General features: G+C 45.9%; 2 protein-coding genes and 1 long non-coding RNA gene across 11 annotated transcripts; 1 reads left to right on the top strand and 2 right to left on the bottom strand.

Annotated features, from left to right (window-relative positions):
• Positions 1–31,806: 31,806 nt before the first annotated feature.
• On the bottom strand, positions 31,807–32,520 carry LOC141028101 (uncharacterized). The gene has a single exon (XM_073505974.1). The coding sequence runs from the start codon at positions 32,518–32,520 to the stop codon at positions 31,807–31,809; it is 714 nt and encodes a 237-aa protein (XP_073362075.1).
• An 8,218-nt stretch (positions 32,521–40,738) lies between these two features.
• LOC109772931 (uncharacterized) lies at positions 40,739–47,247 on the top strand. Of its 7 annotated transcripts, none has more exons than XR_005771256.3 (5): positions 40,739–40,961; positions 41,250–41,271; positions 41,854–41,902; positions 45,858–46,003; positions 46,838–47,247. It is a non-coding gene; the product is annotated as an uncharacterized lncRNA (long non-coding RNA). The 7 variants fall into 7 exon arrangements; XR_005771259.3 differs by lacking the exon at positions 41,250–41,271 and adding an exon at positions 41,358–41,379 and having other exon boundaries at positions 40,741–40,961; XR_005771257.3 differs by lacking the exon at positions 41,854–41,902 and having other exon boundaries at positions 40,747–40,961.
• On the bottom strand, positions 47,197–49,976 carry LOC109772930 (uncharacterized). 3 transcript variants are annotated; one of them, XM_045234170.2, is made up of 3 exons: positions 48,729–49,976; positions 48,532–48,579; positions 47,197–47,782 (listed from the first exon to the last, which is right to left on the bottom strand). In XM_045234170.2, the coding sequence occupies exon 1, from the start codon at positions 49,884–49,886 to the stop codon at positions 48,819–48,821; it is 1,068 nt and encodes a 355-aa protein (XP_045090105.1). In that variant the 5' UTR covers positions 49,887–49,976; the 3' UTR covers positions 47,197–47,782; positions 48,532–48,579; positions 48,729–48,818. The 3 variants fall into 3 exon arrangements, with proteins under 3 accessions (XP_045090105.1, XP_045090104.1, XP_020187222.1); XM_045234169.2 differs by having other exon boundaries at positions 47,197–47,300; XM_020331633.4 differs by lacking the exon at positions 47,197–47,782 and having other exon boundaries at positions 48,192–48,579.
• Positions 49,977–72,089: the final 22,113 nt, after the last annotated feature.

The raw sequence follows: 72,089 nt of genomic DNA, 5'->3' as shown, positions 1-72,089 counted from the left end.
CATGCCCAAGTCGAGAGGTATGAGACCTCTGACAAGTACTTTGCGTACAAGATGGAGGAGAATAGCTCAACCAGTGAGAATGTGCTCAGATTGTCTGAGTACTACAATCACTTGAATAAAGTGGGAGTTAATCTTCCAGATAAAATAGTGACTGACAGACTTCTCTAGTCACTATCACCAATTTACTGGAACTTCGTGATGGACTATAATATGCAAAGGATGACGAAAACGATTCCCGAGCTCTTCGTGATGCTGAAATCGACGAAGGTAGAAATCAAGAAAAGCATCAAATGTTGATGGTTGACAAGACCACTAGTTTCAAGTAAAAGGGCAAGGGAAAGAAAGGGAACTTCAAGAAGAATGGCAAGCAAGTTGCCACTCCCATGAGGAAGCCCAAAGCTAGACCCAAGCCTGAAACTGAGTGCTTCTACTGCAAAGGAAACGGTCACTGGAAGCGGAACTGCCCCAAATACTTGGCGGATAAGAAGGATGGCAAAGTGAACAAAAGTACATATGATATACATGTTATTGATGTGTATTTTACTAGTGTTCATAGTAGCCCCTGGGTATTTGATACTGGTTCAGTTGCTATGATTAGTAACTCAAACTAGGAGTTACAAATGAACAAAGACTAGTTGAGGGCAATGTGACGATGTGTGTTGGAAGTGATTCCAAGGTTGATAAGATCACCATCTCACACTCCCTTTACCTTCGGGATTAGTGTTGAACCTAAAATAAATGTTATTTGGTGTTTGCGTTGAGCATAATATGATTGGATCATGTTTATTGCAATACGGTTATTCATTAAAGTCAAAGAATAATTGTTATTCTGTCTAAATGAATAAAACCTTCTGTGGTCATACACCCAAGGTGAATGGTTTATTGAATCTCGATCGTAGTAATACACATATTCATAATATTGATGCCAAAAGATGCAAAGTTGATAATGATAGTTAAACCTTTTGGAATCACTTGATTATGAATCACTTGGTACTTGTGAACCATGCCTCATGGGCAAGATGACTAAAACTGCGTTCTCCGGAACAATGGAGCGAGCAACAAATTTATTAGAAATAATACATACTGATGTATGCAGTCCGATGAATGTTGAGGCTCGCGGGTATCGTTATTTTCCGACCTTCACAGATGATTTGAGCAGATATGGGTATATCTACTTGATGAAACATAAGTCTGAAACATTTGAAAAGTTCAAAGAATTTCAGAGTGAAGTGGAAAATCATTGTAACAAGAAAATAAAGTTTCTACGATCTGATCGCAGAGACGAACATTTGAGTTACGAGTTTGGTCTTCATTTGAAACAATGTGCAATAGTTTCGCAACTCACGCCACCTGGAACACCACAGCGTAATGGTGTGTCCGAACGTCATAACCGTACTTTATTAGATATGGTGCGATCTATGATGTCTCTTACCGATTTATCACTATCTTTTTGGGGTTATGCATTAGAGACAGCTGCATTCATGTTAAATAGGGCACCATCTAAATCCGTTGAGACGACACCATATGAACTGTGGTTTGGCATGAAACCCAAGTTGTCGTTTCTTAAAGTTTGGGGCTGCGGTGCTGATGTGAAAAAGCTTCAACCTGATAAGCTCGAACCCAAATTGGAGAAATGTGTCTTCATAGGATACCCAAAAGAGACTGTTGGGTACACCTTCAATCACAGATCCGAAGGCAAGATATTCGTTGCTAAGAATGGATCCTTTCTAGAGAAAGGAGTCTCTTTTGAAAGAAGTGAGTGGGAGGAAAGTAGAACTTGATGAGGTAGTTGTACCTGCTCCCTTATTGGAAAGTAGCTCATCACAGAAATCAGTTCCAGTGATGCCTACACCAATTAGTGAGGAAGTTAATGATGATGATCATGAAACTTCGGATCAAGTTACTACTGAACCTCATAGGTCAACCAGAGTAAGGTCCGCACCAGAGTGGTACGGTAATCCTGTTCTGGAGGTCATGTTACTCGACCATGACGAACCTACGAACTATGAGGAAGCGACGATGAGCCCAGATTCCGCGAAATGGCTTGAGGCCATGAAATCTGAGATAAAATCCATGTATGAGAACAAAGTGTGGACTTTGGTGGACTTGCCCGATGATCGGCAAGCCATTGAGAATAAATGGATCTTCAAGAGGAAGACGGACGCTGATAGTAGTGTTACTATCCACAAAGCTCGAATTGTCGAAAAAAAGGTTTCGACAAGTTCAAGGTGTTGACTATGATGAGATTTTCTCACTCGTAGCGATGCTTAAAGTCTGTCCGAATCATGTTAGCAATTGCCACATTTTATGAAATTTGGCAAATGGATGTCAAAACTGCATTCCTTAATGGATTTCTTAAATAAGAGTTGTATATGATGCAACAAGAAGGTTTTGTCAATCCTAAAGGTGCTAACAAAGTGTGCAAGCTCCAGCGATCCATCTATGGACTGGTGCAAGCGTCTCTGAGTTGGAATATACGCTTTGATGAGTTGATCAAAGCATATATAGTTTTATACAGATTTGCGGTGAAGCCTGTATTTACAAGAAAGTGAGTGGGAGCACTACAACATTTCTGATAAGTATATGTGAATGACATATTATTGATCGGAAATAATGTAGAATTTTCTGAAAAGCATAAAGGAGTGTTTGAAAGGAGTTTTTCAAAGAAAGACCTAGGTGAAGCTGCTTACATATTGAGCATCAAGAGATAGATCGAGACGCTTGATAATTTTTTTTCAATGGGTACATACCTTGATAAGATTTTGAAGGAGTTCAACATGGATCAGTCAAAGAAGGAGTTCTTGCCTGAGTTGTAAGGTGTAAAGTTGAGTAAGACTCAAAACACGACCACGACAGAAAATAGAAATATAATGAAAGTCATTCCGCCTCGGCCATAGGTTCTATAAAATATGCTATACTGTGTACCAAACCTATTGTGTACCTTGCCATGGGTTTGGCAAGGGGGTACGATATTGATCTAGGAGTGGATCACTTGACAGCGGTCAAAATTATCCTCCGAAGACTAAGGAGATTTTTCTCGGTTATGGAGGTGATAAAGAGTTCGTCGTAAAGAGTTATGCCGATGCAAGTTTTTACACCGATTCGGATGACTCTGTGTCTCAATCTGAATACATATTGAAAGTGGGAGCAATTAGCTAGAGTAGCTCCATGCAGAGCATTCTAGACATAGAAAATGTGCAAAATACATACAACTCTGAATGTGACACACCCATTGACTAAGCTTCTCTCACAAGCAAAACATGATCACACCTTAGTACTCTTTGGGTGTTAATCGCATAGCGATGTGAACTAGATTATTGACTCTAGTAAAACCTTTTGGGTATTAGTCACATGGCGATGTGAACTAATCACATGATGATGTGAACTATTGGTGTTAAATCACATGGCGATGTGAACTAGATTATTGACTCTAGTGCAAGTGGGAGACTGAAGGAAATATGCCCTAGAGGCAATAATAAAATTGTTATTTATATTTCCTTATATCATGATAAATGTTTATTATTCATGCTAGAATTGTATTAACCGGAAACTTAGTACATGTGTGAATACATAGACAAACAGAGTGTCACTAGTATGCCTCTACTTGGCTAGCTCGTTAATCAAAGATGGTTAAGTTTCCTAGCCATAGACATGAGTTGTCATTTGATTAACGGGATCACATCATTAGAGAATGATGTGATTGACCGTTAGCTTAGCACGATGATCGTTTAGTTTGTTGCTATTGCTTTCTTCATGACTTATACATGTTCCTATGACTATGAGATTGTGCAACTCCCGAATACCGGAGGAACACTTAGTGTGCTATCAAACGTCACAACATAACTAGGTGATTATAAAGATGCTCTACAGGTGTCTCCGATGGTGTTTGTTGAGTTGGCATAGATCGAGATTAGGATTTGTCACTCCGAGTGTCGGAGAGGTATCTCTGGGCCCTCTCGGTAATGCACATCACTATAAGCCTTGCAAGCAATGTGACTAATGAGTTAGTTGCGGGATGATACATTACAGCACGAGTAAATAGAGACCTGCCGGTAAAGAGATTGAACTAGGTATTGAGATACCGACGATCGAATCTCGGGCAAGTAACATACCGATGACACAAAGGGAACAACGTATTTGTTATGCGGTTTGACCGATAAAGATCTTCGTAGAATATGTGGGAGCCAATATGAGCATCCATGTTCCGCTATTGGTTATTGACCGGAGATGAGTCTCGGTCATGTCTACATAGTTCTCGAACCTGTAGGGTCCGCACGCTTAACGTTCGATGACGATCGGTATTATGAGTTTATGTGTTTTGATGTACCGAAGGTTGTTCGGAGTCCCGGATGTGATCACGGACATGACGAGGAGTCTCGAAATGGTCGAGACATAAAGATCGATTTATTGGAAGGCTATGTTTGGACACCGGAATGGTTCCAGATGAGTTCGGGCATTTTCCGGAGTACCGGGAGGTTACCGGAACCCCCGGGGAGTCAATGGGCATTATTGGGCCTTAGTGGAAGAGAGGAGGAGGCGGCCAGGTGGAGGGCGCACCCCCAAGCCCAATCTGAATTGGGGTGGGGGGCCGGCCCCCCTTTCCTTCTCTCCCTCTCCCTCTTCCTTCTTCTCCTACTCCAACTAGGAAGGGGGAAACCTACTCCTACTGGGAGTAGGACTCCCCCCCTTGGGCGCGCCCTATGAGGGCCGACCCTCTCCTCCTCCCCTCCTTTATATACGAGGGAGGGGGCACCCCATAGACACACAAGTTGATCTTAGCCGTGTGCGGTGCCCCCCTCCACAGATTTCCACCTCGGTCATATCGTTGTAGTGCTTAGGCGAAGCCTTGCGTCGGTAACTTCATCATCACCGTCATCACGCCGTCGTGCTGACGAAACTCTCCCTCGACCTCAGTTGGATCAAGAGTTTGAGGGACGTCACCGAGCTGAACGTGTCAGATCGCGGAAGTGTCTTGCATTCGGTACTTGATTGGTTGGATCGCGAAGACGTTCGACTACATCAACCGCGTTACTTAACGCTTCCGCTTTCGGTCTATGATGGTACGTGGACACACTCTCCCGCTCGTTGCTATGCATCACATATATAGATCTTGCGTGATCGTAGGTAAATTTTTTGAAATATTGTGTTCCCCAACAGGGGCCCTTCCCCCTTTCTCCAATCACACTTATCCATGTGGCAGCCTACATAAAATACGTAGCTTTATTTACGTGGATGTAGCATTACTCGTAGTACTTCCAGCTATGCTCCATGCTACCCAGGGCATTGTTGATTTTCTGCACCGTCAAAGGTGACATAACATTGATGGTATATTGGTTTTAACTTTTGATATTTTACCGAGATAACTGCACAACTACCTTTTATATCCATAGTGGCAACAATACAATGCAAGACTTTTCTAAAGGAAATATGCCCTCCAGGCAATAATAAAGTATTATTTATTTCCTTATATCATGATAAATGTTTATTATTCATGCTAGAATTGTATTAACCGGAAACATAATACATGTGTGAATACATAGACAAACAGAGTGTCACTAGTATGCCTCTACTTGACTAGCTCGTTAATCAAAGATGGTTATGTTTCCTAGCCATAGACATGAGTTGTGATTTGATTAACGGTATCACCTCATTAGGAGAATGACGTGATTGACTTGACCCATTCCGTTAGCTTAGTACTCGATCGTTTAGTATGTCGTTATTGCTTTCTTCATGACTTATACATGTTCCTATGACTATGAGATTATGCAACTCCCGTTTACCGGAGGAACACTTTGTGTGCTACCAAACGTCACAACGTAACTGGGTGATTATAAAGGTGCTCTACAGGTGTCTCCAAAGGTACTTGTTGGGTTGGCGTATTTCGAGATTAGGATTTGTCACTCCGATTGTCGGAGAGGTATCTCTGGGCCCACTCAGTAATACACATCACTTTAAGCCTTGCAAGCATTGTAACTAATGAGTTAGTTGCGGGATGATGTATTACGGAACGAGTAAAGAGACTTGCCGGTAACGAGATTGAACTAGGTATCAAGATACCGACGATCGAATCTCGGGCAAGTAACTTACCGATGACAAAGGGAACAACGTATGTTGTTATGCGGTCTGACCGATAAAGATCTTCGTATAATATGTGGGAACCAATATGAGCATCTAGGTTCCGCTATTGGTTATTGACCGGAGAGGTGTCTCGGTCATGTCTACATAGTTCTCGAACCCGTAGGGTCCGCACGCTTAAAGTTACGATGACAGTTATATTATGAGTTTATATGTTTTGATGTACCAAAGGTTGTTCGGAGTCCCGGATGTGATCATGGACATGACGAGGAGTCTCGAAATGGTCGAGACATAAAGATTGATATATTGGACGACTATATTCGGACACCGGAAGTGTTCCGGAGAAGTTTCAGATAAAACCGGAGTGCCGGAGGGGTTACCGGAACCCCCCGGGGAAGTATTGGGCCTGAGTGGGCCTGAGGGGAGAGAGAGGGCAGCAGCCAGGAGGTGGCGCGCCCCCTCCCATGAGGAGTCCGAATTGGACTAGGGGAGGGGGGCGCGGCCCCTCTTTCCCTCTCCCTCTCCCTCTCTTTCCTTCCCCCTCTCTCTTCCTAGTTGGACTAGGAAAGGGGAGTCCTACTCCTACTAGGAGGAGGACTCCCCCCCTCTCCTTGGCGCGCCCCAAGGGCACCCGGCCTCCCCCCTTGCTCCTTTATATACGGGGGCAGGGGGCACCTCTAGACACACAATTGATATACGATATTTTAGCCGTGTGCGGTGCCCCCCTCCACCATAAGGAGGGGAGGGGGAGGCCAGCCGGCCCTGTAGGGTGCGCCAAGAGAGGGGAGTCCTACTAGGACTCCAAGTCCTAGTAGGATCCCACCTGGAGGAAAGGGGGAAGAAGGAAGGGAGAGGGGGAAGGGAAGGAAAGGGGGGCGCCGCCCCCTTCCCCTAGTCCAATTCAGACCCAAGGGGGGGCAGCCCATTATGGCCCTTCCTCTCTCCCCACTAAGGCCAATCAAGGCCCATTAGTTCCCCCGGGGGTTCCGATAACCCTCCGGCACTCCGATAATTATCCGGTACCTCTCGGAACTCATCTGGTCTCCGAATAACATCGTCCAATGTATCAATCTTTATGTCTCGACCATTTCGAGACTCCTCGTCATGTCCGTGATCTCATTCGGGGCTCCGAATAAACTTCCGTACATCAAATCACATAACTCATAATACAAATCGTCATCGAATGTTAAGCGTGCGGACCCTACGGGTTCGATAACTATGTAGACATGACCGAGACACATCTCTGGTCAATAACCAATAGCGGAACCTGGATGCTCATATTAGCTCCTACATATTCTACGAAGATCTTTATCGGTCAAACTGCATAACAACATACGTTGTTCCCTTTGTCATCGGTGTGTTACTTGCCCGAGATTCGATCGTCGGTATCATCATACCTAGTTCAATCTCGTTACCGGCAAGTCTCTTTACTCGTTCCTAATGCATTATCCCGTAACTAACTCATTAGTTACATTGCTTGCAAGGCTTATAGTGATGAGTACTACCGAGAGGGCCCATAGATACCTCTCCGATACACGGAGTGCCAAATCCTAATCTTGATCTATGCCAACCCAACAAACACCTTCGGAGACTCCTGTAGAGCATCTTTATAATCACCCAGTTAGGTTGTGACGTTTGATAGCACACAAGGTGTTCCTTCGGTATTCGGGAGTTGCATAATCTCATAGTCAGAGGAACATGTATAAGTCATGAATAAAGCAATAGCAATAAAACCAAACGATCATTATGCTAAGCTAACGGATGGGTCTTGTCCATCGCATCATTCTCTAATGATATGATCCCGTTCATCAAATGACAACACATGTATATGGTTAGGAAACTTAACCATCTTTGATTAACGAGCTAGTCAAGTAGAGGCATACTAGGGACATTCTGTTTGTCTATGTATGCACACATGTACTAAGTTTCCGGTTAATACAACTCTGACATGAATAATAAACATTTATGATGATATAAGGAAATATAAATAACAAATTATTATTGCCTCTAGGGCATATTTCCTTCAGTACGCACTACTCACACATGGTCACAAAGGAAGCAAGGTTGGTGAAGATAGCTCTGATGATGGATTCCCCCTCCATCCGTGTATCAGAACAAGCCTCTAGACTGCCGCGGAACACAAAAGTGTGAAATTCCTTGACAAATATGATGATAATTTTTAGGGTATATAAAGGAGGCGATGGAAAGAGGCGGCGGAGGCGACCTCCGTGGGGCCCACATGGCCCCACTCTACGGTCTCCACCCTACCAGAGAGCCAGGGGTGGCCCATGGGGGCCCCCTCCTGTGGCTACGATGTCCGCGAGAAGAGTCATAATCTGAATTTTTTTGTGGTATTCTTTCCCGAATTTTTCCATCCCGGAAAACTTTTTTTTTGAAGAAGTCCAAAAACAACATAAAAAAACAACCGACTCACGACACTGCATTTATAGGTTAGTCCAGAAAATGATATGAACTCAAGCCAATACAATGCATTATGATATAAAAGCGGCGGCTACTACAAATCAGTCGGCTCATTTGTTACAAAATTAAACCGCCTAGCCAGCCGTCCGATCTGTCGGATTGTGGTTGTACGATCGCAACACATGGAGTCATCGTCTTCCTCCTCTGTTCTACCATGCACCACGCGCATCCATCCAGCATCTGCACATGTCGGCGACCTCGCTGCACTGAAGCCGCTAGCGACCGCTGCATCGCAGCACCGAGGAGCCATCCGGGTGCTGCTCAAATGGCAACGCCGAGCGAGGCAAAAAAGCTTCAGCGCAACAACTTCCTTGGCAGAAACGCGCGGCGCGAAGTACCGACGGCGCTTATTGCAACCCCCGACGAGCTTCAACGGCCCCGTGGCGCTACAATGCAGCTCCGACACGCTTCATTGCAGCCCCGACGGAGCTTCAACGACCCGCGCGGCGCTCCATTGCAGCCTCAGCGCACTTCACTGGAGCAGCAGCACCGCTGCGGAGCATGTTGCGTAGGATGCCGACAACACCACGAGCGCGTTGCGTCGGACGTCGCTTTGCAGCACCATGAGCTTTGCCGCCCAGGCGAGATCCATGGCCAACTGGTGCTACAAGGCGGGTCGCAACCTGCTTGCTGCGAGGGGTCATCCCACCGTTGTAGCGCAGCGGTGCCCCTCGCAGTAGCAACAACTCCGCCAGTCGGGGTGGTCGCTATCTGGCAACACATGGTGGTCGCCGTCCGCTCACAGCAACCGGGGCTCCTCACATTACCCGCGTCCATGGCTATACGAATTTGGGGGAAGAAAGAATGAGCGGCGGGGAAAGCAAAGCACCAGAGGATAAGGATGGGCTGGGTTATCTCGTGTTGTCTGAGCAATGTGGGCACACACGTGTGTGGGACTGGGACCACAGATCTTTCGAGAAAATCATCCGGTTGAATTTAAGTGTTTTCCATAAGTAAAATTATAGATACGTTTAAGAGGTATCATACATCATGGCAGGTGTGGAGATGTCTGCAAGGAGGGACAATTATGCTACTGAGGTGGTCGCGAAGCACCATTCCAGCACATGTGTTGATTAACATGAAGAAGCCGCCAACATTTGGTCATAGGGAGGAGTAACTTATACTAGTGTCATGCATATATATGACACCAGTATAAGTTACTATCTCCATACTGCAAAGTAATATAGTAGTAGTGTCATAGATGACTTTATTTAGACTAATCTCCTCTTGGGAAACGTTATGTTACAGTAACATATTATGTTACTCTAAACACATCTCTCCTTATTAAATACATGCCACATAAGCAAATTTGTCTTAACCCGCTAGCCAAGTTACTCCCACTATGACTAGCCTCACCCATCCTGATTTTCAAACTAGTGATGGATTTACCTTTGATGTCATCCATCGTTGGGTGTTGGACAATGCTTAGGACCTGCTCAAGGTAACTCGTTAGGAATCTTCTGGAAACTTTCACAAGGGGTGAGGGCTTGCTATGAACAATCTCATTGCCAGATGAGCCACTCGAATCATATAAAACATGCTGCAGTCCATCTCCGGGAGGTCGCATGAACCGTGCAGGAATCATTTGGGATCAAAATATGTACTGTGTTTTCAAGGAAAATTTCCATCCACCTAAACTTCTTGTTTGAGTTGGTTGATGTGAATTCATGTAGTTTTCAAATCCATTATATCCATACATTACACCCTTATTATGAATTATTTTCTCTTCCCACATTTGAGAATTATGTACTTTAATTATTTTTCAGCCAAGAAAAACGATTCCAACAACAATATATTTACAGCCAAGAAAAGCAAGATATTTTTCAGAACTCCGATTGTATTTCTTGAAAGAAAAGCAATGTATTGGATTTTCTTTCGGGAAGAAATTGAAAACAAACAGCCACCCCTCGAAACATGCATCCTGTCACCGGAAAAGCGGGCAAATTGGGCACTCGGGATCACTTTCCTTGCGCTCGAGAGCCGCCAAACAAGAAACAACAAAACAGAGCCATGCATGCATGCCACGCGACGAGAGAAACTGAGAGACACGTATATCCAGGCAGCAGGTCCCACGCACCAGCGAAGCGACACGCCCCAAACTGCACAACGACTTCCCCTAAAAAAAAGAGGCCTAAAAAAAAACTGCACAACAACCGGGCGCGCGCAACGAAAAGTGGACAGCGGCGTACGATTTTAGTACCAAGCATGCATATGCATCGTAATATTTCATTCATTCATCAATCAGCACCGGCGGCCATGAATTTTGATCGAAGCCATAGTAGCAAAGATAAACAGATCCGGCCGGCGATCTCAAAGCTGACCGGCGCCGCTCGCTTGCTCGTGCAACGGCACGTACAAGTAGTACATCAGAAATAGGAGGAGCATCGTCACGAGAGGAGCGGCCAGGCTGCCGACGCCCTGATGGCGTCGGTCGTCCAGCACCCGCGCCTCGATCAGGTTCAGCTGCAGGGTGAGCAGGTGCAGGCCGCGCGAGCAGTTGCGCACGCCCGCCTTGATCTCGCGCAGCTCCCGGCGGAGCCCCTCCGCTCCTCCGTTCCTCGCCATCCTCCCACCTCCCGGCGCGAGCCCGACGGCCGCGGCGCCGCCCTGGAGGACGCTCGACGAACCCGACAGCGCCATGAGTATAGATGGGATCGATTCTGGGGGCTGATGGATTTGATCATAGGGGTCCTGCTCTTATATAGTCTATCGTGGTCATTATCCGGGCCTAGTCCGCAATTTTTTCTTCTTGTGAAACTAGAGACAAAGTCTTTTTCCAAGTCTTTTTTTTCATTTTTCTAGAAAGAAGATTCGGTAGTATCTCTGTTTTGAACAGCAAAGGTATATATGTGCAATTTTGTGAAAAGTGTATCGGTGCCCAAGGTAAATAAGCCGTGAATCGTGTCTTTCCATTGATTACGTATATGCAAGGGACAGAATCCCCTCTCGGCCGGTGCGTTACACGAACCTGGAGCGATGTATACGTGACAATTTGCTGGGACTAGGCAAACACTTGTGTTCTTGGCGCGCGCTAGGCACCGGCCGGCCGGTCCGAATTTCCGCGGGTCGCCTGCGCGTCGTCTCATCTGGTGCATGCGGGCCGTTGATTTTACTTCGTCTTGTTCTTTCTTCCCCTGATGCCTTCTTTTTTGAGAAAAAAAAGGTTTCAATATCCCCGCCATGGACGAGCGACACACCCAACCTCGAAGCACCGCCTGCATGTGGCTGCCTTCACCGCCGGTGACCGCCCTCACGACCGTCGTCTTCTCCGTTTCTCCCCGGCTCCACGCATACAACAGTGTGTGCCCCAGTTGTAGCCCTCCATTGCGACGGCCGCAACTCCTGTGGTGATGGTTGCTGACCGCGCACCCCGATGAGGAGCTCGCAAAAATGCACTCTCCCTCGATTTGCTGGTAGCAACCAAAATGTCACCTGGTTGTAGCAAACAAATCTGCCGGTTCCGACAAAAACAATAGCTAGCTGGTGCCGCCACCCGTCGCCACCGTAGCCAAGCGCTCACCGATTTGTAGCTTTGTGGTTGCCAGTTGTAGCAAAACAGTGACCCGGTTGTAGCAAAAAAAAGATGTCAATTGTGGGTTGTAGCAAAATGAGATGCCGGTTGTAGCACAAAAGCGACGCGGTCGTAGCAAAAGTCGACGATGGATGTCAAGAAATCGTGGCTGCCGCTGTCGTGGGTCACATGAACAACATGGATGATTGTCGGAATTGTCGTTGCCAGTAGTAACAAAAACCAACTACCGTTGTAGTAAAATCATCGTCACCGCCGTCTCGCCATGACTGGTATTAGCAAAACCCAACGCAGTTTGCAGCATTGAGGCTCGTCGATTTTAGCAAAATTTGTCGTGGTTGTAACACCTGAGGTGGGCCGGTTCCAGCAAATTTCCCACCGTGGGGTGTAGTCCGACGTTGGGGCACGTTCACCGCGTCTCCAACCTCTGGCTTGCCTGTCGCAGCTTCTGCACTGGTCACTCGGTCTGGTCGCATCATCCAGTACTCGCCCGTCGCACGCGGGTATGGTGACCGCCCCTGTCGTCGTCTACATGACAATTATGATGGTTACCACACGTGACAACTAGATAAACACACATGTCAATTATTATTTGACCACTTATGGCAAGTAGTTAATCACACACGGCAACTATGGTTTGATTACACACGACAACTATCATAAATTAGACATCACAACTATATATAGTTAACCCAAACAGAGAGTTGTCATGCTTTTACAACTACATTTGTCATCCTGGATAACTAAAGTTGCCATCCTGGGATAATTAAAGCGTCATCCTGCGGGTAACTAATGCAGCTGTGTCAGGACGTGTGGGCATATTTGCTTCGTGCCACACGCGTGGGATGGGGATGAGTAGTATTTGTTAGGCGTGTGACACGAAGTAGCTGCGCCCACACTTGTGGGCAGTTCTAATGCTCGCCCACACATGACCCGTGCGGGCTGCCTCTGATTATGCCACGTAAGGCGTGTGGGCGGATCTCTAATATGCCACACGTGTGGCAGTTATCAGGTTTGAACACTCTGCATGTGTAAGTTCAACATAAACTGTATGATGTATATTGTCATGGGTGTTTTTTTTGCGGGGTAAAGGGAGATTTCATTACTCAAGGAGGCATATCAGCCTTCGAAAGGTTTACAACAAAGTCCAGCCCCGAGCACAGCCAAACTGTAGTGCGGGGTGTAGCACGTCCATACGCGGCAAGCGCATGACTAACCTTATTCTGCGAGCGACTAATAAGAGTAAAAGAAATCTCCCTACGAGCATCTTGTGCTAGTCTTCGAATCTCCTCAATGAGCACACGGTACTGCGATCTATCTCCAGTACGTGCTAGCAGCATAGACATCGCTTCTGCACAGTCGAGCTCAACCATAATGGGCAGGTTCGTACGGTAAAGCGCAAGCTCCAGGCCCTCTCTGCACGCAGCCAGCTCTGCCTCAAGGCCATTATCGCATGTAAGGAGATGTCTACAAGCAGTATAGATGATGTTGCCTCTATCATCACGAAGAATCATACCACCACCTGCCTCTCCGGTTGGAGGGACATGGCTGCCATCTGTATTGAGCTTAGCCCACCCCGGTGGAGGAGGGGTGATACATCTCCAACGTATCTATAATTTTTGATTGTTCCATGCTATTATATATTCTATTTTGAATGTTTAATGGACTTTATATTACACTTTTATATTATTTTTGGGACTAACCTATTAACCCAAGGCCCAGTGCAAATTACTGTTTTTTTTGCCTATTTCAGTGTTTCGCAGAAAAGGAATATCAAACGGAGTCCAAACGGAATGAAACCTTCGGGAGAGTTATTTTTGGAACAAATGTGATCCAAAGGACTTGGAGTGGACGTCAAGAAATCAACGAGGAGGCCACGAGGCAGGGAGGCGCGCCTGCCCCTCTGGGCGCGCCCCCACCCTCGTGGGCCCCTCGTGGCTCCACCGACCTACTTCTTCCTCCTATATATACCTACGCACCCCGAAACCATCGAGGAGCACCACGAAAACCTAATTCCACCGCCGCAACCTTCTGTACCCGTGAGATCCCATCTTGGGGCCTTTTCTGGCGCTCCGCCGGAGGGGGCATCGATCACGGAGGGCTTCTACATCAACACCATAGCCTCTCGGATGACGTGTGAGTAGTTTACTTCAGACCTTCGGGTCCATAGTTATTAGCTAGATGGCTTCTTCTCTCTCTTTGGATCTCAATACAAAGTTCTCCTCGATATTCTTGGAGATCTATTTGATGTAACTCTTTTTGCGGTGTGTTTGTCGAGATCCGATGAATTGCGGGTTTATGATCAAGATTATCTATGAACAATATTTGAATCTTCTCTGAATTCTTTTATGTATGATTTGTTATCTTTGCAAGTCTCTTCGAATTATCAGTTTGGTTTGGCCTACTAGATTGATCTTTCTTGCAATGGGAGAAGTGCTTAGCTTTGGGTTCAATCATGCGATGCTCGATCCCAGTGACAGTAGGGGAAACGACACATATTGTATTGTTGCCATCGAGGATAACAAGATGGGGTTTATATCATATTGCTTGAGTTTATCCCTCTACATCATGTCATCTTGCTTAATGCGTTACTCTGTTCTTATGAACTTAATACTCTAGATGCATGCTGGATAGCGGTCGATGTGTGGACTAATAGTAATAGATGCAGGCATGAGTTGGTCTACTTGTCACAGACGTGATGCCTATATACATGATCATGCCTAGATATTCTCATAACTATGCTCAATTCTATCAATTGCTCGACAATAATTTGTTCACCCACCGTAATACTTATGCTCTTGAGAGAAGCCACTAGTGAAACCTATGGCCCCGGGTCTATTCTCTATCATATTAATCTCCTGTTATTTCTATCACCGTTTATTTTACTTTCTTTACTTTTAGTCTTTATCATAAAAATACCAAAAATATTATCTTATCATCTCTATCAGATCTCACTGTTGCAAGTGGCCGTGAAGGGATTGACAACCCCTTTATCGCGTTGGTTGCAAGGTTCTTATTTGTTTGTGTAGGTACGAGGGACTTGCGTGTGGTCTCCTACTGGATTGATAACTTGGTTGTCAAAACTGAGGGAAATACTTACGCTACTTTACTGCATCACCCTTTCCTCTTCAAGGGAAAACCAACGCAGTGCTCAAGAGGTAGCAAGAAGGATTTCTGGCGCCATTGCCGGGGAGTCTACACACAAGTCATATACCAAGTACCCATCACAAACTCTTATCCCTCGCATTATATTATTTGCCATTTGCCTCTCATTTTCCTCTCCCCCACTTCACCCTTGCCGTTTTATTCGCCCTTTTTCGTTCGCCTTCTTCCCATATGTATCTTTGTTTGTGTTTCCATGTGCCTTCTATTTGCTTGCTAAAAATCTATTGATATGGATCCACTTAAAGTGTTCTACTTGGATCATCTTCGATCCTTATGCGCTCGTGCTGAAACCCCAACTAGCCTAGTTGATGGGAAATCTTTAGATGAGCATGCTCATTTTGTGCGTCATCGTTTGTCTGAAAGGGAAAGCTCTTATGGTATCATATAAATGAAGGAAATATGCCCTAGAGGCAATAATAAAGTTATTATTTATTTCCTTATATCATGATAAATGTTTATTATTCATGCTAGAATTGTATTAACCGGAAACATAATACTTGTGTGAATACATAGACAAACAAAGTGTCACTAGTATGCCTCTACTTGACTAGCTCGTTGATCAAAGATGGTTATGTTTCCTAGCCATTGACATGAGTTGTCATTTGATTAACGGGATCACATCATTAGGAGCATGATGTGATTGACTTGAACCATTCCGTTAGCTTAGCACTCGATCGTTTAGTATGTTGCTATTGCTTTCTTCATGACTTATACATGTTCCTATGACTATGAGATTATGCAACTCCCGTTTACCGGAGGAACACTTTGTGTGCTACCAAACGTCACAACGTAACTGGGTGATTATAAAGGTGCTCTACAGGTGTCTCCGAAGGTACTTGTTGGGTTGGCGTATTTCGAGATTAGGATTTGTCACTCCGATTGTCGGAGAGGTATCTCTGGGCCCTCTCGGTAATACACATCACTTAAGCCTTGCAAGTATTGCAACTAATGAGTTTGTTGTGAGATGATGTATTACAGAACGAGTAAAGAGACTTGCCGGTAACGAGATTGAACTAGGTATTGAGATACCGACAATCGAATCTCGGGCAAGTAACATACCGATGACAAAGGGAACAACGTATGTTGTTATGCGGTCTGACCGATAAAGATCTTCGTAGAATATGTGGGAGCCAATATGAGCATCCAGGTTCCGCTATTGGTTATTGACCGGAGACATGTCTCGGTCATGTCTACATAGTTCTCGAACCCGTAGGGTCCGCACGCTTAACGTTTCGATGACAGCTATATTACGAGTTTATATGTTTTGATGTACCGAAGGTTGTTCGGAGTCCCGGATGTGATCACGGACATGACGAGGAGTCTCGAAATGGTCGAGACATAAAGATTGATATATTGGAAGCCTATGTTTGGATATCGGAAGTGTTACAGGTGAAATCGGGATTTTACCGGAGTACCGGGAGGTTACCGGAACCCCCCGGCAACATAATGGGCCTTAGTGGGCCTAGGTGGAAGAGAGGAGAGGCGGCTAGGGCTGGGCCGCGCGCCCCTCCCCCCTAGTCCGAATAGGACAAGGAAAAGGCAGCGGCGCCCCCCTTCCTTCTTCTCCCTCTCCTCTTTCCCCCCTCCCAAGTCCTAATCCAACTAGGAAAAGGGGGGAGTCCTACTCCCGGTGGGAGTAGGACTCCTCCTGGCGCGCACCAAGGCTGGCCGCACCTCCCCCCTTTGATCCTTTATATACGGGGGCAGGGGGGCACTCCATAGACAGAACAATTGATCATTGATCTCTTAGCCGTGTGTGGTGCCCCCCTCCACCATATTACACCTCGGTAATATCGTAGTGGTGCTTAGGCGAAGCCCTACGTCGGTAGAACATCATCATCGTCACCATGCCTCGTGCTGACGAAACTCTCCCTCAACACTCGGCTGGATCGGAGTTCGAGGGACGTCATCGAGCTGAACGTGTGCTGAACTCGGAGGTGCCGTACGTTCGGTACTAGATCGGTCGGATCGTGAAGACGTACGACTACATCAACCGCGTTGTGTTAACGCTTCCGCTTTCGATCTACGAGGGTACGTGGACAACACTCTCCCCTCTCGTTGCTATGCATCACCATGATCTTGCGTGTGCGTAGGAATTTTTTTGAAATTATTACGTTCCCCAACAGTGGTATCCGAGCCTGGTTTTATGCGTAGATGTCATATGCATGAGTAGAACACAAGTGAGTTGTGGGCGATACAAGTCATACTGCTTACCAGCATGTCATACTTTGGTTCGGCGATATTGTTGGATGAAGCGGCCCGGACCGACATTACGCGTACGCTTACGCGAGACTGGTTCTTCCGACGTGCTTTGCACAGAGGTGGCTGGCGGGTGTCAGTTTCTCCAACTTTAGTTGAACCGAGTGTGGCTACGCCCGGTCCTTGCGAAGGTTAAAACAGCACCAACTTGACAAACTATCGTTGTGGTTTTGATGCGTAGGTAAGAACAGTTCTTGCTAAGCCCGTAGCAGCCACGTAAAACTTGCAACAACAAAGTAGAGGACGTCTAACTTGTTTTTGCAGGGCATGTTGTGATGTGATATGGTCAAGACATGATACTAAATTTTATTGTATGAGATGATCATGTTTTGTAACCGAGTTATCGGCAACTGGCAGGAGCTATATGGTTGTCGCTTTATTGTATGCAATGCAATCGCCCTGTAATGCTTTACTTTATCACTAAGCGGTAGCGATAGTCGTAGAAGCATAAGATTGGCGAGACGACAACGATGCTACGATGGAGATCAAGGTGTCGCGCCGGTGACGATGATGATCATGACGGTGCTTCGGAGATGGAGATCACAAGCACAAGATGATGATGGCCATATCATATCACTTATATTGATTGCATGTGATGTTTATCTTTTTATGCATCTTATCTTGCTTTGATTGACGGTAGCATTATAAGATGATCCCTCACTAAATTATCAAAGTATAAGTGTTCTCCCTGAGTATGCACCGTTGCGAAAGTTCTTCGTGCTGAGACACCACGTGATGATCGGGTGTGATAGGCTCTACGTTCAAATACAACGGGTGCAAAACAGTTGCACACGCGGAATACTCAGGTTAAACTTGACGAGCCTAGCATATAACAGATATGGCCTCGTAACACGGAGACCGAAAGGTCGAGCGTGAATCATATAGTAGATATGATCAACATAGTGATGTTCACCATTGAAACTACTCCATCTCACGTGATGATCGGACATGGTTTAGTTGATATGGATCACGTGATCACTTAGAGGATTAGAGGGATGTCTATCTAAGTGGGAGTTCTTAAGTAATATGATTAATTGAACTTGAATTTATCATGAACTTAGTACCTGATAGTATCTTACTTGTCTATGTTAATTGTAGATAGATGGCCCGTGCTGTTGTTCCGTTGAATTTTAATGCGTTCCTTGAGAAAGCAAAGTTGAAAGATGATGGTAGCAATTACACGGACTGGGTCCGTAACTTGAGGATTATCCTCATTGCTCCACAGAAGAATTACGTCCTGGAAGCACCGCTGGGTGCCAGGCCTGCTGCAGGAGCAACACCAGATGTTATGAACGTCTGGCAGAGCAAAGCTAATGACTACTCGATAGTTTAGTGTGCCATGCTTTACGGCTTAGAACCGGGTCTTCAACGACGTTTTGAACGTCATGGAGCATATGAGATGTTCCAGGAGTTGAAGTTAATATTTCAAGCAAATGCCCGGATTGAGAGATATGAAGTCTCCAATAAGTTCTACAGCTGCAAGATGGAAGAGAATAGTTCTGTCAGTGAGCATATACTCAAAATGTCTGGGTATAACAGTCACTTGATTCAACTGGGAGTTAATCTTCCGGATGATAGCGTCATTGACATAATTCTTCAATCACTGCCACCAAGCTACAAGAGCTTCGTGATGAACTATAACATGCAAGGGATGGATAAGACGATTCCCGAGCTCTTCGCAATGCTAAAGGCTGCGGAGGTAGAAATCAAAAAGGAGCATCAAGTGTTGATGGTCAATAAGACCACTAGTTTCAAGAAAAAAGGCAAAGGGAAGAAGAAGGGGAACTTCAAGAAGAACAACAAGCAAGTTGCTGTTCAGGAGAAGAAACCCAAGTCTGGACCTAAGCCTGAGACTGAGTGCTTCTACTGCAAGCAGACTGGTCACTGGAAGCGGAACTGCCCCAAGTATTTGGCGGATAAGAAGGATGGCAAGGTGAACAAAGGTATATGTGATATACATGTTATTGATGTGTACCTTACTAATGCTCGTAGTAGCACCTGGGTATTTGATACTGGTTCTGTTGCTAATATTTGCAACTCGAAACAGGGGCTACGGATTAAGCGAAGATTGACTAAGGACGAGGTGACGATGCGCGTGGGAAATGGTTCCAAAGTCGATGTGATCGCGATCGGCACGCTACCTCTACATCTACCTTCGGGATTAGTTTTAGACCTAATTTTTTTTTATTTGGTGCCAGCGTTAAGCATGAACATTATATCTGGATCTTGTTTGATGCGAGACGGTTATTCATTTAAATCAGAGAATAATGGTTGTTCTATTTATATGAGTAATATCTTTTATGGTCATGCACCCTTGAAGAGTGGTCTATTTTTGTTGAATCTCGATAGTAGTGATACACATATTCATAATATTGAAGCCAAAAGATGCAGAGTTGATAATGATAGTGCAACTTATTTGTGGCACTGCCGTTTAGGTCATATCGTTGTAAAGCGCATGAAGAAACTCCATACTGATGGACTTTTGGAGTCACTTGATTATGAATCACTTGGTACTTGCGAACCGTGCCTCATGGGCAAGATGACTAAAACACCGTTCTCCGGAACTATGGAGAGAGCAACAGATTTGTTGGAAATCATACATACAGATGTATGTGGTCCGATGAATATTGAGGCTCGTGGTGGATATCATTATTTTCTCACCTTCACAGATGATTTGAGCAGATATGGGTATATCTACTTAATGAAACAGAAGTCTGAAACATTTGAAAAGTTCAAAGAATTTCAGAGTGAAGTTGAAAATTATCGTAACAAGAAAATAAAATTTCTACGATCTGATCGTGCAGGAGAATATTTGAGTTACGAGTTTGGTCTACATTTGAAACAATGCGTAATAGTTTCGCAACTCACGCCACCCAGAACACCACAGCGTAATGGTGTGTCCGAACGTCGTAATCGTACTTTACTAGATATGGTGCGATCTATGATGTCTCTTACTGATTTACCGCTATCGTTTTGGGGTTATGCTTTAAAGACGGCTGCATTCACGTTAAATAGGGCACCATCGAACTCCGTTGAGACGACACCTTATGAACTGTGGTTTGGCAAGAAACCAAAGTTGTCGTTTCTTAAAGTTTGGGGCTGCGATGCTTATGGAAAAAAACTTCAACCTGATAAGCTCGAACCCAAATCGGAGAAATGTGTCTTCATAGGATACCCAAAGGAGACTGTTGGGTACACTTTCTATCACAAATCCGAAGGCAAAACTTTTGTTGCTAAATTCGGAAATTTTCTGGAGAAGGAGTTTCACTCGAAAGAAGTGAGTGGGAGGAAAGTAGAACTTGATGAGGTAACTGTACCTGCTCCCTTATTGGAAAGTAGTTCATCACAGAAACCGGTTCTGCGACACCTACACCAATTAGTGAGGAAGTTAATGATGATGATCATGAAACTTCAGATCAAGTTATTACTGAACCTCATAGGTCAACCAGAGTAAGATCCGCACCAGAGTGGTACGGTAATCCTGTTCTAGACGTTATGTTACTAGACCATGACGAACCTACGAACTATGAAGAAGCGATCGTGAGCCCAGATTCCGCAAAATGGCTTGAGGCCATGAAATCCGAGATGGGATCCATGTATGAGAACAAAGTATGGACTTTGGTTGACTTGCCCGATGATCGGCAAGCCATTGAAAATAAATGGATCTTCAAGAAGAAGACTGACGCTGACGGTAATATTACTGTCTATAAAGCTCGACTTGTTGCGAAAGGTTTTCGACAAGTTCAAGGGATTGACTACGATGAGACCTTCTCACCCGTAGCGATGCTTAAGTTTGTCCGAATCATGTTAGCAATTGCCGCATTTTATGATTATGAAATTTGGCAAATGGATGTCAAAACTGCATTCCTGAATGGATTTCTGGAAGAAGAGTTGTATATGATGCAACCGGAAGATTTTATCGATCCAAAGGGAGCTAACAAAGTGTGCAAGCTCCAGCGATCCATTTATGGACTGGTGCAAGCCTCTCGGAGTTGGAATAAACGCTTTGATAGTGTGATCAAAGCATTTGGTTTTGTACAGACTTTTGGAGAAGCCTGTATTTACACGAAAGTAAGTGGGAGCTCTGTAGCATTTCTGATATTATGTGGATGACATATTGCTGGTTGGAAATGATATAAAATTTCTGGATAGCATAAAGGGATACTTGAATAAGAGTTTTTCAATGAAAGACCTCGGTGAGGCTACGTATATATTGGGCATCAAGATCTATAGAGATAGATCAAGACGCTTAATTGGACTTTCACAAAGCACATACCTTGACAAAGTTTTGAAGAAGTTCAAAATGGATCAAGCAAAGAAATGGTTCTTGCCTGTGTTACAAGGTGTGAAGTTGAGTAAGACTCAATGCCCGACCACTGCAGAAGATAGAGAGAAGATGAAAGATGTTCCCTATGCTTCAACCATAGGCTCTATCATGTATGCAATGCTGTGTACCAGACCTGATGTATGCCTTGCTATAAGTCTAGCAGGAAGGTACCAAAGTAATCCAGGAGTGGATCACTGGACAGCGGTCAAGAACATCCTGAAATACCTGAAAAGGACTAAGGATATGTTTCTCGTTTATGGAGGTGACAAAGAGCTCATCGTAAATGGTTACGTCGATGCAAGCTTTGGCACTGATCCGGACGATTCTAAATCGCAAACCGGATACGTGTTTACATTGAAAGCTTTGACACTGATCCGGACGATTCTAAATCGCAAACCGGATACGTGTTTACATTGAACGGTGGAGCTGTCAGTTGGTGTAGTTCTAAACAAAGCGTCGTGGCGGGATCTACGTGTGAAGTGGAGTACATAGCTGCTTCGGAAGCAGCAAATGAAGGAGTCTGGATGAAGGAGTTCATATCCGATCTAGGTGTCATACCTAGTGCATCGGGTCCAATGAAAATCTTTTGTGACAATACTGGTGCAATTGCCTTAGCAAAGGAATCCAGATTTCACAAGAGAACCAAGCACATCAAAATACGCTTCAATTCCATCCGGGATTTAGTCCAGGTGGGAGACATAGAAATTTGCAAGATACATACGGATCTGAATGTTGCAGACCCGTTGACTAAGCCTCTTCCACGAGCAAAACATGATCAGCACCAAGGCTCCATGGGTGTAAGAATCATTACTGTGTAATCTAGATTATTGACTCTAGTGCAAGTGGGAGACTGAAGGAAATATGCCCTAGAGGCAATAATAAAGTTATTATTTATTTCCTTATATCATGATAAATGTTTATTATTCATGCTAGAATTGTATTAACCGGAAACATAATACTTGTGTGAATACATAGACAAACAAAGTGTCACTAGTATGCTTCTACTTGACTAGCTCGTTGATCAAAGATGGTTATGTTTCCTAGCCATTGACATGAGTTGTCATTTGATTAACGGGATCACATCATTAGGAGAATGATGTGATTGACTTGACCCATTCCGTTAGCTTAGCACTCGATCGTTTAGTATGTTGCTATTGCTTTCTTCATGACTTATACATGTTCCTATGACTATGAGATTATGCAACTCCCGTTTACCGGAGGAACACTTTGTGTGCTACCAAACGTCACAATGTAATTGGGTGATTATAAAGGTGCTCTACAGGTGTCTCCAAAGGTACTTGTTGGGTTGGCATATTTCGAGATTAGGATTTGTCACTCCGATTGTCGGAGAGGTATCTCTGGGCCCTCTCGGTAATACACATCACTTAAGCCTTGCAAGCATTGCAACTAATGAGTTTGTTGTGAGATGATGTATTACAGAACGAGTAAAGAGACTTGCCGGTAACGAGATTGAACTAGGTATTGAGATACCGACAATCGAATCTCGGGCAAGTAACATACCGATGACAAAGGGAACAACATATGTTGTTATGCGGTCTGACCGATAAAGATCTTCGTAGAATATGTGGGAGCCAATATGAGCATCCAGGTTCCGCTATTGGTTATTGACCGGAGACATGTCTCGGTCATGTCTACATAGTTCTCGAACCCGTAGGGTTCGCACGCTTAACGTTTCGATGATAGTTATATTATGAGTTTATATGTTTTGATGTACCGAAGGTTCTTCGGAGTCCCGGATGTGATCACAGACATGACGAGGAGTCTTGAAATGGCCGAGACATAAGGATTGATATATTGGAAGCCTATGTTTGGATATCGGAAGTGTTCCGGGTGAAATCGGGATTTTACGGGAGTACCGGGAGGTTACCGGAACCCCCCGGCAACATAATGGGCCTTAGTGGGCCTAGGTGGAAGAGAGGAGAGGCAGCTAGGGCTGGGCCGCGCGCCCCTCCCCCCTTGTCCGAATAGGACAAGGGAAAGGGGGCGGCGCCCCCCTTCCTTCTTCTCCCTCTCCTCTTTCCCCCTCCCAAGTCCTAATCCAACTAGGAAAAGGGGGGAGGAGTCCTACTCCCGGACTCCTCCTGGCGCGCCCCAAGGCTGGCCGCACCTCCCCCCTTTGATCCTTTATATACGGGGGCAGGGGGCACCCCATAGACAGAACAATTGATCATTGATCTCTCAGCCGTGTGTGGTGCCCCGCTCCACCATATTACACCTCGATAATATCGTAGCGGTGCTTAGGCGAAGCCCTGCGTCGGTTGAACATCATCATCGTCACCACGCCGTCGTGCTGACGAAACTCTCCCTCAACACTCGGCTAGATCGGAGTTCGAGGGACGTCATCGAGCTGAAGGTGTGCTGAACTCGGAGGTGCCGTACGTTCGATACTTGATCGGTCGGATCGTGAAGACGTATGACTACATAAACCGCGTTGTGTTAACGCTTCCGGTTTCGGTCTATGAGGGTACGTGGACAACACTCTCCCCTCTCGTTGCTATGCATCACCATGATCTTGCGTGTGCGTAGGATATTTTTTGAAATTACTACGTTCCCCAACAATAAATAGTTTGCTATGCTATGCTTGGAATCTTTGTGAAATTTATGACTTTACTTGTTGCTCTAAGAACCCTAAAAACACCTTCCCTACCTATGTGAGTTTAATGATAATGAAATCTTATCTTCTTATGGAAAGGGTGTTTATAGTTACTATGATATCGAACAAATTGAAGAATTTGTCGTTTTAAGGGTGCTCATGAAGTTGCTTCGTTGATTGAAAAGTATGATATTACTCTCTACAAATCTAAAAATTCCGACATACTTGAATATTGCTATGAAAACTATGCTCACAATGCCTATGTTAAGGAATTTATTGAGAGAACAACCGTTGCTTTGGAAGAAAATAATGATATGCACGAATCTATAGATAATTATGATTCCGATGATTTGATTGAATTGTCCCTTGAAACATGATGCTTGCTATTCTTATGGCCATGATGCTAATATTTGTGGAGATGAATTTGCTATAGTTCCTTATGTTAAACATGAGATTATTGCTATTGCACCCATACTTGATAGTTCCTTGAATCAAAAGCACGATTGCAATGATTTTACTATAAATTCTCTTGATATCAATTGTGCTAATAATATGCAAAACCCTAAGCTTGGGGATGCTAGTTTTGCTATGTCTACTACTTGTTGCAATGATCATGATTGGGGTGATTCTTCTTATGATCTTGAAAATTTATTTAAGCCCCATGATGAATATGAGATTGATAATAATGTTTGCAATAATATTGAAGTGGGTTTGGAAGAGTGTCAACTTTAGATCCCACATATTTGGAGAATGTTCAATCTTATGGTATTTTTGATAAAAGTGGGTTTGGAGAGGTCATGACTTTAGTTAATGATAATCCCACTATTTTGAAAGAGTGTCAACTTCGCATGCATGTGGATTGTGTTGAGAATATGTTATGTGATAGCTATTTTGTTGAATTTTCCTATGATCCTACATGTAATAATTATGAGAGAGGAAAATATGGTTGTAGAAATTGGTATCTTACTAAATTACCTCTCGTCATGTTGAGATTGCTATCGTCTCTTTCTTCTTCCTTGCATATGCTAATTTTCGCTTGCTATGATAATTTGTTTGCTTATAAAATGCCTATGCATAGGAAGTATGTTAGACTTAGATGTGTTTGTCACGTGTTTTATGATGCTCTTTTTGTGCTTTAATTCTTATCTTTTATGTGAGCATCATTGAAATCTCAATGCCTAGCTAAAAAGGCTTTAAAGAAAAGCGCTTGTTGGGAGACAACCCAATATTTATCCTTGTTGTTAGTAATAAATATTTGACCTAGCCTCTGGTTAGATGTGGTTTTATGTTTTAATTAGTGTTTGTGCCAAGTAAAACCTATAGGATCTTCTTGGATAACAATTATTTGATCTTGCTGAAAAAGTCTGAAACTTCCTGCTCACGAAAACAATTGTTTAAAATCACCAGAACGTGATAAAATACTGATTCCAATTGCAGTAGTTCAATAAACAAATTATCTAGGTCGTCCTATTTTGGTAGATTTTTCTAAGTTCCAGAAGTTTGCGTTAGGTACAGATTACTATGGACTGTTCTGTTTTTGATAGATTCTGTTTTTCGTGTGTTGTTTGCTTATTTTGATGAATCTATGGCTAGTAACGGAGTTTATGAACCATAGAGAAGTTGGAATACAGTAGGTTTAACACCAATATAAATAAATAATGAGTTCATTACAGTACCTTGAAGTGGTGTTTTGTTTTCTTTCGCTAACGGAGCTCACGAGATTTTCTGTTAAGTTTTGTGTTGTGAAGTTTTCAAGTTTTGGGTACGGATTTGATGGATTATGGAACAAGGAGTGGCAAGAGCCTAAACTTGGGGATGCCCAATGCACCCCAAGGTAAAATCAAAGGATACCAAAAAGCCTAAGCTTGGGGATGCCCCGGAAGGCATCCCCTCTTTCGTCTTCGTCCATCGGTAACTTTACTTGGAGCTATATTTTTATTCACCACATGATATGTGTTTTGCTTGGAGCGTCTTGTATGATTTGAGTCTTTGCTTTTTAGTTTGCCACAATCATCCTTGCTGTACACACCTTTTGAGAGATACACACATGATTCGGAATTTATTAGAATACTCTATGTGCTTCGCTTATATCTTTTGAGCTATATGGTTTTTGCTCTAGTGCTTCACTTATATCTTTTAGAGCATGGTGGTGGTTTATTTTATAGAAATATTTGATCTCTCATTCTTCACTTATATTATTTTGAGATTCCTTTAGAACAACATGGTAGTTTGCTTTGGTTAAAATTTTAGTCCTAGAAGTGATGAACATCCAAGAGGGATACAATAAAAACTATCATAGGAAGTGCATTGAATACTATGAGAAGTTTGATACTTGATAATTGTTTTGAGATATGAAGATGGTGATATTAGAGTCATGCTAGTTTAGTGGTTATGAATTTGAGAAATACTTGTGTTAAAGTTTGCGATTCCCGTAGCATGCATGTACGGTGAACTGTTATGTGATGAAGTCGGACATGATTTATTTATAGATTGTCTTCCTTATGAGTGGCGGTCCGGGACGAGCGATGGTCTTTTCCTACCAATCTATCCCCCTAGGAGCATGCGCGTAATACTTTATTTCGATAACTAATAGATTTCTGCAACAACTATATGGGTTCTTTTTGACTAATGTTGAGTCCATGGATTATAAGCATTCTCACCCTTCCACCATTGCTAGCCTCTCTAATACCGCGCACCTTTCGCCGGTATCATACACCCACCATATACCTTCCTCAAAACAGGCACCATACCTACTTATTATGGCATTCCCATAGCCATTCTGAGATATATTGCCATGCAACTTTCCACCGTTCCGTTTATTATGACACGCTTCATCATTGTCATATTGCTTTGCATGATCATGTAGTTGACATCGTATTTGTGGCAAAGCCACCGTTCATTATTTTCATACATGTCACTCTTGATTCATTGCATATCCCGGTACACCGCCGGAGGCATTCACATAGAGTCATATTTGTTCTAAGTATCGAGTTGTAATGTTTGAGTTGTAAGTAAATAAAAGTATGATGATCATCATTATTAGAGCATTCTCCCAAGTGAGGAAAGGATGATGGAGACTATGATTCCCCCACAAGTCGGGATGAGACTCCGGACTAAAAAAATAAAATAAAAATAAAAAAAGAGGCCAAAAAAAAGAGAGAAAAGGCCCAACAAAAAAAAGAGAGAAAAGAGAGAAGGGACAATGCTACTATCCTTTTTCCACACTTGTGCTTCAAAGTAGCACCATGATCTTCATGATAGAGTCTCCTATGTTGTCACTTTCATATACTAGTGGGGATTTTTTATTATAGAACTTGGCTTGTATATTCCAATGATGGGCTTCCTCAAATTGCCCTAGGTCTTCGTGAGCAAGCGAGTTGGATGCACACCCACTTAGTTTCTTTTGTTGAGCTCACATATTTATAGCTCTAGTGCATCCGTTGCATGGCAATCCCTACTCACTCACATTGATATCTATTAATGGGCATCTCCATAGCCCGTTGATACGCCTAGTTGATGTGAGACTATCTTCTCCTTTTTGTCTTCTCCACAACCATCATTCTATTCCACCTATAGTGCTACATCCATGGCTCACGCTCATGTATTACATGAAGATTGAAAAAGTTTGAGAACATCAAAAGTATGAAACAATTGCTTGGCTTGTCATCGGGGTTGTGCATGATTTAAATATTTTGAGTGGTGAAGATAGAGCATAGCCAGACCATATGATTTTTTAGGGATAACTTTCTTTGGCCATGTTATTTTGAGAAGACATGATTGCTTTGTTAGTATGCTTGAAGTATTATTATTTTTATGTCAATATTAAACTTTTATCTTGAATCTTTCGGATCTGAACATTCATGCCACAATAAAGAAAATTACATTTAGAATTATGCTAGGTAGCATTCCACATCAAAAATTCTGTTTTTTATCATTTACCTACTCGAGGACGAGCAGGAATTAAGCTTGGGGATGCTTGATACGTCTCCAACGTATCTATAATTTTTGATTGTTCCATGCTCTTATATATTCTGTTTTGGATGTTTAATGGGCTTTATATTACACTTTTATATTATTTTTGGGACTAACCTATTAACCCAAGGCCCAGTGTAAATTGCTGTTTTTTTGCCTATTTCAGTGTTTCGCAGAAAAGGAATATCAAACGGAGTCCAAACGGAATGAAACCTTCGGGAGAGTTATTTTTGGAACAAACATGATCCAGAGGACTTGGAGTGGACGTCAAGAAATCAACGAGGAGACCATGAGGCAGGGAGGTGCGCCTGCCCCCCTGGGCGCGCCCCCACCATCGTGGGCCCCTCGTGGCTCCACCGACCTACTTCTTCCTCCTATATATACCTACGTACCCCGAAACCATCGAGGAGCACCACGAAAACCTAATTCCACCGCCGCAACCTTCTGTACCCGTGAGATCCCATCTTGGGGCCTTTTCCGGCGCTCCGCCAGAGGGGGCATCGATCACGGAGGGCTTCTACATCAACACCATAGCCTCTCGGATGATGTGTGAGTAGTTTACTTCAGACCTTCGGGTCCATAGTTATTAGCTAGATGGCTTCTTCTCTCTCTTTGGATCTCAATACAAAGTTCTCCTCGATATTCTTGGAGATCTATTCGATGTAACTCTTTTTGCGGTGTGTTTGTCGAGATCCGATGAATTGTGGGTTTATGATCAAGATTATCTATGAACAATATTTGAATCTTCTCTGAATTATTTTATGTATAATTGGTTATCTTTGCAAGTCTCTTTGAATTATCAGTTTGGTTTGGCCTACTAGATTGATCTTTCTTGCAATGGGAGAAGTGCTTAGCTTTGGGTTCAATCATGCGGTGCTCGATCCCAGTGACAGTAGGGGAAATGACACGTATTGTATTGTTGCCATCGAGGATAATAAGATGGGGTTTATATCATATTGCTTGAGTTTATCCCTCTACATCATGTCATCTTGCTTAATGCGTTACTCTGTTCTTATGAACTTAATACTCTAGATGCATGCTGGATAGCGGTCGATGTGTGGACTAATAGTAGTAGATGCAGGCAGGAGTCGGTCTACTTGTCACGGACGTGATGCCTATATACATGACCATGCCTAGATATTCTCATAACTATGCTCAATTCTATCAATTGCTCGACAGTAATTTGTTCACCCACCGTAATACTTATGCTCTTGAGAGGCCACTAGTGAAACCTACGGCCCCGAGGTCTATTCTCTATCTTATTAATCTCCCGTTATTTCTATCACCGTTTATTTTACTTTCTTTACTTTTAGTCTTTATCATAAAAATACCCAAAATATTATCGTCCAGATGGCGCGATGACCGTCCGGTGCCCTGCTCATGGCTGTCGCCGATGAACGTTCGCGCTCGTCCATGGCAAGGCGGTAAGCGGAGCGAACGGTAAAGATACCATTCTTCTCCGGGCTCCACGCGATCATGTCGTCGGTGATGCGGGTCGACGTGCGGATGTTGGTGATGGTATGCACGTCCGCCGGTAGGAAGTGGCGTTGTAGGAGGTCTAGCCGCCAAGCACCAGACACATCCAGGAGCTCTGCCACTCGTCGAAGCCTGCATGTTCCTTGCTGCGTGATCGGGCGCCCAGTCGGCTGCATGGGCAACCAACGGTTCTGCCAGATCCTGATGCTTTGTCCGTCCCCCACGCGCCAGACTAGGCCCTTTTTCAAGAGCTCAAGCCCACACTGGATGGCCTGCCAAGTGGGGGATGCATTCCCGGGGAAGACCGTGTCCTCAAGACGCCCCTCCGAGTAGTATTTGGCTTTCAGTACCTGCGCACATAGACTGTTAGGATTGATTAAGAGCCTCCAGGCCTGTCTGACAAGGAGGGCTTGGTTAAAGAGACGGAAGTCTCTAAACCCCAGCCCGCCCTTCATTTTATGTTGTTGAATCTTTGGCCACACAGTCCAGTGAGTTTTCCGTTTGCCCTCTACAGAGCCCCACCAAAAATTACGGACCATCCTATTCAGATCATCGAAGACTGACATTGGTAGCTTGAAAACACCCATGCTATATGTAGGATCGCCTGTGCAACTGCTTTAATCATGGTTTCTTTGCCGGCAGGGGAGAGTGTGTCATCCCAAGCAATACTCCTTTTCAGAAGGCGAGACTGCAAATTCTGAAATTTACCTTTGTTCATACGACCATCTGGTGTAGGGAGGCCTAGATATTTCTCCTCAAACGTGTCCAAGTCCACATGCAAAACAGACCAGATCCTCTCCTGTTTGGTGGCGGGGCATGAATTACCAAACAAGAGGCTGGACTTGGCCGGGTTTATATACTGCCCTGTAGCACGCTCATATGAGTGTAGCACTTCGCACACTTTAGTTGCCTGTTCCTCGACTGCTTTAAAAGATAGCAGTGCATCATCTACAAACAATAAATGAGAGATGCCCGGCGCTCTACGACAAACTTTCAATGGAGTAAAGTCTCCTTTCATCTCGCCCTCCTTTAACAATGCAGAAAGACCGTCAGCCACAAAGAGGAACAAAAACAGGGAGAGAGGATCACCTTGCCGAAGTCCACACGACGGTGCGAACGAGTCCAAGAGGGTTCCATTAAATTTAACCATGTATCTCACCGAGGTGACGCATGTCATGATCCAGTCCACCCAACGGCGAGCAAAACCCAACTTTATCATCATTCGCTCCAAGAAGATCCAATCCACCCTGTCATATGCTTTGAGAGGTCAAGTTTATAAGCACAAAAACTGTTTTCCGGCTTCTTCTCCTACTGAATAGAATAAATGCACTCAAAGGCCACCAATGCATTATCAGTAATCATCCGCCCAGGGACGAAGGCACTCTGCTCTAGCGAAATAATTTCATCCAAAATGGGGCGGAGCCGGTTAACCAAACATTTAGCCACAACCTTGTAAATGACATTGCACAAGCTTATTGGTCTGTATTCTGTCAGCCGCTCTGGTTTGTCTACCTACGAGATAAGAACAATGGAAGTGTCGTTGACCTCCTCAGGCATTCTTCCAGAACTGAAAAACTCCTTCACCCCTGCAATAACCTGCTCTCGCATGACATCCCAGTTCCTCTGGAAAAACCGCGCGGGAAATCCTTCCGGCCCCGGCGCTTTGAGAGGTCCAATCTGAAAAAGAGCGTCCGATATCTCCTTATTCGTGAAGTCTGCACACAGACCATCATTCATGTTGTCAGTCACACGAGTATTAATCAAATCAATTACCGGGTCCGCACAGAGTGTAGTGTCGGTGGTAAAAAGCTTAGTGAAGTACGATGTTGCCATGGACGCCATAATATTGTGGTTCGTCTGGACCACTCCTGCCTCGTCCACAAGCGACTTAATGCGGTTTTTTCGAGCCTACCACACCGCTTTCCGATGGAAGAACCGTGTGTTTCGGTCGCCCTCCTTGAGCCAGGCAACCCGGGATCTCTGCATCCAAAGCATCTCTTCCCTATACAGAAGCTCGTTCATCCTGTCAGTGGCCTCCCGAATCTCCTTCCTGTCTGCATTCATAGATATAAGCTCTTCCAAGCGGGTACGAGATTTGTTAATTTCTTTAATAACATTACCAAACTTTTTAGGGCTCCAGTCCTGCAATTTTTTCATCATAGTACCCAGGCCGACCGCAATATCACCCAGGTTAAGCAAGGAACCCAAATCTGTCCAAGTATTCATAATTACCTCAGGGAGGGACGGATCCCTCTCCCACATCACCTCATATTGCCGGCAGCGCCTGCCAGACTGCTGCACGGGCTCCTCCAGAACGCATTGTAGCAGGATGGCAAAGTGGTCTGAACTTGGCGCCACAAGGTGCTGCACCTTGGCCTCAGAGAACATGTCACGCCAAGTGTTGTTAGCCACGGCACGATCAAGTCGAACTTTAACATCTGCCCGGCCCGCACGACGGTTATCATAAGTGTAAGGCAGGCCTGCAAAACCGAGATCACCCAAACCACAAACCTCAAGAACATCACGAAAATCAATCATCTGACCTGCCGAGCGTGGCGTTTCGGAGAAATGCTCAAAGCTCCACATGGCCTCGTTAAAGTCACCAGCCACGACCCAAGGCATGTCAGCTTGCTGGTGAAGATCACGGAGGAGGGACCACATGTGATGACGGTCCTCCGTCCGTGGCTCGCCGTAGACGCAGGTAAGCCTTCAGGGTGGCTCACCCGCCGCCGCAGTCACATATGCATCAATATATCTTTCGTTAATATCTTTTACATCAACGATAAACGACTCATGCCAGTACAAAGCAAGACCACCACTACGACCAACGCTATCACAAGCATCAAAACCACTTAAGCCTAACCTAGCACGGTACCTCTTCATTTTATTTTTTGGCTGCCTAGTTTCACAAAGAAAAAGATACTAGGGGAATGAGCCTGGACTAGACTCACGAGATCACGAACTGTCCGGGGGTTCCCCACCCCTCGACAGTTCCAACTTAAAGTATTCATTGCTCCTGACGGGGCTCTATTGGCCCCGTCAGTTCACCGACGGCCCCTGGGTCGGTTGCCTCGATAGTGCTCGCCTCCATCTGCGTCTCCTGGCTCGTGGACGCCCCTCCATCCACAGCATGTATGTCTTGTCCGCCCTCCGTTCTTCCTTTTTTGGGTGTACGTGCATATATGTTGGTTGAAGTAGCTGCATGTTGTTCCTCAGCCATACCCTTGTTGCAACCTGACTTGGACTTCCTTAGTTCAGCCAAAAACTCGTCAACAACTGGGTTACCCGTTGCATGATCAGCAGCATACTCCTCCGTCGCACCCGCCGTCTTCATCTGGTTCCCAAACGCCAGTGTTTGCAGCCGTGGATTGAGGCGCCCAATAGCCGTGGATCCACCATCGGAAGGCTTCGGGCGATCAGCATCCACGGAGGGAACCCTATGTGCGCCCCCACCGACCTCCGGGTTCACCTCGGCCACCAGCGACTCCTTGCCGGCCTCGTGTGCAGACGACGACGACATCCCAACAGACTGCGGCGGCGTAGACGCGTGGGGTTTGCGATCCGGTGGCTTGCGTGGTTCCTTATGTAGTCCCTCCATAGCCCTAGATGAGTTTTTGTAGGAAGAAGAAGAATTCCTTTCCTTGCGGCTAGGGTTAGGGCGTCCATGATCCTCCTCGTGCCATGATTCAGCACGACTCCACCCCTCGTACTCCAAGAGGTATGCGGGATCGTAGCACCTTGGGGAGCCGAGCGATCGATCAGCGGACTCAGTCGCGGCTGTTCCGACGCCCAGCCTAGACTGAGACGTGGAGGAAAGGCCACACACAGCCGACGCGGTGGCCGGCGATGGTGGCTGCGGGGCGGTCACCTCCAGATCGCCAAGTGCGAGAAACCCTAGCAAAGAGGTGGCTGGAACGCTACGCATCGAGGGGCCAAGCGATCGGTCTGCGGACATCGCCGCTGCTGTTCCGACGGCCAGCCTGAGCTTGGACGCGGAAGGGAGGCCGCACACAGCAGGCGCGGCGGCCGGTGGCGACGGCGAACCTACTTAACTTGCCGGGAGCACTACGTGCTTAAACGACAAGCGCACAGACAATTGCCTATCCACAGTGCACGCACTCATCGACGCCGGCCCCATGCATGGCCTCACGCACGCACGTACCGACGCGCGCCACCCAGAGCTGCACGGCGGTGCGCCGCTCGCTAGAAGATAGTAGTATAGGTTTCGGCCCGGGACGGTGGCTTGGGCGGCTCTTGTCATGGGTGTTAAAAGAGTCAATTCCACCGTAAGTGTCCGAACTTGACAAGAAAAGTCGGTTTGGTGCTAAAACTTGCGGCATACATCTCTATTCATAATAAAGTAGTTGGTAGTCTCGCTTTCAGGTTTTTTTTCGTTTCACCTTCCATAGTTTTTTTGGTACCTCCTCCCACCTTCGTTGGTTTTTTTTCGTAGATTTTTTTTCGTCCCCTCCCCCCACTTCATCGGTTTATTTTCGCGTCACCCTCTCACACAACGAAAGAAATCTGAACAGATCAGAACTTTCCATACTGGCGCAAGTTATTTAGTAATGTAGAATCAATCACGAACAATCTTTAAAGATCAAATCTAAGTTAATTAACCTTACCTTAAATCACTCAATCACATTAACCTTAACTTAACTCACGGATGGTAATCAATCTCCAAACAAAGGAAACAATACATCGAGAGAGCAGTAAATAAACTCCCTTTCTTATGACATGTATATGATCTTCCCTTCCCTCTCCGTTGTCGAGTGTTCTTGATTCGCGAGGCCGATGCTTGGGCTGCGTTACTGGGTCGCGACGGTGCCGGAGGACGAGGACGGCGAGGCCGGGTGCCGCGGCACCGCGTTGGCCGCGGTCGGTGAAGGGGGCGAAGAAGGGCGGCTTCCCTGGCCGTGGCCCTGGGAGTTGGTGCGGTGGAAGTGGCACTTGAAGGACCCGGCGTGGGTGGCTGGCGCGCAGACGCACTTGGAAGCGGGCCCGTGGCCCGCGCCGGACGGCGCCGACGCCGACCCGGGCCACCTTCTCCGCGTATTCTTGGAGTTGTAGCTAGACACATAATCCATATTGTTATGCACTAGCGTGTGTGTGAAATAGATGAATTATTGTCCCGTACCCAATAAGATGGATATGTGTGTGTGTGTGTGTGTTAGAGAGAGAGGGAGAGGGGGAGAGAGAGTGAGGAAGAGGGAGGGAGAGAGTGTGTGTGAGGATTTGATGGTAAAAAAGGTCGCCAATGTCACTTGATATGTATGAGAATATTAATATTGAACTCTTAAAGTTAATGTGGCCCTGTTGCAACGCACAGACGTTCTTCTAGTTGAACTAGTGACATAACTTGGATTGGGCGTGCATCTACGGTGCTAATCACGTTTTGTATACGCACAACATGCTGACGAGGCGCGCCAACATGGCGTGGGACCCAATGTCAGTGACTGGAAGGCAGGAAAGGCCATGTGGCCTGATTTTTGCGAAAAGCGCCCTGATATTTTATTTTCTCACAAAAAGCCCCTTGTTTTTTGCTTTTCTTAAATAACCCTGAAACGTCACTATGAAATTTGTGCCCCACCTGCCAGGGCACATTACAGCAAAACCGCCCAGGTGCAAAAACAAGACTTGTTACCGCCAGCCCGGACTGGCTAGCCACCACACCTATCACTTGTTTTAGGCGTACACCACGTATCACTTTCTGTACAAGTGGGTTTTTTACCCGTAATGACCTATAGACAATGCAGTAATCGCGGGCCATTTTCACATGTTAGTATTTTTTTCATAGGATTTTGTAGAAATACGTAAATTAAAAATAATATACATACACATAAATTACTCCATCCGTTTCATAATATAAGACCATTTTTAACACTAGTGTAGTGTAAAAAACACTCTTATATTATGGGACGGAGGAAGTAACTTATTTTAAAAAATGTTTTTGTAATTACAAAAAATCATATAATTCTAAACATATATTCTCATTTAACATAATGGCCATGTAACTCTAAAAAGTGTTAATATTTTAAATAATTTTCATGTAATTCTAAAAATATGAGTATTATTTTAAATAATGTTCACCTAATTCTAAAAAATGTTATTATTTAAAATAATGTTACTGTTATCCTAATAAATATTCAAGTACTATTGCAAAATGTTTTTATAGTTAAATAATATTTATGAATTATAATAATTTTCGTAAATTATAAAAATACTAATTTATTACTAACGTATTCATAAAAATATTCATGTATTTTTAGGTCGTATGCATTCAGATAAATATTCATGTCATGCAAAAAAAATCATGTACTCACTTTCCGAGAAATATTATTGCTTACACTACTGTTATGTAATTCTTAATAATATTCAAGCATTATTTAAAAATAATTATATAATTGAAATAGTAAATATGAATTATAATCGTATTTGTGAATTAAAAACACTATCATTGAAAAATGGGCCATGGTCACTGCAGCCCATTAAGCCCCATCTGGGTCATTAGGTTTTTTTCTTCGAGAAATATGAGTCACTAGTGTAGCTATCCCGGGAAAGTATCCAGTGCTCCCATCCTTGGGGTACTCCTAGTGCTCCACAAAAAACATTCATAAATATCTCAAAAATTCTGGAAAAAAATGAGAATGTTCACACGGAATGTCACTACATACCCTAAAAGTTTCAGGTCCAAAATTGAAATGTACATTGAGAAACAAAAAAGAGAAATCCAGAGTTAAATAGTGTCAATGTTGCTTTTGTCTCTTCTTTACACTATTCATGCTAGATTTCACATTTTTATTTCTCAATGTGTGTGTCGAGCTTGGATCTGAAATTTTTAGGGCTTGTAGTCACATTCATTGTGAACATTTACCATTTCTTTCGGAATTTTTTTGAAACATTAAAACAAATGTTTTTTGACATTGGAGTACCTAGAGTACCCCATGGCTCGGAGCACCGGATACTTTCCCTAGCTATCCCAACAAGACAACAGATTTGACTTCGTTTGGTGAGGTCGCTTGTTGGAACTCGTGAATTTTGCATCTTCGTTTCCTCTTTGTACTGTTTCCTGACAGGTGGGCCTCACTGATTTTTTAAGGGAAAAAAAATCAAGGGTCTCTTTTGCGATGAAAAAAGTTCCAGTGTGTTTTTCGCAAACGCCCAGGTCACACTCCTATCCCGCCTTTCTGGTCACTGATAGTGGGTCCCACGCCACCTTGGTGTGCCATGTCAGCATGCTGAGCGTATACAAACGTGATAAGCACCTTAGATGCACGCTCAAGCCAAGTTCTGTCGCCGGTTCAAGCACCTGTAAATACCACAAGTTTTAGCACCAAACCGACTTTTCTTGCCAAGTTCAAGCACCTATAGTGTAATTGACTCGTGTTAAAATATATGTTCATGTTGCAGGTTATCGTGCCATAATTTCAGATCATACTTTGCATTCATAAAAAGTGTCCATGCAGTTAACTAACTTTTCGGTTGTATTTGTCATTTGCGTCATGGCGCAACGGGTCATCTAGAACAGGCAACGAGTTATCTAATGTATATAGTACTCCCTTCATGCCAAATTTCTTGTCGTAAAAATGGATAGAGATGAATTTATCTAGAACTAAAAATCAACATACATACATTTTCGTGACAAGTAATTTGGGATGGAGGAAGTAGTAGACATGTGCATCATTTTTTCTTCCTTACAAAGCATTAAGGGGTACAAAGCGTTAAGGGTAGGAAAAAACAAAATAACTACCCGAAGTGTGGGTAGTGTACCACTTGCAAGAACATCTACACCACTGCATCGCATGGTTGAACTAAGCTATCCATGGCCAAAACAGGGACAAACTTCTTTCCTTGGATGCTCGAGTCCAGACGGTAAATTGTCTCCAGCTCAACCGTCTTGGAGGCATAGTAACCCAATGATCTCCCGGTGCTGAGTAAGATTCTTCCATCGTTGGGATTGACGGCCAGCAGCGTCGTATTCTTCGACGAGTACTCCGGAAAGAAACTCGCTAGCTCTATACAACGTCGCATGGACCACATGCCATTGCCATCCATGTCCCATATCTCTATGGTGTTGGTGCTTGGTCTTGAGCACGTCACACATACCTCTCCTTGAAGCTCCGTGATGGATATGTAGTATTTGCCGCAAGGTGGCCCTGCCAAGACATGAAATTCTAAAGTGTTAAGATCAAGCATTATGATCTCGCTGCAAGCCGATGTCGGACCAAACTCGGGGTCTACAATCCAATAGAGCTTGCCGCTTGCATAGACCGGCGGCGCGTCGGCCATAGGCCTTGAAGGAGGATCTATCTTTACCCAATGACGCCGTTCGATCAACTGGATCTTGCACTCAAGTTTGTAGTCCCTCGATGTCCGGTTTTTTTCCTTATACGCAAGGCTCACCAGGACATGCATTCCTATATTGGGTGCATACCCAAGGGCGACGCTAGGTGTTCTCTGGATGTCACTGGAACAGGATGCAGCATTCTTACCATTGCCCAAGTTTATGGCTCGGTAATACTTTGTCAGTGGGTTGCACACGAAGTCATACTTGGCCCAGCTCCCTGCGTTCAACCCATTGCACGGCTTGGAGTAAACCACTCTTGAGCCCTCGTCAACCAAAGGCGGTACGTCTGGTGTGTCTCGTTGATGAAATCCTCCAGGGCTTTGAACCTGAAGGGCGTTCCATCTGTGAACATAATGTGGGGAATTTTATCAAGGTTTGCATGGTACAAATGTGCATCGATGAAGCAGTCGGCCTTTATCATAGCACGCCAACCCTTGCACACCTGGTTCAAGCGCCCAACCGTGCGTGCTGGCAGGTACATGAGCACCGAGGACGCGGCTCGTGCCCATGGCGAAGTGAAGATGATCTCCTCGTTGGTGCGGCCCACGGACGCGAGGCGCTCCTCAAACAACCCGATGGTGGGGAATTCGCTGTCCCAGTTGCCCTGATCTCCCATGATCGTGTCCTCCGGCGAGAATACAACTTCCGGGACGCCGGTGTCAGGGTCCACCACGAACACCTTGCATGCGCTCGTGCCAAACAGGATCTTCTTCTTCTGAGCGCCATGGTCATAGTACATGTCAAGCGGGGCGATCCAGGAGGACTTGAGCGGGGCGATCTCCGCTTCTCCCATGCTCCCCCAGTTGATGCACTGCAGTCTTTCCCATTGCCCTGCCTCGTAGTCTCTTTGCAGCCAGATGTCGTAAGGGTCGGCAAACTCCGGATGGTCTCTGCGTTTTGCGTGGTAGACACATAGGAAACCGCCCAGTTCAGTTAGCATGAAGTCCGGCGAGTATGATCGCGTCTCCGCAGGCAGCACCATCGTGCTGAACGTCTCGGCGTGGATATTGAAAACGGTGAGGAGGTCTAGGCCATGCGTGTGGACGAAATGCAGATTGCCGTTGCAGAGAACGGCTCCCTGCCTCCCATTGACTCGTAGCTGGCATGAGTGAGGCTGCGTGGCAGCAGGCCTCCAGTGCGTGGACTCGTCCAGAGTGTAGACCTCGCACACCGTGTCGTGGAGTCCGAGGTCACGGTCAAAATTGTACATGCGCACTATTTTGTACTGCTTGGCCGTCGAGCAGTAACCCATGCCGTAGATCATGTGGGTTCTGCCGCCGGCCCAGGCCACCCTGGCCGGTCTTCTGTCCGGCAGAGCCAAGAGTTGGTTGGCTGAAGGGTTCCACACGTAGTGCAGATCGTAGTCGAGGCAGCGTAGAAGGACGATGCCATGGCAGGACTTGGTGATGGGGAAGATCTTCCCCTGCGGCAATCTCCAGTTGTCCATGATGGTCTCCGCTGGGCCACCGAGCTTCCATGCGTAGAAGACGTTCTGACAGGTTGGCTTGAGGAACAATCTGCGGTGGTGGCGGGACCGATCGGAGTGGAGGTCCTCGAACGCGGGGGAGGTGATGAGGGCGTCCCACGCGCGACTCACGCAGCGGAAGCGGCGGAGCGACCTCACCGGCAGGCGGGAGAGGATGTCCTCCACGATCTCCTCCGGCAGCGTCCACCCGCCCTCCATCTCGAGCCTCTTTGCTCGCGCCGCGGTATCCATGTCTGTCTCGGCGATTGCTCGGCCACGCAGGAGCTGCACCTACTACTACGTCTACACTCCTTTTTCTCGGCGATTGCTACATGTCTGGCGTGGCAAGTCGTGTCGCTAAATAGGCCGCGAGAAGTCCGAACAGGGATGCGACTCGGACTCGATGATATAGCAACCTCTTCACTTTTTGCGCCCATACGTTGGCTTGGCAGCGGCAGCAGAATCCTTAGGCAAAAATTTGGCATGCCCACAATTGGCAAGGCAGTCCGGGGCGCTAACCGAACAGCCCCTAAATCTTTCAAGTAATATAAAGCACCTCTTTCTGAAAATATTTGGTAAAGTGAAGAGGTTGTGTACCGGCGACCAAAAAATTGGCAGGGTAAGCAAAAGCTGGCACCAATCCAAACGCCCTCCCAGGCTTGTGGTCAATGCCAAAATATTGGCATGACAGCTCTCGGCAGTCATCCAAACAGCCTATTAAGCATTACACCTGGCCTCTGCATAACTAAGATACACACAACCAAATACGGACCACTCACACAAACGGAAAACGGAACTGCTAAATCTCAGTCGATTGAGACTTCGCGAGATCTCAGTCGATGAGCCAGTCGTCCGATGCTTCTGTCGTTTTAAGGTTCGTGTTGGGCGCTTTCTCCTCTGTTTCAGCCTGTCTAAGGTGTGGGCCGGCCTGTTTTTTCTTTGTCCGACCATCGGCGCGTGTGGCGTTTGCTTTTGTGGGCTAGGCTTTTTTGTTTTGTTTGTCCTTTTTTTCTGTGTTGTTTTTTGGGCCACAATAAAGAAAGGGAAGGGGAAATAGCTACCCCGTGGTAACTAAGAGGAGGGGAACGACCAGTCGTCAGGGTCTATTTCCTCGCCTCTCTCTGTTCTTCTCTCTCATCCGAAGAACTGTGCTGGATAAAGGAGAGCTGCAGAGATCCAAGGTTCCTTGAATTGAAGAAATCGGCTCGCTCCTGCACGCCCAGCAAGAGGATGGGCGACGCTTCCGGTGGAGTAAGTTTTTCCCTCCTTTTCTCCATCTGTTTTTGTTTGTTTTGTTGGTGCTACACTGTAGATCTAAGGGGGGTTGGGTTCCATTTTGTTTGGAACAAGTGTGGATTAATAGCTTCGTGTCCTTTGTTTGGATATAATCGGCTCTAGGATTTTAGCCCTTTTTGTGTGATTTTTGTGTTTCAGTTTGCTGAAACCTTTTGTGGAGCAGTACCATGTTTTGAAATCATTCTATGGAAACAAAAGGATTATTAATGGACCTATCACTAACAGTGGCATTTTTTTTTTCAGATTGCTGAAACCCTATGAATCAGTAGGATGTTCAATCTTTCTCTGGAATCAAGAGAATCATTTTCTGAACCTATCACTTGTAGTGTTATTTTGCTTTTGTTTTTACAGATTGCTGAAACCCTATGAATCAGTAGCATGTTCAAATATTTTTCTATGGTAATCAAAATAATGATTACTGAACCCATCAGTAATGGTGGCATGTTGATTTTTTTTCAGATTTTTTCTGAACCCATTTTTCTGGTGTGGTACCGGTTTATTTTCTTTTCTTTGGGGGTGGGGGTGGTGGGGGGGGGGGGGTACCTTCTGTTTGTGAGGTTATGTCCAGTAAAGATTTTTTTTACATCCAGTTGCACGTTTTTGTGTAGGTGCAAAAGTCCAGCAGCACTAGTACTGACCCGTTTGATTTATACATGTGTAAGACCAGAAGTAGTACTATCAGTACTACTAATATATTTTTGCCTGTAGGTACTTAGAGAAGTTAATTAGGATCTTTTAGCTGAGAAGATCTTGTATAGTATTTGAGCAAAAGTAGTACCAGTACTGCCTTTTTTTATGTTATGACTCGTTGACAGTTAGTAAAACAGGGAGTGGTTTCCTTTTGCAGGAGAACAAAAGATTGATTAAGCCAGTTTAACCCAAGGAGAGACAAGAGAGTATGTTCTTTTTTTTTGTTTGTCCTGATGCAAACAAGCACCCTAGCTACACATGTCCTGCACAGAGATTAAACTAAAAACTCATTTTACCCTTCTACAAACATGTGTTAGGCTGCCTAAGTTGACCTTTGTTAGAATAGAGCCTCTGCTAATCATTCTATATTGACAACTCCATCTGCTTTTGTTACTCTATGGTAGGAATAATTTGAATATGAACTTAAATTACATAAGTAAACTATATTTTGTTTTGTTTTGTAAGTCTAAACTGCTTTTTCAAGCAAGAATATAGTACATGTTTTCCGATCCAGTTTTTGTTTTCGTTTTTGCCATGCTTCAAGTAAAAGTCCAAAATTGTTCTTTTCCTGGTTGTTAGTTTCTTCTATTACCAACATAGAATGAAGAGTGTCAATTTGATTAAACACTCACAAATTGCCTTTGTGTTTTTGTAATTCATTTTTCATGAAAACAAAGTAATTTGCAGGAGTTACCTAAGTAGCTAACTTTTAAATCCCCTTCATGATTCCGCGTCCTATTTTTTTAATGCCAACCTCGCGAAAATAATTTTTTAGGTGGTGGTTGAGAGGGTGTGGGGATGGTTAAAATGGCAAACATGCATTTCAATTGAAGCATCACTGTCCTTTTTTTCTTAAAGCCCCTTCTATTGAGAAAGTCTGAAGAAACGTGCAGCCACTAAGCCTCCCTACTTATCATCCCACCCTCTTCTTTATAAGTTTTGTCACACCCACATAATAAAGTAAATCTGAACACAAACCATCATCGGTTTTCTTTTCTTTTTTGTCATAATTTTTTAGTTGCGGGAATCTAGATGGCGAAGCAACAATCCTTTTTTGTTGTCAACTAGATGGGTTTTGTCATCTATTAGATAGGGAGAAAATCCATTTTGCCTTTTTTTGTCGAAGGGTAGCGGGAGGGCGAGGGGGGGGGGGATTTGCATGTTTAACACTAGACATGCAATTGTAAGTGTCACCCCCGCCCAAGAAATTCACATCTGATGGGGCTTAGAACTGCATGCCTCTCCCCCGACCGTAACCGCCTTGTGTTTTTATCGGAGGGCAGCGGGAGAGAGGGGTGGTGGGCAGTAGCAAGTCTGAGTGGGTGGGGGTAGTTGCATCCTAGCACTAGGCTTACAACATTAACTGACATCCAGACTATAACTGCATGACTTCCAATTGCATGTCCGATAGTAGGCCTGCAACTGCAAGTGCCGCCCCGACCACAACTGCAATTTGGCCTTGTATTTTCTTTGGAGGGCGGCGGGAGAGATGGGGTGGGGCAAGTCCGAGGAGGGTGGGAGCGTAGTTCCATGTCTAGATGCAACTGCAGCCGCATCTAATTTAAACATGGTTGCAACTATTTTTTTAAGGTGGGAGTTGCATGTCCAATACTAGGCTCGCAGCTGCAAGCGTCGTCCCCATTGCAACTACATGTCTTCCAACATGGTCGCACCTGCTCTTTTTGTTTTTGTTTTTTTATAAGGTGGTTGTTGCATGTCTAATACCAAGCTCGCAACTCCAAGTGTTGCCCCCATTGCAATTGCATGTCCGATAGTAGGCCTGCCACTGCAAGTGTCGCCCTGGCTGCAACTGCATGTTTTCCAACATGGTTGCAACTTGTCTTTTTGTTTCTTGTTTCGAAAGCTGGGAGTTTCATGTATGATACTAGGGTTGCAACAGGAAGTGTCCCCCCCCAGTGCAACTGCATGTCTTCCAACATGGTTGCAACTGGTGTTTTTTGTTTTTTGTTTTGGAAGGTGGGAGTTGCATGTCTGATACTAGGCTTGCAACTGCAAGTGTCGCCCCCACTATACCCGGGTGCACCTGACTGCAATTGCATGTCTTCCAACATGGTGCACCCGGGCTTTGTTTTGTCGGAGGGGCGGAGGGGAGAGGTGGTAGTTGCATGTCCAACTGTAGTCATGCAACTGTAAGTGTCGCCCTCGACTGCATGTCTTCTAACTTTTTTTGAGGAATGCATGTCTTCTAACTTGGTTGCAATTAAGCTTTGTTTGTTGGAGGGGATGACTGGGGGGGGGGGGGGGTCAGTTGCATGCCCAATTGTGGTCATGCTACTGCAAGCGTCGCCCTCGACTGCAACTGCATGTATTCTAACTTGGTTGCAGTTGGGATTGTTTTGTCGGAGGGGACGACGGGGAGAGGGGGTCAGCTGCATGTCCAATTCTAGTCATGCAACTGGAAGCGTTGCACATGACTGCAACTGCATGTCTTCAAACTTGGTCGCAACTGCGTATTGTTTTCTTGGAGGGGGCGGCGAGAAGAGGGGCCGTGGTCAGTTGCATGTCCCACACTAGTCATGCAACTGCAAGTGTCACCCCGTGACTGCAACTGCATGTCTTCTAACATGGCTGCAACTGGGCTTTGTTTGTCGAAGAGGGCGGGGGGAGGGGGAAGAAGGAGGGGCAGTTGCATGTCCCACACTAGGAATGCAACTTCAAGTGTTGCCCCCCTCAATCCAACTGCACGTCTTCCAACAAGGTTGCAACTGGGCTGTATTTTATCGGAGGGGGCGGCAAGGAGATGGGGGGTGCAGTTGCATGTCCCACACTAGTCATGCAACTACAAGTGTCGGCCACGGCTGCATTTGCGTGTCTTTCAACTTGGTGCTACCGGGATTTGTTCTGTTAGAGGAGGCGGCGGGGAAACGGGGGGAGTTGCATGTCCCACACTAGTCATGCAACTACAAGCGTCACCCCCCAAACTACAAATTGCATGTCTTCCAACATGGTTGCAACTGGACTTTGTTTTGTCGGAGAGGTGGCGGGGGAGGGGGTCAGTTGCATGCCCAATTGTAGTCATGCAACTGCAAGCATCGCCCCCGACTGCAACTGCATGTATTCTAACTTGGTTGCAATTGGGATTGTTTTGTCCGAGGGGACGACGGGGAGAGGGGGTCAGCTGCATGTCCAATTCTAGTCATGCAACTGTAAGCATTGCACATTACTGCAACTGCATGTCTTCGAACTTGGGCGCAACTGCGTATTGTTTTCTTGGAGGGGACAACGAGGAGAGGGGTGGTGGTCAGTTGCATGTCCCACACTAATCATGCAACTGCAAGTGTCACCCCGTGACTGCAACTGCATGTCTTCCAACATGGTTGCAACTGGACTTTGTTTGTCGAAGAGGGCGGGGGGAGGGGGGAAGGAGGGGCAGTTGCGTGTCCCACACTAGGCATGCAACTTCAAGCGTTGCCCCCTGATTCCAACTGACGTCTTCCAACATGGTTCCAACTAGCTTTATTTTGTCGAAGGGGGCGGCCGGGAGAGGGTGGTTGCAGTTGTATGTCCCACACTAGTCATGCAACTGCAAGTGTCAGCCCCGACTGCAATTGCGTGTCTTTCAACTTGGTGCAACTGGGATTTGTTTTGTCAGAGGGGCGGCGGGGAAACGGGGGGAGTTGCATGCCCCACACTAGTCATGCAACTACAAGCGTCGCCCTCCCCCCTCGACTACAAACTGCATGTCTCTCAACATGGTTGCAACTGGGTTTTGTTTTGTCGGAGAGGGCAGCGGGGAGACGGGGGTAATTGCATGTTCCACACTAGTCATGCAACTGCAAGCATTGCCCCCGACTGCAATTGCATGTCTTCCAACATGGTTGCAACTGACCTTTGTTTTGTCAGAGGAGGCGGCGGGAGAGGGAGGGGGGAAGTCTCATACCACAATCGACATTCAACTACAAGCAATCATCCCAATGACAATTACATGTCTTCCAATAAGGTCGCAATTGGACTTTCCTCTTGTTGGAGGGGGGCGGCGAGGGCGAGTGACTTTTCTTTATTTTGTTTGTTCAATTTTTAAGCTTGTTTTTCTAAGGAATCAGAAGTAAAATTAATTGTTTTGTATTTTTTCTCAAGTCTTTGGAATGTGCCCCATGCTCAACGTCTTCTAGAGGTCTCTCACATACTGTTTGAATTCAGGGACGAGCAGAAAGAGAGAGAATAGACGCAAAGGAGGTCGCATCACGGGGGTGCGCACATCGAAGATGTCCGCGGCTGAAGTCGTCGGCGACGAGATGCTTAGCTAGGCCGGCGCACCTCTAGGCTAGTCCCGCCCTGTGGACCAGGTAAGTGCGGAGGACCTAGTTTTATTTAGCGATTTTGAGGGGGCGATTTTCGTGTTTTTGGCGTGAGTTTACTCTCTGATGTGAAATGGAGGAATGATACACGCGACACTGATGAGGATCAGGAGGGAGATTTTTGTGGGGGATTGGAGCCAAGTGTGTTTCTTTGATGCGTGTAGTGGTGAGCTCGATGTTTCTGTAGTATAGCAATAGCTGCTGTTTTGGAAGAATCAAACAGGATGTTGGGGTTGTTTGCTAACCTGAGCCGCTAGAGGCAATTCTTTTGGTGGTTTTGATTGCAACCTTTTTTGTGCTGGTGAGACCACGTTTGATGTAGATTTTTGAAATCCATCCAAAACCTCATGCATGTAGGCATGGTTTTTTGGATCTAAATTAATCCATGATGTTTTGTTCAGAATAAGCTCATGGTTTGTGTGTGTGTGTGCACGCGCGCACCTGTTTTTTTGTCTTATTTTTATAACACAAGCATCAGCAAAGTTTGTATATTCCTGAAGTAGAGTTGAGAACATCTCAGCTAAATACAGTGGGCCTACTGCCATTTTCATGTATGCTGGTGGTAAAGATGTCAGTTAAGTATTTACATTGTGTTGCCGTTATTTTTTTAACCTACATGTGGATGTATGCTGATGCTTCTATTTTCTTGTTTGCGGGTAAAATGTATTTGATAAAAGGAACTAAAACTGGCTGATGTTTTTATGCTAGTGGCTAAAATGTTTTGTCTAGTTCATATCCTTAGTTTTTCTGCCCTATTTTTTGTTTTTTTTCCAGTTCCTTTGTTCACAACACTAATGTTACATATACATTTTGCGAATACAGCAATGCATGGGCACTGACACGGATGACAAAGGAAGCAATCCTGAAAACAACACAGACAACAGAAATGCAGAAGGCAAATAGCAGTGTCTTGAAGATCCAACATTAGAAGAGCGAGGATATCATGTAGAAATCACTGACACGGAAGTTTCTACAATGGTTTGTAACCTTTTCAATAAATATCCATATTTTTTCTGAGTTTTATTAGTTGATACAGGGGTTAACTAGGTAACACGGGATGTTAACTAGCTGTTTTGCCGTGTCAACATGTCTATGTACTCTTGTTGAAACTAGGTAGAGGAGCATCTGCAAGCTGCTAGTCAACTTCAGTACTGAAAAACAACATATGTTGCTCTGATCAATTCCATGAACAATGGACAGCACAGTTCAGTTTAGTTAGTTCTGAACAGCAACTCCTGTCCTCGTACATCCATAATCTTTTGTATTTATATTGGCTGGGCCTGGCCTGCAAGTTTTTTGCTCATTACTTTTCTCAGATATGTATACGAACAAATCATAACAAGCCCAATCACAAACAAAGAAAGTAAGCAGCCCAGCCCAAAGTATCAAACAAACAAACTGAAAAACGAAAATAAGCCCAGTTTCAAGCCAGATACAACCCAGCGTACAAGAGCTACTAAACAGGCCTGATCTACTTATGATGACATCAGCCGAGTGAGACTTCGTGAAGTCTCAATCGACTGAGACCTAGACAGACCCAACGTAAAATAAAAAAGACGAAATACAAAGAGACATGTAGAGTCCTATGACGCCTAAAGTGAAGAAGGACCAATCCTATGATCATGCTGCCATCCATGTTGGGTAAAAATATTCCTTGCCATAGCCTTCAATCGTGTACCAAATATATTTGAACTTATGCAACAAACATTTCTGCCATAATATGGAATTTAATAAGCTTCATGAGCCAGTCTCGGTCCGTGTGACACTCTTTCGATGAATATAATCCATGGAAAAACAGAACATGTGGTGAATCAGTGACCAGAATACACACAGATAAATGTCACAGGTTTGCAAACTGAGGGCATCCGTGCCTAAACAAACGTATAACTTAACAACAAAACTCAGCAAACTGAACAACATTCCAGCCTAGAAGCAAACTGAACCAGCTTAACACTAACTGATGCATGCAGAAACGAAAATGACACAAAAAGTGGCATATATAGTGCATATATCTCTACACGAGATGAGAATAGCGTAACTGCAGAACCAGATCGTTCAAATCTTTACCAAGTTTCAAGCTGAAGAAGCTGGAGTTGCGTAACCCGGAGCTAATCATCTGAATCAATCCAGGCGGCCACAACAAACATAGGTTCCCAAAGAACCACAACAAGGCATATTTCAAGAAGAAACGGCAACAGGGTAAACCATTGTCGAGAAGGTTCAATTGTAAACTGTTTTTTCCATCTTGACAGAAAAGAGAAAAAGTAGATCACTATGGGTTATTGACAAAAACAATACAATGGCATCCAATTGCTACCGTGGTGCTTGATCAAACCAAGACTCTTATTACCAACCTGGAGAGTATACCAATTACCAACCGAACAACATTTTCAGAAGATCATGTAATGTTTGAATTAATGAAGAAGCAATGGGGATGCCATGTCGACAGTAACTGATGAGGAGCAGAATTTGCACAGCATATCAGGAGCAAGGAACATCAGGAAAGACGATCGAACCTTTCACTGGCAGAACTGCACATCCACAACCCAAGCTCGAGAGGGCGCCTGGATATCATGAACAGAGCAACTAAATGAAGATCTAAAAGAGATTTAGTGTAGTTCAATAGAGAGCATCAACTCAATCAAGTTTCCAAAAATATTCCAATCATTCAAGCAGTACTCGATAGCGAGACAACCACGCAGCCACAAATTACCATCAGAAGTTCAGAACTCATCACGACGTCCGCAGGACTTCCGGTGGCCGCCGGTGTCGCCATGGCAAGTCAGGCGGCATGAAGCCGTCTCTAACGTGCATCGCGGAGACGGGCGATGGCCTCGCGGATCCTGATGCTCACACGCATCGCGGACATGGAGACGGAGGTCGCGTCCGACCGGGTTGGCATGCTGTCGCCGTGGCAGTGGTACGAGTGCGAGCGGTCGAAGCAGGAGTAGCGTGAGAGCGGTTGCAGGAAGGTGCGAAGGCCATGGACGATGTAGCGGCCGTCGTTGTAGACCTCAGGGTGGGAAATCTCGACGCCTTCGACGAAGAGCCTGGCGTGGTGGACGGAGAAGGTGGCGCTCACGGTGTCGATGTTGAGGCAGAGGTTGACGGAGGCCGATGGAATCTTGATGGTGGGGGCGGCGGTGAGCTCGGAGTACGGGTAGTAGCCCAAGGCGATGTGGTCCAGGAGGAGGCGGCGGCGCGAGCACATGGAGCACGAGGTCTGGAGGGAGATGTCGGGAGGCGCGAAGACGGTGATCGGCCCGTGCCACCTCGCGAGCGGCGGTAAGTTGGGGTGGTGCGTCGCCGCCGATGCCATCTCGTCGTACCCCAGCGCCGTAAGCACCCTCGCCAGCGGCAGCAGCCCCTCTTCGCTGCCCCAGCCTACCACCCTCGCGACGCCGGCTTGGACGGGAGACGCAGAGCTTGCTGATGCCGCCGCGGCGCGCTGATTGAGGAGCGGTAGAAGCGTCGTCGTTGTCGTGGACGCGGCCGCGGATGGAGAGGCCGAAGCAGATGACGACCCCTCCGAGTCCGAGTCCTCCTGCAGCAGCAGTGCCGGTGCCTGGGGTGGAGGCGGCGGCGTGGCTGCTTGGGGCGGCACGGGCAGTGCATGGGGGTTCCCCGCCGTGGCTTCGAGCGGTGACGGGCTGTGCTCCATCCCGAGGTGGTTTTGGGGCATGGAGGAGGTGGCGCTGGTGGCGGGGTGGAATTGGACGGTGGCCGCGCAGGCGGTGGCGGGGGAAGTGTGGTGGCGGCGGCGCGCGGCGGCGTGCTCCGGTGAGAGCTGGCTGTGGGAAGCGGAGGCGGTGAACAGGGGTACGATGGCTATGAGGATGAGGAGGAAGAGGGGTAGGCGGTAGAGAGCCATGGTCGTGAACCGGATGTGCTAATGGCTTGAGGTCTCCCCAGAATCCCAGATTGGGGTTGGGGAGGGGCCTTTGTAGCCGGACTCCGGAGCGAAAGGGTGGCACACGCCGTTTGTGAGTTGTGACGGTCGTTTGCCTGTACAGTGAAGGGAGCCGAAATGACAAGCGTGCCCCCTAGGATTGCTGAGCAAGTTGATCAAACCTGCGAAGCGAAACGCTCAACGGACCAACATAGCTAAACACTTCAGCGTTCGTCATCATAATAAATCTTCTCGATCAGAGATCTCTAGCTGATCCTAAAAAGTACAGTGGAGTAATTTTCTAGTTTACTCCACTAAACCGTACCTAACTGGTTCCCTAAATTCAAACTTTTCACTCCCCCGCCGAAATCCGCCCCCACCCCCCTCCCTCCCGGCTAAATATACCCAGCGCCCGCGCGGCTGCATCCTTCCTGCCGTCGCTGGCCCACGCGCCGCCGTCGCCACCAATGACCGCCTCCATCACCGGATTGGGTAGCCAAGACACTTCCAGCACCCCACCGACCACCGTCGTCGGCTTGTCACCGCCGGAAAACCACCCCCACGCCGCCGCCTGCACCGAAAAAGAGGTTGGGGATAAAAAATCTTCAACGGCCATAAGCGGCGGCTCCAACCGTGACCGGGGCCGTCGGAGTGGCCACTGCCTCTCTGGCGACGGTCGGCCTCCCTCCCGCAGCTCCCACTGACGGCAAGAGAGCTTGGAAACCGACGGCTGCACCGTCGGCCCTCACCGAGGAGGCCGCAGAGAAGAAGAAGGCCACCCCCTCCATGTTTGGTGCCTCGTGTAGCGTCTCTGGCCACCGCTATGGCCACTGCTCCGGTGCGTCCGGTTGTTGCTGCCGACAAAAAGGGCCGCGACTACCAAGTGCTCGAGGAAATGCCAACAAGGTAAAAAAACTTTCCTTTTCGTTTTGGCCGATGAATTTGACAGTGAATGTTGGTGGCCGATGATGATGGAGTTTGTTGATTTTGTTGTATTATTGTGGAGATGAAGACGGTCGAATTCTTGGCATCTTTGGAGTCCTCGGCTACGATTGGGCTAGACCATCATAATTCGATTTGGGATCATCAAGAGGAGGTGCCGAAAAAGAGGGGGCCGAAGAGGAGGTGGCCGATGTAGAAGAACTTGAGGAGGTGACTGAGGGAAGCACGAAGACGCCTAGGTCACGAACTCACATCTATTTGAAGATATTACCCTATGCTATGCTTGGATGAACATCTCCATGGATGCACGGATCAATCCGAGGACAAGTTTTGGGAGAGAATTGTAGAGTACTACAACAAATCCGTGGAGCTGACATCAAACCATACACAAGGGTCTCTTGGGCATCGTTGGGGCACCATTCACGACTAATGCAACCGATGGTCTGGTTGCACCAATCAAGTGAATCATGCACCACCAAGCGATGTGCAAGTCATGGAGTATGGCTCGTACATCCAAGAACTCTTCAAGCATAGGAACAAGAAGTTCGGCCACAAGCACTTCACTTTGTATCATTCTACAAAGAGATTTGCAAAAAAGAGAAGTGGATCAAGAGAGTTGCGGATACCACTTCAAAAAGATCAAGATTGAGCATATCCGTTGAGGAGGAGGAGGACGTGGATGAAGAGGCCAACAATGGACCGAAAGGGAACAAAATTGCAAAAAGAGAGAAAGAAGAGAAGTGCATATGATGGTGCATACAAAGAAGAACTTGTAGCCATGATTGGGGCCAAGAAGGTGTTGGCGAGGTGGAATGAGCTCAAGATGTTGGAGGATGAGAAATGGAGGTCCAAGTTGGTGGCCAGGGAGAGAAAGTTGAAGGTAGAGGAGTGTAGACTTACACTTGAGGATGAGAGGCTTCGTGATGCCAGGAAAGTCGAAGATCGTGCTAGCATGACCCAAACGGAAGTCTCTCTTCGGAATGGTGGTGGTGGTGGCCGAGAGGGTGGTCGCCGAGAGGATGGTGGTGATGGTGGCCATGTTGGAAATATGCCCTAGAGGCAATAATAAATTAGTTATTATCATATTTCCTTGTTCATGATAAATGTTTATTATTCATGCTAGAATTGTATTGACCGAAAACTTAAATACATGCGTGGATATATAAACAGGTATAAACAACACCGTGTCCCTAGTGAGCCTCTACTAGACTAGCTCGTTATCAAAGATGGTTAAGGTTTTCTAACCATAGATATGAGTTGTCATTTAATAACGGTCACATCATTACGAAAATGATGTGATGGACAGACCCAACTGTAAGCTTAGCATCAAATCGTCTCACTTAGTTTATTTGGTACAGTTTTCTTCATGTCAAGTATATGTTCCTTAGACCATGAGATCATGCCACTCCCGGATTCCAGAGGAATGCTTTGTGTGCTATCAAACGTCACTTCATAACTGGGTGATCATAAAGATACTCTAAAGGTATCTCCGAAAGTATTTGTTGGGTTGCATGGATCGAGACTGGGATTTGTCACTCCGTGTGACGGAGAGATATCTCTGGGCCCTCACGGTAATACAACATCACAAGAAGCTTGCAAGCATGTGACTAATGAGTTTAGTCACGACATCTTGTATTACGGAAAAGTAAAGAGACTTGCCGATAACAAGATTGAACTAGGTATGAAGATACTGGCGATCGAATCTTGGGCAAGTAACATATCACCGGACAAAGCGAAATATATACGAGATTAACTGAATCCCCGACATTGTGGTTCAACCGATAAAGATCTTTGTGGAAAATGTAGGAATTAATATGAGTATCCAGGTCACGCTATTGGTTATTGACCGGACATGTGTATTGGTCATGTCTACATGATTCCCGAACCTGTAGGGTCGCACGCTTAACATTTGGTAGCGCTAGAGTAATGTTGAGACATTAATAGTGCAAAGTCCAAAAGTAGCTTGGAGTCCCGGATGGGATCCCAGACATCCCGAGGAGCTCCGAAATGGTCCGGGGGTAAAGATTTATATATGGGAAGTCAAATTCAGGGTTCCGGAGAAGTTCGGAAATTTTTAGTAGAGTACCGGGAAGGTTCTACAAGGTTCCAGGGGTTCCACCATGGGGCCCAACGACCCGAGAAGGTCCCACATGGACCAAGGGGTAGGGCTACAACCCACATGGGCTGGCTGCACCATTCCCCAAGGCACTGTCGTTCAAATCTAGAGAAAAGGTCTTATCTCTAAATTTAAAGGGTTGAATCTAGAGATAAGATGTTATCTCCAGGTTTAAAGGAATTTCTCCCTTGTGGCATACCCTAGGAGGGTTTTGTACGCCCGCCCCTGCCCCTAGCCTATATGAAGAGGGGGTGCATGGGGGCAGCCACCCCCTTGACCCTTGCCCATTGCCTCTCCCAACTCCTCCCACGTTTCTTCGGTACGCGCTTTGCGAAGCCCTGCCGGAATTCCGCTGCCACCACCACCACCTCGCCGTTGAGCTGGCCCCGATCTCATCTACCTCATCTCCTTCGCTTGATGGATCAAGGAGGAGAGGACGTCATCAAGCTGAATTGTGCTAAACTCGGAGGTATCGTCCATTCAACACTAGATCGGATTGGATCGCGAAGAGTACGACTACATCAACCGCGTTACATACGCTAACACTTTTGGTCAACAAGGGTATGTAGAATCACTTTCCTCTCGTTGCTACGCATCTCATAGATTAGATCTTGGGTGGTTCGTAGGAATTTTTTTGATTTTCATGCAATATTCCCCATCAGGCCATGTGCACGGCGGTGGCGGTGGTGATTTCCTTGGCAAGGACATTGTGTTGAGTTCGTGCATGCCATTGGTTGGCCTCGATGCACAACATAACACATGCTATATTTGTGGTGATTTTGGTTCAACCCTGATCGGTGAAGTGATGCCTTTTGGATGAACTATGTGAAGGAAATATGCCCTAGAGGCAATAATAAAGTTGTTATTTTATATTTCCTTATTCATGATAAAGGTTTATTATTCATGCTAGAATTGTATTGATCGGAAACCTTGATACATGTGTGAATACATAAACAAACACCGTGTCCCTAGTGAGCCTCTACTAGACTAGCTCGTTGATCAAAGATGGTTAAGGTTACCTAACCATGGACGTGAGTTGTCATTTCATAACGAGATCACATCATTAGAAGAATGATGTGATGGAAAAGACCCATCTGTTAGCTTAGCATAATGATCGTTCAGTTTTATTGCTATTGCTTTCTTCATGTCAAATACATATTCCTTCGACTATGAGATTATGCAACTCCCGGATATCGGAGGAATGCCTTATGTGCTATCAAACATCACAACGTAACTGGGTGATTATAAAGATGCTCTACAGGTATCTCCGAAGGTGTTTGTTGAGTTGGCATAGATCGAGATTAGGATTTGTCACTCCGAGTATCGGAGAGGAATCTCTGGGCCCTCTCGATAATACACATCATAAGCTTGCAAGCAAACAACTAAGGAGTTAGTCACGAGGTGATGTATTACATACGAGTGAAGAGACTTGCCGGTAACGAGATTGAACTAGGTATAGAGATACTGACGATCGAATCTCGGGCAAGTAACATACCAATGGACAAAGGGAATTACGTATGTTGTCATAACGGTTCGACCGATAAAGATCTTTGTAGAATATGTAGGAGCCAACATGGGCATCTAGGTTCTGCTATTGGTTATTGACCAGAGAGGTGTCTCGGTCATGTCTACATAGTTCTCGAACCCGTAGGGTCCGCACGCTTAACGTTCGATGTCGATTTGGTATTATATGAGTTATGTGGTTTGGTGATCGAATGTTGTTCGAAGTCCCAGATGAGATCACGGACATGACAAGGAGCTCCTGAATGGTCCGGAGGTAAAGATTGATATATAGGATGATGCTATTTGGTCTCCGGAATGGTTTCGGAATGCACCGGAAAGTTATCGGAATACCGGAAGGGGTTCCGGAGGCACTGGGAGAGTATTGGGCCTTAGTGGGCCAAGTGGAAGGGAACACACCAGCCCACATGGGCTGGTGCGTCCCCTTTAGGGCAGCCACACCTAATACATGGTAAGGGGGGGGCACCCCCTCTTACCATATCCCGGAGAAGGGAGGAAGGAAAGAAGGGGGCGCCTCCCCCTTTCCTTCCCCCTTGTGCCATTATTTGGTAGGGGGCGCACCAAAGGGAGGAGCCCTAGGACTACCGCCACACCTGTTGGGGTGCCCTAGGGGCTGCCTCCTCCCCTCCCACACCTATATATATGTGGGGATGGGTGCCACACAATACACAGCTTATTCCACGCCGTGTGTCGGCACCCCTCCGCCTCTAGTTTACTGCTCCGCTCTAGATCGTCGCAGTGCTTAGGCGAAGCCCTGCGGGATTACTTCACCACCACCGTCACCACACCGTTATGCCGACGGAACTCATCTACTACCTCGCCCCGCTTGCTGGATCAAGATGGCGAGGACAACACCGAGTTGAACGTGTGCAGAACGCAAAGGTGTCGTGCGTTCGGTACTTGATCGGGCGGATCGCGAAGGTGTACGACTACATGAACCGCGTTGAATAAACGCTTCCGCTTATGGTCTACGAGGGTATGTAGACACATTCTCCCCCTCGTTGCTATGCATCTCCATGGATATATCATTGTGTGTGCATAGAATTTTTTTTGTTTTCCATGCAACGATTCCCAATAGTGGCATCATGAACCAGGTCTATGCATAGATGATATGCACAAGTAGAACACAAAGAGTTGTGGGTGGTGATAGTCATACTTCTTACGACCAACGTCTTATTTTGATTCAGCGGTATTGTGGGATGAAGCGGCCCGGACCAACCTTACATGTCCACGTACATGAGACCAGTTCCACCGACAGACATGCAACTAGTTTTGCATAAAGGTGGCTGGCGGGTGTCTGTTTCTCCTACTTTAGTTGAATCAAAGTTGACTATGGCCGGTCCTTGAAGAAGGTTAAAATAGCAAACTTGACGAAACACCGTTGTGGTTTTATGCGTAGGTAAGAACGGTTCTTGCTTGAAACCCATAGCAGCCACGTAAAACTTGCAACAACAAAGTAGAGGACGTCTAACTTGATTTTGCAGGGTATGTTGTGATGTGATATGGTCAAGACATGATGTGATAAACATTATTGTATGAGATGATCATGTTTTGTAAGTTATCGACAACCGGCAGGAGCCTTATGGTTGTCTCTTTATTGTATGAAGTGCAAACGTCATGTAATTGCTTTACTTTATCGCTATGATTTAGCAATAGTTGTAAAAGCAATAGTTCGCGAGACGACCACGACGCAACGATGGAGATCAAGGTGTCGAGCCGGTAACAATGGAGATCATGACGATGCTTTGGAGATGGAGATCAAAAGCACAAGATGATGGCCATATCATGTCACATATTTTGATTGCATGTGATGTTTGTCTTTTATGCATCTTATTTTTCTTAGTACGGCGGTAGCACTATAAGATGATCCCTTCACTAAATTTCAAGGTATAAGTGCGCTCCCTGAGTATGCACCATTGCGACAGTTCGTCGTGTTGAGACACCACGTGATGATCGGGTGTGATAGACTCTACGTTCACATACAACGGGTGCAAGACAGTTTTGCACATGCGGAATACTCGGGTTAAACTTGACGAGCCTAGCATGTACAGACGTGGCCTCGGAACACTAGAGATCGAAAGGTCGAACGTGAATCATATAGTAGATGATCAACATAGATATGTTCACCATTGATGACTACCCCATCTCACGTGATGATCGGACATGGGTTAGTTGATTTGGATCACGTATCACTTAGATGACTTGAGGGATGTCTATTTAAGTGGGAGTTCTTAAGTAATTTGATTAATTGAACTTAATATATCATGAACTTAGTCCTGATAGTATTTGCATATCTATGTTGTAGATCAATAGCTCGCGATGTAGCTCCCCGTTTATTTTTGATATGTTCCTAGAGAAAAATAAGTTGAAAGATGATAGTAGCAATGATGCGGACTGGGTCCGTGATCTGAGGATTATCCTCATTGCTGCATAGAAGAATTATGTCCTTGATGCACCGCTAGGTGACAGAGCTATTGCAGGAGCAGATGTAGATGTTATGAACGTCTGGCAAGCTCGTAATGATGACACCGCTACTGCAGGATGCTGCTAACGCGACACTACGATCAAAGACCCTTTGACGAAACTGTGTGCGATGCATTAATCGCAAACGGGGATGTAAAAAAACCGTCAAAAAAGGTGCAAAACGTTTGCGATGGCGGAGCCATCAAACACGGTTCAGATTTTAGTTGTGTGTGCGATGCAGGGCACACGGTTAATCCAATCGATCTGTTTGCGATGAGGCAGAACAACAGAAATGGGCAACCATATCAATGTGTGTGCGATATACGGCATACAGTTCGCTCCGATGAACTATTTGCTATTAGGGAGTGCAACAGAAATGGTTAGCCAGATCAAGGTGTGTGATATACGGCATACGGTTCACTCAGACGAACTGTTTTCGATTAGGGAACACAACATAAATGGTTCAACTTAACAAGATGTGTGTGATACGTGGCAAACAGCCGACTCGGATGAACTGTTTGCGATGAGGAATTAAAACACAGACGGTTAAGACAGTTAGTTCGTGTGCGATTCTGTGTGTACAAAAAACTTCGAAAAATGCAAACCAGTTGCTTGCGGTGGCTAGGAGTATCGCACATGATGCGTCTGCGAGTACTCGTGTGCGATGATTAGTAAGTTACACAAACGTTTCCTTATGTTAACACGTGTGTGTGATAAATAACATGTGGCACCGGATACTGTATTCGGGTTGTGTGTGCTCAACTTAGACTTCCTGTTGGGGAACGTAGCAATAATTCAAAATTTTCCTATGTGTCACCAAGATCAATCTAGGAGATGCTAGCAACGAGAGAGAGGGAGTGCATCTTCATACCCTTGAAGATCGCTAAGCGGAAGCGTTACAAGAATGCGGTTGATGGAGTCGTACTCGCGGCGATTCAAATCGCGGAAGATCCGATCTAGCGCCAAACGGACGACGCCTCCGCGTTCAACGCACGTACAGCCCGGGGACGTCTCCTCCTTCTTGATCCAGCAAGGGGAGAGGAGAAGTTGAGGGAGAACTCCAGCAGCACGACGGCGTGGTGGCAATGAAGCTCGTGGTTCTCCGGCAGAGCTTCGCTAAGCACTACGGAGGAGGAGGAGGTGTATGAGGAGGGAGGGCTGCGCCAGGGAAGAGGTTCGGCTGCCCTCCCACCCCTCCACTATATATAGGGGCAAGGGAGAGGGGGGCCGGCCCCTTAGATCCCATCTGGTGGGAGGGGCGGCGGCCAGGGAGGGTGGCTTGCCCCCCAAGTCAAGGGGGGCGCCCCCTCCAGGGTTTCCCCCAACCCTAGGCGCATGGGCCCTAGGGGGAGGTTGGTGCCCAGCCCACTTAGGGGCTGGTTCCTTTCCACCTACAGCCCATAAGGCCCTCCGGGGCAGGTGGACCCTCCCGGTGGACCCCCGGAACCCCTTCGGTGGCCCCGGTACAATACCGGCATACCCCCGAACACTTCCGGTGACCGTATGATGACTTCCCATATATAAATCTTTACCTCCGGACCATTCCGGAACTCCTCGTGACATCCGGGATCCGAACAACCTTCGGTAACCACATACTATTTCCCATAACAACTCTAGCGTCACCGAACCTTAAGTGTGTAGACCCTACAGGTTCGGGAACCATGCAGACATGACCAAGACATCTCTCTAGCCAATAACCAATAGCGGGATCTGGATACCCATATTGGCTCCCATATGTTCCACGATGATCTCATCGGATGAACCACGATGTCAGGGATTCAATCAATCCTGTATACAATTCCCTTCGTCAATCGGTATGTTACTTGCCCGAGATTCGATCGTCGGTATCCCAATACCTCGTTCAATCTCGTTACCGGCAAGTCACTTTACTCGTTCCGTAATGCATGATCCCGTGACTAACTACTTAGTCACATTGAGCTCATTATGATGATGCATTACCGAGTGGGCCCAGAGATACCTCTCCGTCATACGGAGTGACAAATCCCAGTATCGATTCGTGCCAACCCAACAGACACTTTCAGAGATACCTGTAGTGCACCTTTATAGCCACCCAGTTACGTTGTGACGTTTGATACACCCAAAGCATTCCTACGGTATCTGGGAGTTGCACAATCTCATGGTCTAAGGAAATGATACTTGACATTAGAAAAGCTCTAGCAAACGAACTACACGATCTTGTGCTATGCTTAGGATTGGGTCTTGTCCATCACATCATTCTCCTAATGATGTGATCCCGTTATCAATGACATCCAATGTCCATGGTCAGGAAACCATAACCATCTATTGATCAACGAGCTAGTCAACTAGAGGCTTACTAGGGACATGTTGTGGTCTATGTATTCACACATGCATTACGGTTTCCAGTTAATACAATTATAGCATGAACAATAGACAATTATCATGAACAAGGAAATACAATAATAACCATTTTATTATTGCCTCTAGGGCATATTTCCAACAGTTTCCCACTTGCACTAGAGTCAATAATCTAGTTCACATCACCATGTGATTAACACTCAAAGTTCTAGGGTTTGATCATGTTATGCTTACGAGAGAGGTTTTAGTCAACGAGTCTGCAACATTCAGATCCGTGTGTGCTTTACAAATCTCTATGTCATCTTGTAGATGCAGCTACCATGCGCTACTTGGAGCTGTTCCAAATAACTGCTCTACTATACGAATCCGGTTTACTACTCAGAGTCATCCGGATTAGTGTCAAAGTTTGCATCGTCGTAACCCTTTACGACGAACTCTTTTACCACCTCCATAATCGAGAAAATTCCTTAGTCCACTAGTTACTAAGGATAAGTTCGACCGCTGTCATGTGATCCATTCCTGGATCACTATTGTACCCCTTGACTAACTCATGACAAGGCACACTTCAGGTGCGGTACACAGCATAGCATATTGTAGAGCCTACGTCTAAAGCATAGGGGACGACCTTCGTCCTTTCTCTCTCTTCTGCCGTGGTCAGGTCTTGAGTCTTACTCAATACTCACACCTTGTAACACAGCCAAGAACTCCTTCTTTGCTGATCTATTTTGAACTCCTTCAAAATCTTGTCACGGTATGTATTCATTTGAAAGTACTATTGAGAGCTTTTGATCTATCCTTATAGATCTTGATGCTCAATGTTCAAGTAGCTTAATCCAGGTTTTCCATTGAAAAACACTTTTCAAATAACTCCGTATGCTTTCCAGAAATTCTACATCATTTTTGATCAACAATATGTTAACAACATATACTCATCAAAAATTCTATAGTGCTCCCACTCACTTCTTTGGAAATATAAGTTTCTCATAAACTTTGTATAAATCCAAAATCTTTGATCATCTCATCAAAGCGTACATTCCAACTCCGAGATGCTTACTCCAGTCCTTAGAAGGATTGCTGGAGCTTTGCATACTTGTTAGCATCTTTCAGGATTGACAAAACCATCTGGTTGTATCACATGCAACCTTTCCTCAAGAAAATCGTCGAGGAAACAATGTTTTGACATCCTATCTGCAAGATTTCATAAATAATGCAGTAACTGCTAATATAATTCCAACAGACTCTTAGCATTGCTACGAGTGAGAAAATCTCATCGTAGTCAACTCCTTGAACTTGTCGGAAAACATCTTAACGACAAGTCGAGCTTTCTTAATGGTGACACTTACCATCATTGTCCGTCTTCCTTTTAAAATCCATCTGCACCCAACAGCCTTACGACCATCAAGTAGTTCTTCCAAAGTCTACACTTTGTTTTTATACATGGATCCTCTCTCGGATTTTATGGCCTCGAGCCATTCGTCGGAATTTGGGCCCACCATCGCTTCTGCATAGCTCATAGGTTCATCGTTGTCCAACAACATGACTTCCAAGACAGGATTACCGTACCACTATGAAGTAGTACGCATCCTTGTCGACCTACGAGGTTTGGTAGTGACTTGATCTGAAGTTTCATGATCACTATCATCAGCTTCCACTTCAATTGGGTAGGCTCCACAGGAACAACTTCTTGTGCCCCGCTACACACTAGTTGAAGTGACGGTTCAATAACCTCATCAAGTCTCCACCATCCTCCCACTCAATTCTTTCGAGAGAAACTTTTCCTCGAGAAAGGACCCGATTCTAGAAACAAACCCTTTTGCTTCCGGATCAGAGACAGGAGGTATACCTAACTGTTTTTGGGTGTCATATGAAGATGCATTTATCCGTTTTGGGTTCGAGCTTATCAGCCTGAAACTTTTTCACATAAGCGTCGCAGCCCCAAACTTTTAAGAAACGACAGCTTAGGTTTCTCTAAACCATATTTCATACGGTGTCGTCTCAACGGAATTGCGTGGTGCCCTATTTAAAGTGAATGTGGTTGTCTCTAATGCCTAACCCATAAACGATAGTGTAATTCGATAAGAGACATCATGGTATGCACCATATCCAATAGGGTGCAGTTATGATGTTCGGACACACCATCACACTATGGTGTTCCAGGCGGTATTAGTCATGAAACAATTTCCACAATTTCTTAATTGTGTGCCAAACTCGTAACTCAGATATTCATCTCCATGATCATATCACAGACATTTTATCCTCTTGTCACGACGATCTTCAACTTCACTCTGAAATTATTTGAACCTTTCAATAATTCAGACTTGTGTTTCATCAAGTAAATATACTCAACATCTACTCAAATCATCTGTGAAGCAAGAACATAACGATATCCACTGCATGCCTCAGCACTCATTGGACTGCACACATCAAATGTATTACTTCCAACAAGTTGCTCTCTTGTTCCATCTCACTGAAAACGAGGCCTTTCAGTCATCTTGCCCATGTGGTATGATTTGCATGTCTCAAGTGATTCAAAATCAAGTGAGTCCAAATGATCCAGCTGTATGGAGTTTCTTCATATATACCAATACACATGGCTCGCATGTCTCAATCTTTTCAAAAACGAGTGAGTCCAAAGATCCATCAACATGGAGCTTCTTCATGCGTTTTATCCCAATATGACTCAAATAGCAGTGCCACAAGTATGTGGTACTATCATTACTATCTTATATCTTTTGGCATGAACATGTGTATCACCACGATCGAGATTCAATAAACCATTCATTTTAGGCGCAAGACCATTGAAGGTATTATTCAAATAAAATAGTAACCATTATTCTCCTTAAATGAATAACCGTATTGCGATAAACATAATCCAATCATGTCTATGCTCAACGCAAACACCAAATAAAAATTATTTAGGTTTAACACCAATCTCGATGGTAGAGGGAGCATGCGATGCTTGATCACATCAACCTTGGAAACACTTCCAACACATATCGTCATCTGACCTTTAGCTAGTCTCCGTTTATTCCGTAGCCTTTTATTTCAAGTTACCAACACTTAGCAACCGAACCGGTATCTAATACCCTGGTGCTACTAGGAGTACTAGTAAAGTACACATTAATATACTTCTGTCAACCTTGCCTGCCTTCTCATCTACCAAGTATCTAGGGTAGTTCTGCTTCAGTGACCGTTCCCCTCATTACAGAAGCACTTAGTCTCGGGTTTGGGTTCAACCTTGGGTTTCTTCGCTGGAGCAGCAACTGATTTGCCATTTCATGAAGTATCCCTTCTTGCCCTTGCCCTTCTTGAAACTAGTGGTTTTACTAACCATCAATAATTGATGCTCCTACTTGATTTCTACTTTCGCGGTGTCAAACATCGCGAGTTGCTCAAGGATCATCATGTCTATCCCTGATATGTTATAGTTCATCACGAAGCTCTAATAGCTTGGTGTCAGTGACTATGGAGAACCATCACTATCTCATCTAGAAGATTAACTCCCACTCGATTCAAGCGATTGTAGTATTCAGACAATCTGAGCACATGCTCAACGATTGAACTTTTCTCCCTTAGTTTGCAGGCTTAAGAAACTTGTCAGAGGTCTCATACCTCTTGACGTGGGCACTAGTCTGAAATCCCAATTCCAGTCTTTGGAACATCTCATATGTTCTGCGACGTTTCAAAACCGTCTTTGGTGCCACAATTTTAAACCGTTTTAACATTACGCACTGAACTATCACGTAGTCATCAAAACGTGTATGTCAGATGTTTGCAACATCTACAAACGACGCTCGAGGTTCAGCACACCGAGCGGTGCATTAAGGACATAAGCCTTCTGTGCAGCAATGAGGACAATCCTTAGTTTGCGGACCCAGTCCGCATAATTGCTACTATCAACTTTCAACTAAATTTTCTCTAGGAACATATCTTAAACAGTAGAACTAAAGCGTAAGCTACGACATAATTTGCAAAGACATTTTGACTATGTTCATGATAATTAAGTTCATCTAATTATTTAATGAACTCCCACTCAGATAGACATCCCTCTAGTCATCTAAGTGATACATGATCCGAGTCAACTAGGCCGTGTCCGATCATCACGTGAGACGGACTAGTCATCATCGGTGAACATCTTCATGTTGATCGTATCTGCTATACGACTCATGTTCGACCTTTCGGTCTCTTGTGTTCCGAGGCCATGTCTGTACATGCTAGGCTCGTCAAGTCAACCTAAGTGTTTTGCATGTGTAAATCTGGCTTACACCCGTTGTATGCGAACGTTAGAATCTATCACACCCGATCATCACGTGGTGCTTTGAAACAACGAACCTTCGCAACGGTGCATAGTTAGGGGGAACACATCTCTTGAAATTTTAGTGAGGGATCATCTTATTTATGCTACCGTCGTTCTAAGCAAATAAGATGTAAACATGACAAACATCACATGCAAATCATAAAGTGACATGATATGGCCAATATCATCTTGTGCCTTTTGATCTCCATCTTCGAGGCGCGGCATGATCACCTTCGTCACCGGCATAACACCATGATCTCCATCATCATGATCTCCATCATCGTGTCTTCATGAAGTTGTCTCGCCAACTATTACTTATACTACTATGGCTAACGGTTAGCAATAAAGTAAAGTAATTACATGGCGTTTTCATTGACACGCAGGTCACACAATAAATTAAGACAACTCCTATGGCTCCTGCCGGTTGTCATACTCATCGACATGGAAGTCGTGATTCCTATTACAAGAACATGATCAATCTCATACATCACATATATATAATTCATCACATCCTTTTGGCCATATCACATCACATAGCATACCCTGCAAAAACAAGTTAGACGTCCTCTAATTGTTGTTGCATGTTTTACGTGGCTGCTATGGGTTTCTAGCAAGAATGTTTCTTACCTACGCAAAAGCCACAACGGTGATATGCCAATTGCTATTTACCCTTCATAAGGACCCTTGTAACACCCCGGTGTAATGATGCTACAGTAACCCTGGGGTTAAGTTAATCATTTTGCTTAACAAGTGTTTGGTCACCCTTGGTTCTCTCTCATTTCAAATTCCAGTTGAATTCAATTTCAAATTCTGAGTGAAATTCAAAATTGCTCAAACATGAAAACTAAAATGTTCATCATGTGAAACATATTCTTATGGTAATATTGGTGGTGAACCAACATTTTTGCAAAGGGTTTAAGTGGCCTAAACCACGTAAAACAGTGACCTAAGCAATAAATTAAATGCCTTTTTAATTTATAAAATTGGCAAACTATTTCAAAAGTCTCACAATATTTTTCGTGGCAGTGCACTTTAATTCTTTGAAATTGTTTTGGCCAGTGGCATAATTTTGCAAAGTAATTATTGGCTAAAAAGAAAATGCAAAAGCTGCTGAAAATAAAAAGAAACAAAAAAATGAAAAAGGAAAAGCAGAGAGAGAGAGAAACTCCCTGCCCCACTTGGGCTTCGGCCCACCCAAGCCAGTTGGCCCAGCAGGCCGGCCCACTCCCCCCCCTCACCGGTCGCTCCCTCCCCTTCCTGTTCCTCTACTTTGTGTCGCTACAGGGGCGAGGTCGACCCCGACCACCTCGCCGGCCTCGCCGGAAGAGGATAAGGACGACGCCTCGGGCTCCCCTCGTCTCCCCTCACCCACTTGCCCTCTCCATATCCCCTCTTCCTCTCTCCCACTCTGCCGATCTGGAGAAAGGGGCCGACGCTTTCGTCACCGTCGCCGCGCCACCATCGCGGCCACTGCCGTCCCCGGGCGCCTCCGGCGTGTCCACCTGCCTCGCCGGCCTCTGCTACGCCCTCCCCGACCATGGGCTCGGGTCGGAAGCCACCAGGTAACCCACTGCCTCCCCGTCTTCAACCTCCGTCCGCCACGGGCGCCGCCATCTTCCTCCTCTCCGGCGACCCCTGCTACTACTAAACCTATCACCGGCCTCCGTGTGCCGCTCGGTGAGCCCCTCATCCTTCTCCCTCTCCTTGTTGACTTTGGCACGCCCCCTAGCTGCTTTCCCCACGCGCGCCCAAACGCAGCGCCGCGGAGCTCGTCGCCGGCGGGTCTCCGGTGACCAATTGGTCATGGGCGTATGCCCGTTAGCTTGACCGCATCGTGCAGCACCCGCCTAGCTGGTTAGTTTGGCCGCTCGCGCGCTCTAACGCCGCACCCGCTCGAGCCCAAACTCCGGCGCCGCTTCTGCTCGTCGCCGGTGTCGTTCCGGTCATTCCCGGCCCAAGCCATCGCCTCCATCTTGCGTGCGACGTCTAGCCGCGTCGAACGCATCTAGCTACGACCCCGGAAACCCCCTGTGCGTGGAACCCGACCCCTCTCCCGACGTGCGCCGCCGCGGGAGGCTCGCCGGAGCAACTCTGGTAGCCAGCGCCGACGTGGCCGACCGGGGCCACTCCCCTGGTCACTGCCTCGTAGGCCCTGGGGGCCCCGTTGACTGGGTCGACCCAGTCAACGTGCTGACTGGGCAGGCCCCAGCCACTGACGTGCGGGCCCCACCACTTAAATAACTAATTAAAACGATTTTATAATTAAAAGTAATTAGTTTAGCTAATTAGTCACTGACATGTGGGACCCAGCTGCTAATTAACCACGTTTAATTAAAATAACCCACTGTTAGCCCTCTGTCTATGACATGTAGGACCCACTGGTCAGTTTGACCTGGTCAGCGAGTCTGTTGACTCCTGACGTCATCAGCACGTCATGCTGACGTCATTTTATCTTTTCTGTTAATTTAAATAAATCCAGAAAATGGTTTAATCTTTGAAAATTCATAGAAAATAAACCGTAACTCGGATGAAAATGTTTTCTATATGAAAGTTGCTCAGAAAAATCCAACGAATCCGAATACGCGGTCCATTCATCAGTCAGATGCCTCTAACTATCTGAACATGGAACATTCCCCCTCCGGTCATCTGTGTGACACAGGTCCGGAACCGGGAAAACATTCACGGTTGAATTCCCCCTTCACCTATATCATGTAGCCTTACGTTAGGTCACACCCGTCACCGCATATTGCCATGTTATGCTTTGTGATGCTTTGTCTGCTTTATATTTACTGTTTCTTCCCCCTCTTCTCTCCGGTAGACCCCGAGACTGATGCCGCCCCTGTGATCGACTACGTCGACGACGACCCCTCCTTGCCAGAGCAACCAGGCAAGCCCCCCCTTTGATCATCCTGATATCGCCCATTCCATTCTCTCATGCTTGCATTAGATTTTGCTACTGTTATTGTTTGCTCCTATTCTGATGCATAGCCTGCTTATGTAACCTGCTCATTGTATCTTACCTGCTTATCCTAAACTGCTTAGTATAGGTTGGTTAGTGATCCATCAGTGACCCCCACCTTGACCTTGTTGCCCCTGCTTCATCATCGAAGACCCGATCAACGGGATCGAAGACCAGGCCCCGGCATCGCACATCACTTTCTCCTTAGTTGCTCGACACTGCTGGGTTACTATCGAGTGCCGAGGGTGAGACCTCTACAACACTTCTGATGTTAACCCTGTAGTGTAGCTATTCAGTCGTGGTCATCGAGGGTGATTCTGCCTTAACCACGTCCGATACGACTCTGTCGTGCAACCCCTCAAGTGTGAACCTCGAGGGTGATTCCTCTTACGTCACCTTGATGATTACATCGAGTGGAATTCACCGGGGGTGATTCCTCGGGTTTTCCCCTTGATGTTTGGATACACAGTTACTATGGTTACTATGACTTTACACTGAACCATGTTACTAGAGACGGGTCGGCCCTGTGGGGTACCCGCGCGAGCTTAATTGCGAGTGATGTGGAGACGGGTTGACCTGGAAGGTGCCCGCGAGATAATTACGAGGTGTGGCCGGGCATTCCTAGCCCTTGCCGCAAGTCCTCGAGAAGGGGCGACGGGGTCACATCTTTCGTGAGTCTCTGCTTGTTACCGCGCGTTCCTAATCCACTACGATTTGGATATTTGATCCAAGGGGCCTCTGGCCTGATAGCACTAACCATCACGTGGGCATAGTATGGGCGTTCTGCGTCGTATACATCAGCCGAAGCTTAATAGACGTCAAGCGACTGAGCGGCGCGCGCCGGGTTGGACTGGTAAGCTCCTACCTTTTTAAGGAGGTAGCTAGGTCTGCTCACCGGCCGCCCACGCAACGTGCAGGAGTTCCCGGGGCGATGGCCCATGACCCCTGGGGGCATAGGTTTAGTCCGGCGTGCTTGACCTCTCTATTAAGCCTAGGTCGGGTTGCGGCGTATTGTTTGGCCGAGGCCGGGCATGACCCAGGAAAGTGTGTCCGGCCGGAGTTAATCGAGCATGGTGGGTAAGTTGGTGCACCCCTGCAGGGAAGAAAACATCTATCGATAGCCTGTCCTACGGTAACAGACACTTGGAGTTGTATCCCGATCGATACAACTAGAACTGGATACTTGTGATGAGACTTGGATATGAGAATTGGATTATAATTGGAACTGGATAGTATGGCTCTGGGATTGCTTTCTCGCAGGGAGTCGAGAAAGGATCTCTGGCCGAGGTTGATAACACTTCTACTACTTTACTTTATGCTACTCTACTCCCTCCTGTTGCTGCAAGATGGTGGTTTCCAGAAGATGCTAGTCTTCGATAGGACTAGGCCTTCTCTCTATTCTGGCATTGCTGCAGTCCAGTCCACATATACAACTTTCCTTTGATAATGTTGCATATGTAGTGTAGATCCTTGCTTGCGAGTACTTTGGATGAGTACTCACGGTTGCTTTGCTTCCCCTTTGCCCCTTTCTTCTTCTTTCCGTTTGATGCAATCAGATGTCGGAGCCCAGGAGCCAGATGCCACCGCCGATGCTTGCTACTACGTGGAGACCGTTGACGACCAGGACTAGTTAGGAGGCTCCCAGGCAGGAGGCCTTGCCTCTTCGATCGTGTTGCTTTTTGTGCTAGCCTTCTTAAGGCATCCCTGTTCAACTTATGTCTGTACTCAGATATTGTTGCTTCCGCTGACTCTTGTGTAATCGAGCTCATGTATTCGAGCCCTCGAGGCCCCTGGCTTGTAATATAAAGCTTGTATTATTTTAATTTGTGTCTAGAGTTGTGTTGTGATATCTTCCCGTGAGTCCTTGATCTTGATCGTACACATTTGCGTGTATGATTAGTGTACGATTGAATCGAGGGCGTGACAAGTTGGTATCAGAGCCGACTGCCTGTAGGTAGCCCCCTTTCCAACTCCTTGGCCAAAGTTGAGTCTAGTCACTGAAAAACTTTTACTAACATTGGCTCTGTGGCTTACGGGCCCACGTCGCCATTGGGTGATATTAGGATCTTTTACTCCTCATCTATACTCTGGGACTCTGATCTCTCTTCCATTCGGGTTAAACGAATTTACTAACTCTAACATTAGGATCCCGTGACCACATTCACCCCAAAGTTGGATAAGCCATAGTTATTCCTTAGAATAGTATTCTGAATAGTACACACACTGTCGTGTTGACTACGAAGTAGTATCCATCGTACCTCTTTCATTATGCATGTTTCATCATGAATGGTCCTTGTCTTTGCAAATGTGCAATGCTGAACTACCCCCCTGTTACATGTTAGCAGGATGGTTAGACCCGCTGGTCGTGGCCGTGGTGCCAACGATCCACCACCGCCCGAATTCTTTGCTGGAATGATGCAACAATTTGAGCTGAACCGCCAGTTCATGGAAGGAATGATGGCTCAGTTTCCTCGTCCGAACATGAATCAACAACCAACCCCAGTAACTCTGCAGGACTTCATGCGCCTCAACCCAACTATCTTCCACAGCTCAACTCAACCCCTTGATGCTGATGACTAGCTCCGCGACATCACGTATGAAATGGAGTCTGCTAGTGTTGCCCCTTCTAGCTATGTCACCTTTGCATCTTTCTTTCTGAAGGGTCCCGCTGCTCAATGGTGGGACAGCCACAGGCGTACCCTACCTACTGGAACGGTCATCACTTGGACGGATTTCCAAGCTGCCTTCCGTGCCCGCTTCATTCCTCAGGGAATCATGGACAGGAAGAAGCGAGATTTCCGTAACCTCACCCAAGGCAACAAGTCTATAGATGCTTATCAACGGGAATTTCTAGACTTGTCACGTTATGCTGAAGAAGACATTGCAACTGATGCTCGTAAGCAAGAGAAGTTTCGTGATGGACTTCACCCTGATATCAAGCTAGCACTGCTCGTTCATGACCTTGCCGACTTCGCCACCTTGGTGAACAAGGCTATTCAGGTTGAGACTGGTCTTCAGGAACACCAGGGATCCCTCAGGCGCAGCCTTGACGCTGGCTCATCTTCGGGCCCGTCCGCGCAGAAGCGTCGAATATGGATCCCCCATAGCATGTATCGTCCAACTGCACCCGCACCAAGACAGTCCTATGCTGCACCTCGTCTGCCTCCTCCACCGCAGAGGCAGCCTCTTCGAGATGTACCATCCCAAGCTCCTGCTCCCGATCCCAATGATGGTCTGTGCTTCAGATGTGGCCGCCCAGGCCACCTTGCTAAAGAATGCAATCAGAAAAAGAGCCAGTTGGCTCTGCCTTCAACTGGCCGTAACAATCAGCCCCATAACAACAATGCCAGACCTTAGGGTCGTGGTCAGGCTAATCATGTTGATCTGAATGAAGCTCAAGACCAGCCTGCCACTGTGATGGGTACTCTTCTCGTTAATTCAGTACCGGCTTCTGTTTTATTTGATTCAGGAGCATCGCATTCATTCATGTCAGAAAATTTTGCATACGCACACGACATTCGATGCAAGCCCATGAACACCCCGATAGTGGTACGCACCCCTGCGGGTCAGTGTCGAACTACCATGATTGGTCGTGATGTCCTCGTTGAAATTGAAGGGTTGGAATTCCTTGTTTCTCCCATTATCCTGGAGTCTTCCAATATTGACCTCATTCTGGGAATGGAATGGTTGAAAGCGCATACTGCCTCTATCGTTTGCGCCACCAAGGTCGTTCACCTCCTACATCCTTCCGATGAGATAGTAACCTACCATGCTCAGCTTGTTCAAAACGCTGAAGCACGACTTTATGCTTTGAATGCGTTGAACGCAGCACCTCTTGAGGGAATTGAAAAGATTCCAGTCGTTTGTGACTTCCAAGACGTATTTCCAGAAGAACTTCCAGGAATACCCCCTGCCCGGGCTGTCGAGTTCGTCATCAACTTGAAACCAGGCACCGTTCCTATTGCCAAACGACCGTATAAGATGCCACCTCATGAACTCCTTGAACTTAAGGAGGAAATCGAAAAATCTCTTCGCAAGGGTTTCATTCGTCCAAGTTCCTCTGCTTGGGGAGCACCTTCTCTCTTCGTCAAGAAGAAGGACGGAATGAACCGTTTGGTCCAAGACTACCGTCCTATCAACCAAGCTACAATTTAGAACAAATATCCCCTTCCTCGGATCAATGATCTGTATGATCAACTGGTTGGTTCATCGATTTTCTCTAAACTCGACTTGAGGTTGGGTTACCACCAGATCCGTGTTCGTGAAGAGGATATTCCAAACACCGCATTCATCACTCGTTATGGTTCTTACGAGTACACCGTCATGTCTTTTGGCTTGACCAATGGTCCAGCTACATTCTCCCGTCTGATGAACTACATAATCATGGATTACCTCGACAAGTTCGTCGTAGTCTATTTGGATGATATCCTGGTATATTCGAAGAACAAAGAAGAACATGCTGAACATCTTCGACTTGTTCTAGAGAAGCTTTGAGAGCATCAACTTTATGCCAAGTATTCCAAGTGTGAATTCTGGTTACCCGAAGTCACCTACCTTGGTCATGTCATCTCCAAGGATGGTATTGCCGTCAACCCAGAGCGCGTTCAGGCTATTCTTGACTGGACCCCTCCGAAGGCTGTCAAGCAAGTCAGAAGCTTTCTCGGACTTGCCAGCTATTGTCGCCGCTTTGTCGAGAAATTCTCAAAGATTGCCAAGACACTGACCAATCTGCTTCACAAGGGCATTAAGTTCGATTGGACAGACAAATGTCAGGAAAGTTTCCAGTCACTCAAGGACAAGCTGACTTCTGCCCCAGTGCTTGCTCCCCCTGATTCTCGCAAGGACTTCGTCATCTATTGCGACGCTTCACGTCAAGGATTAGGTTGTGTCCTAATGCAAGAGCGCAAAGTAATTGCGTATGCCTCCCGTCAAGTGCGTCCTCATGAAGAGAACTACCCAGTTCATGATCTCGAGCTTGCTGCGGTTATCTTTGCACTGAAGCTATGGCGACAATACCTTCTCAGTAATCGTTGTGAGATTTTCACCGATCATCAGAGTCTGAAGTACCTGTTTACTCAGCCAGATCTGAACCTCCGTCAGCAGCGATGGATGGAAGCTATTGCTGACTACAACTGCGGTATATCCTATACCCCTGGCAAGGCTAATGTAATGGCCGATGCCCTGAGTTGTAAGTCTTATTGCAACAATCACATGGTCTTCAAAGCTCAACCCCGCCTTTATGAAGAGCTATGCAAGCTGAACCTTCAACTAGTTCCACAGGGTTCTCTGAATAACCTTGTCTTGGAACCAACTCTTCTGAAAGCAATCAAGTCTGCTCAAGCCAAAGATGCACATGTTGATCTGATGAAAAAGGATCTTGCATTAGAGAAATCCAGAGATTTCTCACTTGGTGAAGATGGAACCTTATACTTCAGAGATTGCATTGTAGTACCCCGGTTCGAGCTTATGACAAAGAAGGTGATGAAAGAAGTGCATGACACCCCTCTCTCTATTCATCCGAGAAGTACCAAGATGTATCTAGACATCCGT

The sequence above is a fragment of the Aegilops tauschii genome, chromosome 1 (genome assembly GCF_002575655.3).
Source record: "Aegilops tauschii subsp. strangulata cultivar AL8/78 chromosome 1, Aet v6.0, whole genome shotgun sequence".
Taxonomy (NCBI): Eukaryota; Viridiplantae; Streptophyta; class Magnoliopsida; order Poales; family Poaceae; genus Aegilops; species Aegilops tauschii.
The sequence above is the reverse complement of the archived record's forward strand: the minus strand, read 5'-3'. Positions and strand labels throughout refer to the sequence as shown.

Bases quoted from the DNA above. Each gene is read 5' to 3' on its own strand.
- LOC109772930 (XM_045234170.2), bottom strand. From the start codon at position 49,886: ATGGCTCTCTACCGCCTACCCCTCTTCCTCCTCATCCTCATAGCCATC.
- LOC141028101 (XM_073505974.1), bottom strand. From the start codon at position 32,520: ATGCCTTGGGTCGTGGCTGGTGACTTTAACGAGGCCATGTGGAGCTTT.